At 47.2% G+C, this 72,089-nt stretch overlaps 2 pseudogenes across 1 annotated transcript; one reads left to right on the forward strand and one right to left on the reverse strand.

The window, feature by feature from the left end:
• Positions 1 to 19,877: 19,877 nt before the first annotated feature.
• Positions 19,878 to 22,124, forward strand: LOC146180681 (uncharacterized; annotated as a pseudogene).
• A 5,424-nt stretch (positions 22,125 to 27,548) lies between these two features.
• On the reverse strand, positions 27,549 to 36,587 carry LOC146180682 (uncharacterized; annotated as a pseudogene). The gene is made up of 5 exons (XR_014700390.1): positions 36,446 to 36,587; positions 31,325 to 31,475; positions 30,443 to 31,064; positions 29,170 to 29,245; positions 27,549 to 28,282 (listed from the first exon to the last, which is right to left on the reverse strand). The product of XR_014700390.1 is annotated as an uncharacterized LOC146180682 (transcript).
• Positions 36,588 to 72,089: the final 35,502 nt, after the last annotated feature.

A 72,089-nucleotide genomic window follows, 5' to 3' on the forward strand; every position in this document is an offset into this window, starting at 1 on the left:
GCCTATTTAACCTATATGCAGAGTGCATCATGAGGAAGGCCGGTCTGGACGAGTCCAGCTGGAGTGAAGATTGCTGGAAAACGTATCAACAGCCTTAGATATGCGGATGATACCACTTTAATGGCAGAAAGTAAAGTGGAACTCAAGAGACTTCTGATGCGCGTACAAGAAGAGAGTGAGAAGTTTGGGCTTAAACTGAACATTAAAAAGACGAAGATCATGGCGTCTTGCCCTATCATGTCCTGGAGCATCAATGGACAAGAAGTGGAAGCTGTGACAGATTTTCTGTTCTTGGGCGCCAAGATTACCTCGGAAGGAGACTGCAGCCATGAAATTAGGAGACGCCTGCTTCTGGGAAAGAGAGCAATGGTTAGCCTTGACCGCCTAGTAAAGAGCAGAGACATTAGTCTGCCAACCAAGATCCGTATAACCCGTGCTATGGCCTTTCCAGTTGTGATGTATGGATGCGAGAGTTGGACTGTGAAAAAGGCTGACCGCCGAAGAATTGACGCGTTTGAATTGTGGTGCTGGTGAAGACTCTTAAAAGTTCCTTGGACTGCCAGAAGATCAAATCAGTCGATATTGTCGACCATAAACCCTGACTGCTCATTGGAGGGTCAAATTCTAAAGTTAAAGCTCAGCTACTTTGGTCATCTGATGAGAAGAGAGGAGTCGCTGGAGAAAGATTTGAGGTTGGGAAAGGTTGAGGGTCGCCGGAGAAGGGGTAGGCAGCGAACGCGATGGTTAGATGGCATTCTCGAGGCATTGCAGATGAAGCTATGTGATGTTAAGAAGATAGTGAGAGACCGGAAAGCGTGGCGTGACATGGTCCATACGGTCACGAAGAGTCGGACACGACTGAACGCCTGAACTGAACTGAACTATTTCTGCAGTGCCGTCCGACCGTCACGCCGACGTACATCCACAACCTGTGCCATCACATAGTCCGGAGGACCGCATCTCAGCCATGGTTGCCTCTGACCTGCGTCCCGAATATGCCAGCATCCTTGCCGGCCTTTTGCGGTCATACAGCGACATTTTGATTTCGGTCACGGATCCCTGGGCCAAACGTACGTCGTCACACATCGTATTGATACTGGAGATGCCCGACCTACTCATCGACGGCCTTACAGAGTTGCTCTTTCCGAACGCAGGATCATTCAGGAAGAAGTAGAGAAAATGTTGGCAAGCAACATTATTGAGCCGTCGAGCAACCCCTGGGCACCTCCGGTAGTACTCGTCAAAAAGAAAGATAACAGCTGGAGGTTTTGCGTTGATTATCGACACCTAAACAAGATAACAAAGAAAGACGTGTACCCTCTTCCAAGGATCGCCGACGCTCTCGACTGCCTGCATGGTGCTAACTACTTCTCCTCCATCATCAATCTCCGTTCTGGATATTGGCAGATCTCTGTTGACGAAAGAGATCGTGAAAAGACGGCTTTTGTCACCCCGGATGGCCTCTACCAATTCAAGTGATGCCTTTCGGCTTATGTAATGCTCCTTCGACATTCGAGCGTGTGATGGACTCCATATTACGCGGGCTCAAATGGACCACATTCCTGTGCTACCTCGATGACGTCATTGTATTTTCATCAACCTTTGAAGGCCACCTCCATCGTGTTTCGGCTATTCTTCGCGTCTTCCGACGAGCTGGCCTTCAGTTGAACTCCAAGAAGTGTACCTTTGGTCGCCGGGAACTCAAGGTCCTAGGACGTATAGTCAACACCCATGGCATCCAGCCGGACCCCGACAAAATTCGCGCTGTAAGGGATTTCCCTAAACCGAAATCTAGCAGCGACGTGCGTAGCTTCCTCGGACTTTGCTCATATTTCCGGCGATTTGTACCAAACTTCGCAGAAATAGCCCATCCGCTCACGCAGCTTCTGAAAAAAGAGGTCTCCTTTACCTGGGGCCACGAACAATCGGCCGCCTCCGTCGCTCTTATTGCCCACCTCACCGGTCCGCCAGTGTTGGCTCACTTCAATCCGTCAGCGCCCACAGAAGTACGCACCGACGCAAGTGGTCATGGAATTGGTGCCGTTCTCGCACAACGTCAGCTCGGGTTACCTCGCGTCATCGCCTATGCCAGCCGACGCCTCTCTGCGGCCGAACAAAATTATTCCATCACTGAACGTGAGTTCTTAGCCCTAGTTTGGGCCATTACAAAGTTCCGCCCTTACTTGTATGGGCGGCCATTCACAGTAATCACTGACCACCACGCACTGTGTTAGCTTTCTACACTCGAAGACCCTACTGGCCGCCTTGGACGTTGGGCCTTGCGCCTTCAGGAGTACAATTTTTCAGTAGTTTATGAGTCTGGCCAGTTGCATCGAGACGCCGATTGCCTGTCCCGTCGTCCAGTCGACCCGCCAAGCCAACCTGAATGTGACAATGACGCTTGCGTGCTCTCTATTTCTGATTTCTCCAACATTCGCCATGAGCAACGCCAAGACCCTCAGCTTCACGAAATTATCAATCGCCTCAGCGCTTATCGCCATGACCCCTCCCTTCGTTTGTTTGTGCTACACGACAGCCCCTTAAACCGGCACAATATGCGACCTGATGGCCCCGACCTTCTACTAGTAGTCCCTCAGCACCTACGCTCAGCCGTCCTTCAACAGCTTCACGACGTTCCTACAGCGGGTCATCTAGGCGTCTCTCGCACATACGACAGTGTGCGTCGTCGGTTCTTTTGGCCAGGCCTATATCGCGCAGTCCGCCGCTACGTAGCTGCTTGTGACCGCTGTCAACGCCGGAAAAAGCCATCAGTTTTGCCAGCTGGACTTCTGCAGCCAATCGACATCCCCTAGACGCATTTTCTCGAGTGGGTCTGGATCTTATAGGGCCTTTTCCACTGTCCGCATCGGGGAAAAAATGGATTGCGGTGGCCACTGATTACACCACACGCTACGCGGTCACGCGAGCAATACCAACCAGTTGTGCAACTGATGTCGCTGCTTTCCTCCTCAACGACGTTATACTCGTCCATGGAGCTCCGCGCCAACTGCTCACCGACCGTGGCCGTTGCTTTCTGGCTCGTATAGTCGACGAGATCCTACGGCTGTGCAACAATCGTCATTCTTTCACGACTGCCTACCATCCACAGACGAACGGGCTTACCGAACGCCTTAATCGAACACTGACTGAGATGTTGTCTATGTACGTTTCTGATGACCACCGTGACTGGGACATAACGCTGCCATTTGTGACATTCGCTTACAATTCGTCGCGTCACGACACTACCTGCTACTCCCCCTTCTATCTTCTATACGGCCGTGAACCTCTGCTTCCTTTTGACAGCCTGCTCCCGTCTGTCACCACTGCCAGCTCATATGTTCGTGACGCCATAGCCCGACCTGATGCTGCCCGCGTTGTTGCTCGCAACCGACTCGCAGCCTTTCAGCACTCCCAGAAACGTCGCTATGATTCCTGTCATCGCAACACCGAGTATTCTTGCGGCTCTCTCGTGTTGTTTTGGACTCCAGCTCGCCGCGTTGGCCTTTCGGAAAAACTTTTGCCCCGGTATACAGGACCCTACCGTATTTCGCGACAAGTGACACCAGTGACATACGAAATTGCGCCCTTGCATCCCGTCCCCCATGCCTCTACACCACGCACCGAGACGGTCCATGTTGCACGCCTAAAACCATACTACATGGGCCCTGGTTTGGACGCTAGTACGCACCGGGACGGTGCTTTTCAGCCGGCGGGGTAGTGTCACATTAGGCGGTGCATACGCATAAGGAAAGAAGAAGAAGACTCTCGTGAGTTTGAGAGAAGACTACGTTCGACAGCGTCGGCTGGTGCCTACAGAGAACGTCTGTTTGGAAGCCTTGTCTGCGGTGTCCGCCCTCTGCTACAAGCTGAACTACCCCGCAACAATATTTTTGCAATGAAGCAGTGACAGCCGCCAACCCAATGCTTTGTGCTAAAGTGTCACGCTAAAAAACTCGCACAAATTGAAAACATACGTGGATGTTACAGTTTATGTTTTTTTCATATGCGCACTACTATGTAACCTATTATCCTCTGCAAAATTTTATACATCTTGGAGCACACCTTTGTTTTTCTAGATGGGAAGCCAGCTTTCATTATATATTAAATTTCGCGATGTAGTAGTCGATTCCTGTCAAGGCGAAGTATGGTAGCCGGAGGTATGTTAAGGAATTTAATTTGGACAATAGCAAAGGAAAGACGCAGCATCAGTCTCTCTGTGGACACCTGATGCGCATCGTAAGGGGAGGGAGGTAGACAGGAATGAAAGCAGAAAAAAGCGGTTGTTGCGACTGTAGGAAGAAGGAAAAGACACTGCACGGGGCTGCTACTTGCCAGAGTTCCCGGGTTCGAACCCGACCACGGTGGCTGCGTTTCGATGGAGGCGAACCGAAGTGGCGTACGTGTACTGTGCGATGTCAGCGCACGTTAAAGATCACCAGATGGTCGAAATTACTCCGTAGCCCTCCACTACGGCTCCCCTTTCGCTCTATCCTTTTTCACTCCCACCTTCATCCCTTCCCTTACGGCGCGGTTCAGGTGTCCACAGAGCAAGTGTGACAGATACTGCGCCTTTCCCTTCCTATGAACCAACCAACCAAGGCCTGCTACTGGCTCTGTAGAGCCACCTCCGCTGCCTTGTGCGAACAGAAGAGAAAATAGACAAGGAAGAAAAAGAAGTGTGAAAGAAAGACGCGCGCCTCAACAACAGCCGTCGTCCAGTACCTAAGCGGTGGTGGGTGCAATGACGGCCTACAACAGATAAAAATTCGGTGGCTGGCTAGCCCCCATCGCAAGCGGCGATGACCTACCAGTCCCAGCCCCATAGGGCCAGGAGTAGCCACCCTCTACACCACCTCTTCAGAAAAAAGAGGTGCGGTATTGTAATGCTAGGCAGTGCTTTTTATCACCTGGTGGCGTTCGTTGCTTCAGTCCCCAGCGCCGACGGCTGCGTTTCAATGGAGGTGAAACGAAGAAGCGTCTGTGTGATCAAATTCAAGAGATACAGAGGACACAAACAATCCCGGACGAATATCACCACACACTAAAAGTTACGGCGCTCGGCTACTGTTCCCAAGGACGCGGGATCGAATCCTGGCCTCGGCGGCCGCTTTTCGATGGAGGCGAAAAGCAAGGTGCCCGTGTGCTGTGCGATGTCAGTGCACGTTAAAGAAACCCAGGTGGTCGAAATTTCCGGAGTCCTCCACTACGGCGTCTCTCATAGCCTGGGTCGCTTTGGGACGTTAACCCCACAAACCAAACCAAACCAAACAAAGCACGCAGAGAGGCAAGGGCTGAATACCTACAAAAGACATAAGCACCCAGAGAAACGACGGTATACATGGACGCAGCCACATGCACCAGAACAGCGGGGCAGCACAACAGCAATGTGGTAACAACAGTGATTGAGCCGACGCTACGCGAGATCACCAGCGCATCACTACAAGACTGTACGATAGTCGAGGCTGAGGAAGCGGCCATTGCTCTAGCGGCAGCGGAGGGCTATCGATCTAAACGGTCTCTAACAATCATTACAGACTCACAAACAGCATGCCGCAACTATCTTCGCGGCAGAATCGGGCACAGAGCGCTCCGCATACTCCGCTTTGGGGGCCACATAGCACGACAACCAAACGAAAAACCAATCAAGCATACGATAGTATGGACGCCGGTACACGCGGGAGTAACAGGGAACCAAAAGACGGACAGGATAGCTCGAGGGTACACTTATTACCGAGCTTCCAACGTAGGCGACCTCGAGGGGAACGAACCTGTACCCCAAGAATATTCGGCAATACTAAACAATTACAAGGGCTGCAGAAAGCGTTACCCACCACCACACAATTCCCTTAGCAGAGAGGACTCAGTCGCGTGGAGGCAGATACAAACGGGCTCGTATCCGAACCTACACGTACTCAACAAAATTTATCCCACACAGTATATTGACAAATGCCCTTGGTGACAAGAACCACCCATGCTGTACCACATTACGTGGGCATGCCCACACAGTATATTGACAAATTCCCTTGGTGACAAGAACCACCCATGCTGTACCACATTACGTGGGCATGCCCACACAGTATATTGACAAATTCCCTTAGTGACAAGAACCACCCATGCTGTACCACATTACGTGGGCATGCCCACACAGTATATTGACAAATTCCCTTGGTGACAAGAACCACCCACGCTGTACCACATTACGTGGGCATGCCAGAGGATAAGCGTGGTACCCGTCATAAGAAACCCGAGTGCGGAGCAATGGGAGGGAGTGCTCTCCAGCGATCGCAGTCGACCAAGAAGGTCTGATTCGGCGAGCACAACTGGCAGCAGCATCCAGCGGAGCCCTGGACTAAGGGCAACCGACCTTTGTCTTAGAAGATGGACGAAGCCATCTGAAAACCGAAGAAGAGAAGCCAATCTAGAGCTAAATAAAGGTTTTCACTCACTCACACTCCGTGTGCTCTGCTATGTCAGTTCACCTTAAGGATCCCCACATGTTGGAAATTACTTCGGAGTTCTCCAGAACGGCACATCTTTATCTCTTCTTTATTTGCCCTTTCCTCCCTTTCCTTACAACACGGTTCAGGTGTCCAGAGAGCAAGTGTAACAGATACTGCGCATTTTTCCCGGTGAACCAATTATTATTGTTTATTATTGATCACCTGGGAGTTAACGTGCACTGGTGGCGCACAGTACATGGACGTATTTCCGTTTCTGCTCAATCGAAACGTTCCGCCACCGTGGTGGTGCAGTGATTAAAATGCCCAGCTACTGTGCCGGAATATTCGGGTTCGATCCGGACCATCCGCGGCTGCGTTTCGATTGAGGCGAAACGGAGAGGCGTCCGTGTGCTGTGCGATGTCAGTTGTTGTTGTGACTGTAGGAAGAAGAAAAAGAAAAATTTGGAGGACGCTTAAGCTTCGCCTTCAAGAGTGGAACGCGATAGCGTTATTGCACCTCGTTCGCACCGCCCACTCATTCGCTCGGTATGCTCTTGAGTCACACAGTGTCCGGCGCGGCAACGAAACGTGCGCCTGAGCAAGCGGAACGAACCAAAGAACTCGGTGTCTCGGAGGGAGAAAGCCGGGCAGCGACGCGCCATGAAGGCGGACGCGATCATGGGGCGGACGCCTTGATGGGATCGTCCTCTACATCGCTTGGGAGCACCACGCAGAAGCATGATTTCTCGGAAGCAGCTCGGCACACATCGCAGGGGACGCTTTACCAGCAGGAGCGCTACGGCGCAGCGATCACGTCAGAGGCGTCCGGCATCAGACGCTGCACCTAGCAATCGCGCTGTGAGCCGAAAGAGGAGCCGCGTTGCCTAAACACCACTTTTCGAGTGACGCACGCTGGAGGCTGGAAGGGGAGAGAATGAGAAAACTTATTAAATGCAAGGGTATTGGGGCATCCTCGCACCGGTACCCGCGCGGCCCGAAGGGGAGAAGCGGGTGAGGGAAGATAGTGATCTAAAGAAAGGATAGACGCTTGATTTTACAACCCGTGAGGGTGCACGGCGAAACGTCAGGGGCGAGTGGCGCGCCAAGTGTCGGGGCAGCGCCGCACATTGCGAGGAGAGATTCTTCTGTGTTTGCCGTTTATGAAGTGCATGCCGGGATTTATCGCTCACGGCCAACGCCGCCGACGACACGGGCTTTTCTGCGACACGAGCTCCTTAACGCTACCGCGTTAAAATGCACAGGCCTGCTACTGGCTCTGTACCCAAGCATCCTTGACCGACAATTTACGTGTGGCCGACGTTCGGCAAATGATCGGCAGCCGACTTTGTCGACTAGTGAACCACGGCAAGCGGTCTGCCCGGAGGTGGCCGCCAGCCATTTCGGCAAGTAGTTCGCAGCGGGCTTTGGCCCTACTTCTCGGGCGGACTAAACGCCGGGCACGGCGCCAGGTTAATGGCAAGAGTGCGGCAATGCGTCGGCCCGACTGTTGAGGTGGGGCATTGAAAAAAAGTTATGAAGAGCAAGACTGCGACTTTTTTTTAACTTGCCTATTACTTCGCTTTGGTTTTTCGCGATGTTATGTAATTTGCGCTTACTATGGAACAAAATGATACATGATATTTAGTATAAATGTTTTGCTACATTAATTAATGCTATTGTTTGTTTAACTTGTGGCTCACATTTTTAGTGAACCCTAGCTGTTAGTAAAATTATTTACCGAATTCTGATAAACAGCAAGCCGCGAGGTGAGCGCGATTTCATGTGTAGATTATGTCTTTATACAGTTTGCTTGTTACGAAGCGCAGCAGTAGGTGATGTAACATCAGGTATATTATGGCGCACAAGCTCCCGTGCGCTCCATTTAGCCCGTATCACTCACTGAAATTCGTCCGCTACATGGCAGGGCACTTGAGTAGACGCAAGTTCGCATTGTGAGGGGGGAAAAGGCCATTGTGTAAAATAAAAGAAGCGGACAGAAGAGAAAAAGCATACGGGGGCAGACATTATGCGCAGGGCACTGGCAAGCCTTGGCCGCAGCGAACGCTCCGGCAGGCAAGCAAAGAGGCAAATTCTAAAAACACGACTTCGCAGCTGGAGAAGAGAAATGCATACACGGAGGGAGACCCGGACGAAACAAACCGACCGCGCGCTCTGACGTTTCGAAGGAAGGACGGAAAAGAGAGGGGAAATGGTGGGAAGGGCGGGGCAACTGTGTCACCCCCGCAGCTCGAAAGTTGGTGGCGAGCGTTCCTGACTGGGCGAGAGAAGAGATGTGTACACTCAGACTTTGAAGAGAGCATGTAGTTTTGTGGTATTTGTTTACTATTTTTGAAGGAGCTCTTTACGAACAAAGTTGTCTTCCGATCAAACACATGAAAAAAAAAAAAACAAAGGAAAATGATTATTGGCCAGGTTATTATTCACATACTTTTTTTCTCAAAGCAGTCTGGTAGAGCTAAGAGCCGCGAGAAAACGGGCCAGCGTCCTTGTCATTTGGTTTTGTTTCTTTGCGTGTGGCCCATTCATCCTCTTTTACGATCTGCCGGGGTGGGACGGGCGGCTCTTTTCATTTTTTTTTTCGGAAGTCGGAGGGGCGCATTTTCGCAGCGAGCAGTCCGATTCTACAATGGTCTGCAAACTACCCCCCTCTCCTCCCCCGCTTCTTGTCAACAATTTTTGGAAGACTAGGCAGCTTGTGCTCGAGGGCGCATGCTTTCAAGTTCGTTGCAGAAGCATAGAACGCGAACCAAGAGACGATCGCGAGCGTGCGAGGACGCTGTACGTGCGAACGAAATACATGTTGGAAATACAAGCGCGTTTTCCAAACTTGCGCGTTATTAGTGAAAATTATGAGAGTCAACTTTGTTACCTTCAATAACCAGGCGCTGGACAACCAGACCTCATTTTCATTCGCATTTATACATTGTCAGGACAAGCGACTGTGGTAGTTTTCAACCGCTGTTATCCTTTCAGTAACACCGCCAAGCCATCCTGAAGTAACGCGCTCCTCCTGCGCGTTTGGACACAAAAATTCGAAGATGCTCCGCTTTTCCTGTTTTTTTTTTCTCACATAATGGGAGTGTAGTTTCATAGAAAGGAAACAGTTGAATTTTATTTATTTTATCAGTATTTTGCTTTTATTTTACAGATTGTTTTGAATTATGGCTTCTATATTTCTTGCTTGTTATTGTCCATTCAAGGTTCCCGAGAAACATATTTTCTCAACGCATTCTGCATATCAATATGAGTTTGAGACCCCTATGTTATACATAGTGATTGAAAATTACGAATATTGAGATCTACACGAGGTACGCGCAATTAAAACGGCTAATTGAAAAGAATTCTTTCTTGAAGCAGCTGCCGCAATTTCGAGTTTTTGTTGTGGCTTGCAGACTAATAATATGAAGAACTTTTAGTTTTAGGGCGTAAACATATATCGGAAGTGGTTAAAGCGAATTATCTGTCGTACGTACTAAGCCGAGAGATCGCTTGTAGAATAGCCCTGCATATGGAAGTAATGCTGCATAAGTCCAGAAGCTTAAGACTTCTGCTTGAAAAGTACCGGGATAAGAGAGTAGAAACGATCATGACGTCATAGGCGTGAACTTCAACCATCTGCATAGCAGGGAACCAAAGAAATTTTATTGATAAACATGGAAATGACAAAGCACACTAGGACAATAAATAATGTTTCAGTAAAACAGCAAACAGTACCCAACGTATAAGGCAGCGGCAAGAAATATATAATGCAGTGGGTTACTGCTCCCGGGCGCGACAAGGTTACGGTCAAGCTTTTGGCCAACCTTCCCGATGCAGCATATGTCGTGCTTCTCAAATACATCAATAGTATTTAAGACAGAGACACTCCTCTCCCTCTCGACTGGAAGTCGGCTCTCGTCACCTTTATCCCGAAAACCGGCAAACCTATTTATGTGGAGAACCTTCGCCCCATCTCTCGCACGTCTTGTGTCGGCAAGCTGGTGGAGACAATGGTGCGCGACAGACACTCCGCATTTCTCGAAACACAGGACATTTTCGCGGACACCATGTTCGGTTTCCGCCCTCAAAAATCAGCACAGGATATACTCCTTCAGCTCCACCACGACATCTTAGACCCTGTCGAATGTCCCCATAATGACAAGGTGGTCCTGGCCTTGGACCTTAAAGGCGCATTTGACAATGTGAAGCACGAAGTAATCCTCGATCACCTCAGTCACACCAACTGTGGTAACAAAACATTCAATTGCATAAAACAATTCCTTAGAGACCGCCAAGCCTACATACGCATACAAGATGCGGAACACGGGCCATACACCATCGGCTCGAGGGGAACACCTCAGGGCGCTGTCTTGTCTCCCCTCCTTTCAATTTAGCCATGCTTCATCTTCCCTCCAAATTGGCTTCTCTTCCCGGGATACATCACGCACTTTACGCGGATGATACGCGCCACGCGGCCACGCAAGGTAACCTGGGCCACATGGAGTCCTGCCTGCAGGCAGCGGCGACCGTAGTCGACGACTACGCGACCTAATGCGGACTCCAGTGCGCCCCAGCTAAATCTGAATTTGTGCACGTACATCCCTTCCATCGAGACACAACTCAACGTCGCATCAGTCTCCCCTCGGGACCGATCCGGGAGGCCAAAGAGATCCGCGTCCTTGGCCTCTTCATACACCATGAACGCAGAGTTGACACCGCTCTGGCCAAACTTCGCATGGTGGGAGACCAGGTGGGCCGTATGGTCCGCCGGGTCTCCAACAAGCGGGGCGAATTACGAAGCAAGGATGCACTGCGGCTTGCCCATGCTTTTGTAACGAGCAGAATCCTCTACTCGACACCCTACTTATACCTGCGTAAACACGATGAGGATCAATTGGAGGCCATCCACCGGAAAGTCATCAAGCGGGCTCTCGACCTTCCGGTCAGCACGTCCAACCAGAGACTTCTGGCTCTGGGCGTGGTGAACACCTTCTGGGAGCTACGAGAAGCCCAATTACTAAGCCAATAGACGCGTCTTACACAGACCACGTCCGGTCGCCGCTTTTTGGACCGGCTACACATCAAACACGATTACCACATTGAGGAAAGGGTGAGAGTGCTAGAACTCTGGAGACGCGCCCTCCGGGTCCGGCCCCTTCCCCGCAACATGTCCAAAGAAGACAATAGCGGTCGTCGCCAGGCGCGCGCGGAAGCGTTGGAGCGATACTATGGTCACCAGCAACACGTGTATTATGTGGATGTTGCCGGTCCTTACCACGGGTGATGGTATACGGCTGCAGTCGTACACAACACAAACACGATTAACGGGCTAACTTTCAAAGCCTACAGCACAACTCACGCGGAGGAGATTGCTATCGCTCTGGCTCTCAGTATTCCCAATTCGAAACACATCATCACCGACTCGCGAGGGGCCTGTCGGAATTGTAGGCTGGAATGGGCTCCGCCGCTTGCCCGGCGTATACTGCAATCTAGCTGCCGATATATAGACCCAACTCCGCATAATCTCATTTGGGCACCCGGTCACCAGGGACTCAGGGGAAACGAACAGGCCGATCAGGCCGCCCGCGCAGTCTCTCCCGGGCTATCTCCCTGTCCTTGGAAGCCTACTCCCAATCAGACAATCTGGCTCTTACATTCAAAGACATCACCGATTACTACAAGGAGGAGCACCGGCGCTACCGGCCCCTTGTAAGGGACCGGATCGCGCTGAAGAGCGCCTCCTCATCAACATTTTTTCCAATACTATATTGTGCCTGGCGGTGTTTAAACATTTCAACCCGTGCTTTGGTGGTGCGTGCCAGTACTGTGGGGAGGTGGCTTACACCTTCCACATGGTCTGGGCGTGCCAGTCAAACCCATCAATTCCCCCCAACCCCAAGCCAACTAGAGAGGACTGGGAGGCGGCCCTGCTCGGCTGTCAAGACCTCAAGGCTCAAAAGGTCTTGGTTCATCGGACGCGGGCGGCGTTGCTTGCAAATGGGGCCCCGGAATAGAGGCTCCACCTAGTATTGTGAGGGGAGGAGTCCGATACGTCTCTAACCCAAATACCTCTCTGTAAACATTTAATTGTCATTTATAAATGTTTTAACCCCCACCACCACCACCTAACAAATTTCCAGGCAGTCGATTGCTCGAACCTTTGGGCTCACATACGCGTGAGCCGCAAGCTTGCGTCAGGCAAGAACCGTGTTCAAATTACTTCGATGTACAAGTGACCTTCCTGAGGTGGATGTGCCGCGTCAAACACCTCCGGATAAAGCTTTGCTCTCCAAGAACTAACAGCTGGCTATATCTAGGTGAGACGCACTAGCATGGGGAACAGTAGACAACGGGGTCGCCGAATACGATCGACCGCGTTCCTATTCTACCAAATGATCAACCTCACGGACTTTTCATGTTGTTCGAACGCTTCGCTCGGCCTTCCTCCGTGCGACGAAAAAGCTCACGGCGCTAGGCAGCGGAACGTCCAAGCTGCGACGCAGTCCTTAAGGACACATATGTGTGAGACTCGACCTGACCAAAGTTGGTACAGTGCGGATCAATATGCCAGCTTTAAAGCCTGTCTTAATTTGGTTGGGATCGAGTACGCCACACTCAGTGCACCGCCGAAAGTCTCTTACAGCATGCGGGAAACTGGGTGCAACAGGCGTCTCCCACTTCGCATACCTTTGGCACATATGTCTAGGGGCGCAGAATAGCATAGCGCTTCGCAGAGAGTAGATACGGCTATGACTATCTATGCTCCGTCTACAATCACCTCCTCTAACTACGCAAATACGTGCGCCTGGCTTTCCCCTGACCATGCACTACAAAAATCTGCCTTCTACTTCCAAGCCAGTAGAAAAGTTAAGGCCGCCAAACGTAACCTATGTGATCCACTAACTCGGATACCCATTAGCGCACCAAAAAGAGCATAATGAAGACAAGGCGAAACCCAAATAGGCGCCACCACCTAGCTATAGTGAAAATATAATCAAAGTACATTGACTTTGCAAGAGGAATACACAAGAAAACACGTCCTAAGCCATGCAGGGTCGTATGATTGGGAGGCTGGATCAATAAACAATCAAGGAGCACAGATATAGGAAAGTTGGAACCTGTGTGCACTAGGCTTTATCAGGAGTTTCGCGCATATTTCAATTAGCTATAACTTTAGAATGAACAAGATGTCCCAGATTATTGAGTTAATAGTCTACCCCGTCATCGGCACGAAGCCGTATGTGACGCATGCACGTGCACGCACACACGCACGTGTGCACTCGCACAGAGTAAATTGTTCCACGACCTTGCACAGTGGTACGATGGAATAGTTAATAATAATTGAAAGAAGGAAATAAAAATTAGGGGGACGCTCAAGCTTCCCCTTAATATTCGACGGGATACAACGCCTTCTCATTGTTCTTTCTATCTCTCAATTTCAGTGGACAACCGCAGTTAATTGTAAATTGTTTATAGGAAAGTAAAGGCGCAGCATCTGTCAGATCCAGGTGGGAACCTGAACCGCATCTCCATTTTACTACCACGTTCCGAATATTTCAGACAAACCTCGACAATACTCAAGCGACACCGGGTTAGCGAGGTGGTTTTGGACCAAATGAGCTGTAACGCTTCGCATATATACATATATGCTGCACTCTCGATAGACGAAACTCGGGGATATTGCCGACATGAGGATAAATGGAACAGCTTGGGATAAACATTTGCCCGCCTCAGTTAAAACACGGGGATTAGGAAAGCTTTATTCCTGATATATTAATATGCCGAGGCCGACTGTCTTTGTCCAGAACACAAATGTGTTACTGATAGTTTCCAAATAAAAATGGAAGGCACACAAAGAGCCGATCACCCGGACGATTCGCCTGTCGAACGCAAATTCCTGCGAACACAAGTATTGTGCAAGAAGTAACCTTTGGTTCTTTTGAGAAAATTCAAAGGAATTGCGTTTTGAGAATTCCACGCAGCATGACGAGGATCGATCGGCTCCTGCACCAGTGGCGGTCTACATTGTGTTAAATTCTTCAACGTCAGCCTCACACGCAGAAATATGGTATTAAATGCCAGAATATATATAAAGTTTCTCGAATCCCCTTTTCTCCAGCCGCGTATTCACTGCTGCTATAATTATCATTAAATAACATTGTGCATATCAAGGTAAAGTTTCCTGCAATACAGCAGGTTTCCCCTCTACGTTCCATTAGGCAGTCGGCTTAGCAGGAGAAAAGTGGAAAATTCGTATCATTGAAACAGCTATTTTTATGCAACATTGAATTATATATACCGCGCGCATGATATATACTGACACTATGTCATTTGAGCCTGCTGATATAATTATACATCGCCCAACAAAAGGTTAATATAACTGTTATTTATACATACTTTGAAATAAAGCTTTAACCGCGTGCTAATTGATCCGCGGCGGGGATGGTACACTCTGTAGTTGATCGCGAGTAATTGCCATGAATTTATGTTTGAATTTGTGAACTGGTAGGCGCTGATTGTCTGTTTGAAGCATACCTAGTATTAAGTGCCTAAGATTTGGGTGGTAAACTGCTATGAACCTACGAATGTATTTGCTAATTTTTTTGTGGTTAAATGGTAACCTCTGAAGTAAATCAACCTCATCATAAAGTTAACCTATAACATAACCCCCCCATAACCCACGGTAAACCGAAGAGATCACGTGCCTTTAAGGTTTAGACGTTAACTGTCAATTACTTTTGCCAGTACCCTCTAAACCTATCAATCCTAAACGCCCATAGATTCGCCTCAGTGAGTTTACATTTCGTACAGGGTCAAGAAAAGAGGCGGTGAGCTTTTATGAGCTTTCAACCGGATCCGGTGCATTTTGCCCTGCGACCTTCTACTGCTTTTCATGCATCCCTAGAACAAATATTTTTGTCAGAAACTTGCAGCAGTTACTATGTGGTTCAATCGGTTTTTACCAACTTGAACTCGAGGTCACAGGCTTTAGTCGAGCTGCATAAGCCGCATTATGATGGAAAACCACACCCGAAAACGGAAATGTGGTTTGCGATTGATATGACAGCCCCAGGTGCTCTAAATGACCCACGTACTGCTTTGGTAAGTATAAATCCGCATGGACTATGTAATCTCTGAAAAAGCACTCATAATATACAGTGTTTTGCAACTTAACCGTCTTGAAAAATTTTTCCACCTTGACCGGTGGAAACATTTTCCATGATGGTTCCGATAAAGTTGCTGAACACTATATACGTAGCTAGGTCTTGCTATTTTGGCTAAATAGAGCTGCAAGTGTTCTACTGCCCCACACTTGGTTTGTGTGGAAGATATTCGGTTAAAAGAACATTACATGCATTCATTCCAAGCCATATGTTTTTCATGCAAAGAACTACAGCCGCTGGTATCAAGACGAGGGCTCTACAGAAGCCGTCGAAAAAAGAAAAGAAAAGGAAAGAAACGACCTCGACGCTTCTTGAACTATGGTCTTGAACGACGAGGGAGGGGGGAGGGAGTAGGCGTGAAGAAGAAAAAAAACTGCTTCTCGCTGCGTGGGACCCGCTGCCCCCATCGGTCCATCTCTTCTCCCTGCGGCAAGGCGGAAAGAACCACAGGGAGGCGAAAGGTATCGAGGCATTAATAAGGCTCCTCCATTTCGCGGGGGCGACGGAATGCCGAAGCGGAGAGAAATAGCGGGAAAAAAAAAAAAGAATTGCATGCACCGCACACAGAAAGATTCACCCCCTTCCCCCTTCTTGAGGTCACGTGTCCAAATGGCGGGAAAACACCTTCCGTGCGAGCTAAGTGCGCGGGGCTACTCAGTCGACGGCCAGCCTCCGTGTGGGCGCGATGCCTACTGCCTAATTTTATCGTTCGCTTTTATTTCACACAAATTCAATCTGTCTCAACCTCCTGCAGCTGTCAGCGTTTGAAAAGAACAGCCCACATATGCAGCTGATGATTGCAGCCGCTCTGTACAGATTCTTCGTGCCGAAGTTCACCAAAACATGCGTAAGTACATGATCTTTCGGTCTTTATCAGAGGAGCTTTTTGCTCGATTCGATGTTATACTGAACACAGTAATGTATTGTTTTGGAACATATGCTCATCTTGTTATATACTCCTTGCATATGTCTTTATACATACATATATATATATATATATATATATATATATATATATATATATATATATATATATATGTATATATATATATGTATGTATATATATATATATATATATATATAATTAGTGTGTGCGCTGATCGCGCAGGAAGACTCGCTGAGCCGTTTGGAAACAAGGCTGCGGCTGGCTGCGGCGGCAGAATTGGCTCATTTTGCTGCAGTCTGGGTCCTTGGGTATCTCGTGCCCCAAAATGCCCGCCTTTTAATATGGAGGGACACTCACTATACCGATCAGGTAAGTCCAATTAGCACTGATTTTGTTCGATACGACTATATACTGAAACTGTTTCTGGAGTGCGTATATATATGCGCATCTTGTTACTACGTACATTTTTCTTTTGCCATACACTTTTTTTTGCTTGAGTAGCTGCAAATCGTCTAGAGCACAATAGGCACCATGCGCCCGCCAGGAGCCTCCATCGGCGGTGCTGAGTTCAGCGCCACAAGTGGCGAGCTTGGCGTCCTGAGTGAGCCCCGTATTAGACCGATTCCACCAACCGATCTGCCCATGCGCGGGTTTTCCGGAAGTCGCGGCGCCGCCATGGTAGTTGTAGTCCAGTTGTCAGCCGAACTACAGCCAGCTGCACCACTGCACCATTCCAATCAGCGCTCGATGAGCAAGCGCAAACTTCTCGTACGTCTCTCCGACTTCACCATTGAGGAAATTTGGTCATGTGAGTACTTTACTAAATTGTATTGACTCATGAAAGCTCAACGTTTGAAAGTGTTTGCTGCTCTTCCTTTTCTGTTGATAATATGAGCCGAGTATCGCATTGGTTTTAGCTAGTGTTATTCTAGAACACTACAATTTGAGATATGTATGAGTACTATTTTGATTCACCTCATCTGTCTCCTCAGGAACCTTTATGAAGGGCAAGAGGCCACAGTCAGAACTGGGCATGGTCTTACTGATTGGTTTCCGATTGAGAAAGGGGTGAGGCAAGGCTGCATACTGTCGCCCTGCCTATTTAACCTATATGCAGAGTGCATCATGAGGAAGGCCGGTCTGGACGAGTCTTCAGCTGGAGTGAAGATTGCTGGAAAACGTATCAACAACTTTAGATATGCGGATGATACCACTTTAATGGCAGAAAGTGAAGTGGAACTCAAGAGACTTCTGATGCGCGTACAAGAAGAGAGTGAGAAGTTTGGGCTTAAACTGAACATTAAAAAAACAAAGATCATGGCGTCTTGCCGCATCAAGTCCTGGAGCATCAATGGACAAGAAGTGGAAGCTGTGACAGATTTTCTGTTCTTGGGCGCCAAGATTACCTCGGAAGGAGACTGCAGCCATGAAATTAGGAGACGCCTGCTTCTGGGAAAGAGAGCAATGGTTAGCCTTGACCGCCTAGTAAAGAGCAGAGACATTAGTCTGCCAACCAAGATCCGTATAACCCGTGCTATGGTCTTTCCAGTTGTGATGTATGGATGCGAGAGTTGGACTGTGAAAAAGGCTGACCGCCGAAGAATTGACGCGTTTGAATTGTGGTGCTGGCGAAGACTCTTAAGAGTTCCTTGGACTGCCAGAAGATCAAATCAGTCGATATTGTCGACCATAAACCCTGACTGCTCGTTGGAGGGTCAAATTCTAAAGTTAAAGCTCAGCTACTTTGGTCATCTGATGAGAAGAGAGGAGTCGCTGGAGAAAGATTTGATGTTGGGAAAGGTTGAGGGTCGCCGGAGAACGGGTAGGCAGCGAACGCGATGGTTAGATGGCATTCTCGAGGCATTGCAGATGAAGCTATGTGATGTTAAGAAGATAGTGAGAGACCGGAAAGCGTGGCGTGACATGGTCCATAGGGTCACGAAGAGTCGGACACGACTGAACGCCTGAACTGACTGACTGACTATTTTGATGTAAGCATTTGATTTTGGTGCACTGTTTTCGCTGACGTACATCGCAATGAGTGTAACGTTAACGTAGCTATGAATATAGGAGCACCGCGTACTTGTTGGCGACAGTCTTGAAATGCGGCGCCGAGTAATTTGAGCCCTTGACAGTATTTACGTGGCCATCGCGCATAACTAATATTTAGCCGCTGTGATGTCTTGAGGTCCGTCAGTAGACTCGGTGACGTTTTTTATTTGTGTTAAAGTGAATCGCGTCTCGTTACTAATACGAAAACTTCAACTGCATAGCCTGATTCAAGTATACCAACTTCGCACTGGGGAATACGCGTCATCCTTCATATAAGTAGCCGTAATAATATTTTATTAATGATTCATACTGACGGATTAGGTCTAAGCTGCAAGTAAGCGTACAGAAGAAACAATGCGCGGTGACGCATTTGTTTTGGATTTATTTTTGTATTATGATTTTGTCTTATTCCTGCCTTTTTCTCTTCTCTACTGTTAGCCAGAAGATCAAATCAGTCGATATTGTCGACCATAAACACTGACTGCTCATTGGAGGGTCAAATTCTAAAGTTAAAGCTCAGCTACTTTGGTCATCTGATGAGAAGAGAGGAGTCGCTGGAGAAAGATTTGATGTTGGGAAAGGTTGAGGGTCGCCGGAGAAGGGGTAGGCAGTGAACGCGATGGTTTGATGGCATCCTCGAGGCACTGCAGATGAAGTTATGTGATGTTAGGAAGATAGTGAGAGACCGGAAAGCGTGGCGTGACGTGGTCCATATGGTCACGAAGAGTCGGATACGACTGAACGACTGAACTAACTGTTATCCTATATTTAATTTGATATTTAGGGTTCCTTGTAAATGCAACCTAACGTATTTAGATTTGCCTTATTATAGCTTTCTTTAGGCATTTTAAGAGCACCTCAACCTCTGTACAGTACCTACCTACAAAGTACTTTAGGCAGTGTCTGAATAATAAAATCAATGAAAATGAGAAATAGCATTCATTGAAGCCTATCTCTGCTCTAGGAAAATATAATTGTTATCAGATTAACAGCACAGTGTGACACAGGATTGAATTGATATCTGTAGGGTATAAACGTTATGAAATGAAGGTTGTATCATGTTAACAAAACATACAGCCTCTTTACTAACTTAGCATATATGTGGACTATGGGGCTCTGATTGCCTGGTACTACCTGGCTTTTTTTCCTAGTGCTGCATGGTGTGCAAATACTTCTATTTCACTTATGACAATGGAAATGTCATGGTCAAAATATGTAGTCTAGCAAAGTGTATAGACAGCAGGAAGTTGAGCATGCAGTCTTAGGTTTGAGATTGCACTGGCATGTTGTATGACTAGACTTTTTACCTTTTTGACAGCTGTGCACGGTTCTGCCATGTCATGTGGACTACGGAACCACAATGGTCAAGGCTGGAGCACTGAAAGGCGGTCACTGAACCCTTTCTTCGGAAAAGAGTACATTGTCAGTTATGCAAACTCTATATAGTAAGCTGTCATTGCTCTCTAAAACTGATCAGCGCCTATTCGAAACCTGAGGGAGCATGACCATGTCGAAAGGTTTGAGGAAGTTTTTTTTTTCTATCCAACAGTGTGGTGCTACAAATTCCTTATTTCATTATCAAGTGTTTCCAACGTTTTTACAGAACTTAACGTTATTAACGTATGATAATGGTGTCAGTTTTACTATGCAGGACGCTTTTTTACTGATTGTTTAAAATGCATCCTATGGGTATCCTTTCATTTGAAATGAAGTAAAGCTTAGAGAGGAGTCGCTGGAGAAAGATTTGATGTTGGGAAAGGTTGAGGGTCGCCGAAGAAGGGGTAGGCAGCGAACGCGATGGTTAGATGGCATCCTCGAGGCACTGCAGATGAAGTTAGGTGATGTTAGGAAGATAGTGAGAGACCGGAAAGCGTAGCGTGACATGGTCCATAGGGTCACGAAGAGTCGGACACGACTGAACTGAACTGAAAGCTTAGAAGTGCTCATTTTGTTAATTTGTCTGTTTTATAAAGCAGCACTAAGGTTTCTTGGTGTCCGTCTTTAACCAACAAAGTACTCCTAAATTGACTTTTTCTGATGTACAGACCAGATTTAAGCTCATGGGAAGAAGGAATTTCTCTATTTTTAGTTTCTGTAATGCTAAAAACTTTAGTATGCAAGGTAATCAGGGTTCTACCCAGAAAATTTTGAGAGGTGGACATTCGTGGACCAACGAAAGGGGGGGGGGTGTTTAAATGGCCTCATTGCATTTTTGAGGAAGCTTCACCGTACGATCTATGGCTTGAATGCGTAGATGTACATGCTTGAAAAAATGTCTCGGAAGCGATACTAATGTTGAAGTTCATTTTTTTAGGGGGGTACATGAGAGCAAAGGCGCTCAAAAACATCTAGAAAGTAGCCTGCGGCTTTTCACATCAGGCCATTTACAGAAGTTGACATTTTCAACTGAAGACACGTCACAGACCGTGGTGAAAGCACAAGTGCTGGCGTCTATGGCAACACGGAACACATATAATGTTAGGGTCAAGCTGCTAAAGTGTGATGGAGAAGTGATAAGTGGCAACTGTTCATGTAATGCTGGGAAAGGCAGAGAATGTAAGCATGTGTGCTGTTTTGTATGGGCTGATGCACATTGCACAGCATGATCTTGCTAATTTACCAGATGCTGTGGCATGCACCGAAGGCGAGCGTCAGTGGTACAATCCACGAGACCCAAAGAAAGTAACAGAGAAATTTCAGCACATTGTTTTTTCTAAGGACACCATTGAAGGTCTCAGCGACGCACCTAGGCATCACAAAACAAGAGCAGTATACTCATCGCTGCCAAGTGAGGGCATGGATTTGTCCACATTGCGCCTTATAAACCTGCATGGAAAGTTTAAAACAACCAAATTGGATTGCTTCGCAGATGTCCTGGAAGCCAACGACTTCATGCCACTAAAACGAAAGAAAGCTGAAAGTTCAGCCACACGACTTCAAAGTGATTGCCTCCTTTGGCATAGATATGCGAAGGGTATCATTACAGCATCACTGACACGTACAGTGTTCACTTGGGTCTAAACATGTCCAACAAAAATGGGACCACATGATGCCCGAAGTCTCACTGCTGCAGTAATGGGAGGGAAAAAAGTTAGGGCAACATTTGCTATGAAGCGGGGAGTATTGTGCGAGCCCGAAGCCCGACGAGCCTTTCAGGACCCAAATAACACCCATGTGGAGCTGGAAGTTAGTGAGACTGACCTCTTCTCTCGGGAGCACAGCTTCCTAGGAGCAAGCCCAGACGGTCTTGTGAAGTGCAAATGCTGTGCACCACGTCTAATAGAAATCAAAGTTCCTCTCAAGGTTGAAGACTTTGCCAAAATGCAGTTACGTGATGGGCAGTTAAAGAAAAGCAGCAAATGTTATACGCAAGTGCAAGTCCAGATGGGTGTGACTGGCCTGGATTCCTGTGTACTCTTCGTGAACAGCTAAGAAAAGTGTGTGCAAATCTCGTGCCCTTTGACAGTGGCTTCTTTGCAGAGGTAGTAAAACGTTGCAAATTTTTTGCTACTATGTATTTGCTACCCCACATTTTTAGCAACTGCTGAAGTACTGTATTCTGAAGTTTGGACAAGAAATGAATACTGCTGTTTTTTTCTTCTGTACTTCCTTGTGTAATTGCATACGATCAGCAGCATTACGAATCTGGGAGGACAGGTTAGCTGTTAAAAAGCTGCCTTGTTAATTAAGTAGCCTAACTGACCGCTGAATCTGTGCTTGTAAAGTATGTTTGTATTGCGGGCACTCTTGAACAGCATTTGTACGTTGGCCTAGGTGCAGTAATAAATTATTTAACTGAGAAGTCAAAGAACAATGCACACTGAAGCAATCAGGAATAATAAATTTTACTGCTGGACTCTTTAACATGGTATTATGCCTCGGTCTAGTGCATAATTGATCATTTTCTGGCTGACGGTATAAAATGAATTATTAGCAACGTTGTTCCGACACTGTTAAGTTGCATACAATCTTCAAATAATAGTAGTGGTGTGTGCAAGTATTAAAAAAAAAACTTCCAAAGTTCACCGTTGACTTAAAGTCAATGATATTTCAGGTAACACAAGAGACACCTGTAGTAAAAATGAATGCTTTCTTGCATTTATTAATTTTACACAAACCTCTCTTAGGCAAACTGAATAGCTTATAACAAACCACAAAACATTCTTTGGATTTCAGATGTTTTGTTAGCCACGTGATCATGCCCAGTCATGAAGACTGTTTAGTGACTTATGTGCTCGAAAGCTGAGCATATTCTACACATATTTTCAAGTCAAACAGTCACACTCACTGTGCTGGAGCATTGCCAGTATATTGATAACAAATAGCTACCTTTTTACAGTTTGGCGAGGGCATTGGATTGCAGACCATGTTCAAACAGACGGACTGCGACAACAACGGTTAACCAGGTCTGTTTTGCATGCATCAGTAATTTTTTTTTATGCACTGGTACTATAAAATGTTCAGTGTATTGAAAGGAAATGGAAACAGTGTGCTAGAAAGCTTGTCATGCTCTGCACACAATGGCTAACAACCATGAGCATGCTGGAATCTTCGGGGAATGCTATCATATTAAAAGATGGGGATGTTAACCTCTTGAAGGATTGGACTGTTCAACTTACTGTCTGTTCTGTATACAAATGTATACAGAACTTGAAGATTGAAGTTGAGGTGCTAGTTGTGTTTCCTGCCCCCCAAAAACTGGGTGGGTTATTTGCAATAATAGGGAGGAAAAAGAAAGGACAATGCGATAAGAAGCATGTAACGAGTTTTATTGGATGTCGGGTGGGAGTGATTTATGAAATTTCACTGACGTGCGGTAAAGTATATATAGGGCAAACTGGAAGATGTATCAATGATAGAATGAGGGAACACGAGAAGTCCATAGAAAATGGCAAGGGGTCAAATTTACCCCTGCACTGTCAGAAGTGCAAGTGTGAGCCGTTGTTTAGCAGGCTTAACATTTTAGGGAAGAGTCGGGATAAGATGGCGCGCGAAATTTAGAGGCGTACTGGATACAGAAGAAAGAAGACAGATGTATTAGTGAAGCTTCGTTGAGTTTACGTAGAAAAGAATTTACTTTTATTGAGCAATCCTCTTGAGTAATGCAAAGAACGAGATTATTATCTGGCCTCAAGCTGTTATTCTTGGCCTAAAGCTGTTATTCTTGGACACCTCTCACGTATTGTGGCCATGGTAGTTTAAAGAATCTTTTTCCTTCAAGTACATGGACTTCGTGGCTTCGTAGACGTTGGCAGGTTAAAGTATTTCAATACATAGGGACTTCACAAGTGATGTGTTGTGGATGGACATGTCCTACTGTACATGTGTGGTGGTGGTTATTAGTGTGTGACTATGTGACTATGTGGTGATCGTTGTGACTGTCCTGCGTGGTATGAGTTTCTGGGCAAAGCAGAGGTGTAGAGAAACAAGACAGTGTAGAATTGGTGACTGCCATGCTTGGGCGATGTTTATGTTCTGCGAGGAAGAAAGTGCCAATATCTCCTTGGCAAAGAAGAGGAAGATAAGAAGATGTGCCTGAGTGTAGAAGGGGAGGAGTGGTGAAGAGGAAGTGGTTTCAGATCCTTAATACAGTTGGTAGTGTGTGCGTGTGTTATGTCTCTTCTCTTGTGTTTGTGTTTGTTGCGCCATATTTCTGAATATTATGCAGCACCAACTACCCCCTCAAGCCGTTATTTTGAGATACATGATTATCATCAACGTACTTGGAGTAACCAAAGAATCGGGCTGTTCTGCAATGGACTATTCTCACAACATAATTAGTTGATAAAAAGTGCATATAATATAACCAACTTCTGTTTAAAGCCTTTATAAATTATAAAACGTTTGACTTGGTTAAAATCAAAGAAGTTGTGCAGACATTCCGCAACAAGGTGGAGAGGAGGCATCTAAAAAGGTAGTTAAAAATCCTCAGTTACACAGCTATGAATGTCCTTCACGGAGAAAGTGATAACATTACATTAAGGAAGTGTCAGAATTGAGGACATGATTTAACATCCCTGCCTTCCGCCCTCCTTTTATCCTCTCCCGTAGTGTAGTATTGATCGTGTGATTACAAGCAACAAAAAATGAGTGCAGTTAGTCAGTGAAAATATGTTGATTCATGACATCATGGTTGAAATCTAGAAAAAATGGGCATGGATCGGACACGTAATGCAAAGGAAACATAACCGACGGTTCCTTAGCCACTAGGACGCTAAATAACGCTTCGAACATTCTTGATCTAATTCTAGCAACTAATCCAGAGTTAGTTACTGATATAACACATCTTCCAGGCATCAGTGATCATGTCCTGCTTAATTTTTTCATTAATATCCCACGTCCAAAAGCGGAAAAAATAAAAAAAATTCATCCTAGATTACAATCGCGCCAACTTTGCCGCTATTAAACATGAACTGGGCATATTTGTTGATTACTTTATTGCAAACTTTGACTACTGCTCTGTCGAGGAAAACTGGATATCATTCAAAACAAAGGTTCACGAACTAACTGATAAGTATATCCCTAAGCGCATCATCACCTCTAATCCACAAGCACCTTGGCACAACTCTTACATCAGACGACTATCTAACAAAAATAAACGTTTATACCGCCGCGCGAAGCTTTCACCATCTAACACTCGATGGGCGAAGTACAAGTCTGCTTCCGACGCTTACGTCAACGCGATTAAACTAACAAAAAATAACTTTTTGTCTACCACATTACCAACTATTTTGAAAACGAGTGTTAAGAAATTCTGGCGCGTTATACACCCGGCGAATGACCCATTCATTAGACTACAAGATTCCACCGGTAAACTTATCCCCAGTAATCTCTGTGCTTCCGTGCTGAATGACACATTCGTTGAAAGCTTTTCCTCCCCTTCAAGCGTTAATCTGCCTTACATACAGCACCACAGGTTCCCAACAATGCCACCTATAACAATCGATCCACCTCGCGTAGCCAAATTATTTGACTCTTTAAAAAATGATTCTTCACTTGGTTTCGATGCGATTAGCGCTAAATTCTTAAAAAATACTTGTGCTTATAGTTCAGTTATACTAACCAAACTTTTTCAAGAGTCACTCGACACCGCAAGCCTTCCTAACGACTGGAAAATTGGGAAGGTGATTCCAATTCACAAGTCCGGTGGTAAGCACTCCCCTGAAAACTTTCGTCCCATTTCGCTCACAAGCACATGCTGCAAATTACTAGAACATATTATTTTCAAGCATGTCGTTACCTTTCTCGATGAGAATTCATTTTTCACACCTGCGCAACATGGTTTTCGTCAAACATACTTGCCTTTACTGATAAGCTATACCGCATACTTGACAACTCATCGTTTGCTGACTGCATTTTTTTTATTTTTCCAAAGCTTTTGATAAGGTATGCCATAAATTGCTGCTACATAAATTGAGCCATCTTAATCTCAGTCCTAACGTATTCGACTGGATTAAATCTTTCCTTCTTAACCGTTGGCAATTGGTGCATGCTAATGACACTAATTCACCGATTACTAACGTGCTATCTGGTGTTCCACAGGGATCGGTCCTCGGACCCCTCCTATTCTTAATCTATATTAATGACCTTCCTTCTGCCATATCCTCTAACATTCACCTTTTTCCTGACGATTGTGTAATATTTCGGGAAAAAAATAACGTTAACGATACTGACACTCTCCAGTCAGACCTCAATTTGGTGTCAGACTGGTGCAATGCATGGAATATGGAATTAAACAATAATAAATGTAAAGCATTGCGTATTTCCCGTGCATCTAACGCTCTTCCTTCATATTATCTTAATGGCACTCCTCTTGACTGCGTAAAAACATGCAAGTACCTAGGTATTCATATCACTCAAAATTTAACATGGTCTATTCATATTGACTACGTTATTAATAACGCTAACCGCATGTTAGGATACCTACGTCGGAATTTCTCTGCCGCTCCCTCATCTCTTAAGCTTTTACTGTATAAAACACTTATACGTCCTAAACTTGAATACGCATCATCAATATGGGACCCTAAACATGAAAACCTCACATATTCCTTGGAACTAGTCCAAAATATTGCCGTCCACTTCATTGTTTCAAATTACAATCGTACGGCAAGCATCACAGCCATGAAATCTAACGTTTCACTCCCACCGTTACAATCTCGCCGTAAAATTGGTCGCCTAACGCTATTTCAAAAGCTATATCATCACGTTGCGCTTCACGACTGTTTCATATCACCCCCAGAATACATTTCACATCGCATCGATCACCGCCACAAGGTTGGCATCTGAACATGCCACACCAAATCTTCTTTTCAGTCATATCTTCCCCGCACATCTGTGGAATGGAACCGCCTTCCCCCCGATATTGCAGCCATTTCAGATAACAAAACCTTTCACGACGCAATAGCTAACAATGTTTATTCTGAAGGAATTTGATCATATGTTATATCTGTTTCCACTGTGTTGTGTACATTGATTTTATGTTATTTACGCTTTGTGAATGTTGTTTGTTTTATTCTGGAGGAATTTTATTTTGTACTACTTGTTTTCACTGTATTATATTCATTGCTCTGTATCATATATAACCCACTCCCCTCTGTAATGCCTTTGGCCCTGAGGGTACAGTAAATAAATAAATAAATACAGCAGATGAGATTCTGAGGGGGGGGGGGTGGGGAAAGCACAGCAGGGAGTGCTGTTTTGTTGCAGGATGAGAATAGAAGTTGGGGACATCAGGTGCGTGCAGTTGACACCGCACAGGGTTATTTTACATTAATACAGAAGCCTGCCTTGGCCTGATAATGGCTATGTCAACCAACAAAAAACATGGATCATGATGAAGACATGCACGACCATACTGGCACAGCCTTGCATTGCAAACATGAAGAGCCTGTTGTTGTTGCTAAGTGGTTAGGGTACTCTACTATTGACCCGAGAGACCGGGCTCAAACCGGGGTGCTGCAGCAGCATTTTGATTGAGGTGAATCACAAGGCACTTGTATACAGTGCACATTTAAGAACCCCAGGTGGTCAAAATTATTTTGTAGCCCTTAGCTACAGCATCTCTCATAGCCTGAGCTGTTTTGGGATACTAATCTCCATAAATCAAATCAAACAGCAAACACTGAGAATTCACACCGGCTCACAGCAATGGTTCACCCGCAAAGTTAATCAAGAGTGCACAAATGTTCCACACTTTGTTCAGTTGCCCAGACATGCTGTTTGGGAACACTTGGGAGAGTATTTTGTATGTCTTGGTCCTCCTGATCACTCTTCCCACGTGTATCCGCAAATTAGCAATTAGTAGCAATTAGTCTTGTCTCATTCTCGTCTTCTTCTGAGAGCTGAGGCCGTCCTTCCAGGAATGGTGGTATGTTGAATTGCAGGGACCGCTGCTTGCACTCTTATTCAATACTGAATCCCCTGTCAGCCATTACACTTCGCCCTGGTGCAAACTTCTCCAATACTCCAGAAGAATTTGATAGTGATGTGTCAGACACTCTCCCGGGAGCCAGATCTAACACAAATGCCACAAATCCATTGGGGCTGCAAACAACTAGTCCCTTTGCAGTATTATGTTTTTTGTATGTGGAGTACGTTTCACTCTGGACTCGGAATGAAGATGGTGTCTGGATGAAAATTTCAGTGCAGTCAAGCGTGCCGTCAACAGTTGTGTAGCCTTTGTCAATGAAGGCTTTTGGCCTGTACTTTTTGCATAGTTCTGGTGACATCCAGGTTGGGAGCTATAGAATGAGTAATGAAAAGAGCTATACTTGTAATCTATACATACATATACAGTGCCTATTGTACTGCAATACTACAAGGCCCGCTGTGGATGTTGCATCCCTGCCAACTCTCCCGAATTTGATTACATCTCCTGATTGTAAGGACACTACCTCAAATCTCCTGAAAAGTGGCCAACACAGCCCACCATGTGTGTTTCTATTTTTTTTCTGCATGCTATAGCAAAAATCCCATAACATCCTATAATATAACCATGCTGGAAAGTAGCGCAGGAGCGGTTAGTCACCAGCATGCACCTTGAATCTAGGTAGCAGCCGTCAGCATCACCATGAATGTGAGCGACAGACAGGAGCTGGATATTCCGGACTGGCTGGTCTCTGGATGGCTCGTGCATTTAGTAATTCAGTTGTTATATCATCTCGGGTGCGCTAGTACAGTGCCTGGAATACTGTGGCGCCAGCAATGTGCTAGGCTTCAGTTGGCTTTTTCATGTCATTGAGTGAAGTGAGGAATGCTGAACTACTCTCTGTGTTTCCCCGAGTTGGAAGGATTGATGGTGCTATCAAAATCGAAGAAGAATTTTGTTATGGAAAAAAAGTACTTGTAAGTATACTTGGAAGAGTTTCTGGCGATGCAACAACACAGAGATCAGTTGAAAATAAGCTATTAGGCCGCGACTCTCACCTCTTTCAGTTATCAGCCTCAATAACTTCCGAATTTCTGAATTAAAAGATATGCCTCCCCCCCCCCAACCCCAGCAGTTTTCCGAATTTTCATGTTACTAGGTTGGCAGGTATGATGTTGCGATTCATCAAGGCCATAAAAAAGAGAGAAGAGAAAAGGCACAGTAAGGAATGTCATAAAAAAATAAGTGATGCTGACATACCTGGCAAAGCCTACTGTCAAAAAAATCCGACCATGTTGCCCAGATCCTTGAGACAGTTGTTTTAGAAACACCAAACCTGTTAATAAAACATCATTTACCAAAATATGCACTTCAGTAATTTGCAGCTGCTAGACAACAAAATAAGTGAGAAGAGGAAGAACACCAAACCTGTTAATAAAACATCATTTACCAAAATATGCACTTCAGTAATTTGCAGCTGCTAGACAACAAAATAAGTGAGAAGAGGAAGCTACTAGTGCAGTTAGTTGAAAGGTTTCATAACACAGCTGTTTAAACACCTTCAGTTGCAGAGGCAGGAGATATAACAAAGGTACCCTTAGATTAGCCTCCAAATTCCATGCGGCATTCAGTGGAAGTAATCGTTAACAAAAGCAGCACTTGGTAATGGTCATTTCTTTAACTTACTGCTGGCACGCTTACAAGTATGCTGTGCCCCCCCCCCCCCCTCCTGTCAATGTGACTATCCGCTTATATGGACAAAGATTTCCTGGAATATTAATGTGTGTATAGGAGAAGCATCGTGGTCCCTTGAGGTCATCAGGCATGTCACCCACTGTTAGAATCTACAGGGCCAACATGCTTTGCTAAAAGAGCGACATCATAGTGTGGAAACCTAACACATTACCCATGGTGCTCACTAGCCATGCAGCCCCTGCGTTATTAAAAATCAGGTTGCATGATCTTAAACAAAACAACAAAAAAGGATAATTGACTTCTAGCTGAAAATTGTAATTTGGAGTACACTGTACTACACTATGCTCTAAGGCATTCAGCAAGTAGCTTTACAGAGCATAAGCAACTAAGGCTATTGTGCGCTGCACAGCTGTTCATCACAAAGTGTTTTAAGAATGTAAGGTGATTAACTTTTTGGACATTTTTATTCAAGAATCAAAGTGTTTCTACAGCGAGGTACTACTGTATAAGGAGTAACTGCATATACTGAAGCGGACCTTTTGATAAAATCCTACAAGCATACTGTGTATGTGAATCAAAGCAAGAGTAACAATCATAATGGGTTCTGGACTGTGCAACAAGGTACACCCGCGTAATGGCATAAATAAATAAAGACTGGTCAGATTTGCCTATTTACTCTCCACAGTGGGTTCATACAAAATGGTTTGCAGCGAATATCCCCATAAACAGATGGGAAAAGATTTCGATGAGTCACTCTTATTAACCAAACAAAAATTAAGTAGAAATGGCTCTTAACGCCAAATAAAAATGTTTCAAGCTTTACATGTTGACAGCCTACCTGTATGCAAGATCAAGGCCATCAAGACCAAGCCGTAGCCGCATCAGGATAAGCACAAGCTGGGTCTTCAAAGGCAGGGTGAACTTTCTCTCCTCACTGCTGATTTCTTTCATCTGCCAGAACTTAAGACGTTTTACTTATGGCTATAAAAGGACCAAAAAGCCTCCAAACGCTCGCTGGACGTGAAGCCTGTGTAATAGCGAAGATTTTTCTGATCTTTCACAAGCCCTTCATACGTTTTTTTCCATATTATGAGCAGCTTTAGCCTTGCAAGTTCTTAATTTGTTTTGTATGGACCACCTGTTCTTCTGCTGAAGACGGTAACACAACTTTTTTGTTTTAGTGTGATCAAGCCAACTTCGTTCCAGCTGGCGCTTTAGCTCTGCCATTTGTGCATTTGCTGCTTCAGCTTGTTCCAAGAGATCTGTCACAATGTGCTTCTGTCCAGAAACTTCTTGACAAGGTCATCATAATTTATTTTTTGGCTGTTGTACGAGGGGTCCAGGAGTATGTTCGCTTCAGGCTCTGAATTACAGTTGCTGTCATTGCTGTTGCTGGCAAAGGTGGAGACTTCCTGCCCACGTTGTTCGGTAGGCACAGTTGAGGTGCTGGTAACTTCCGGCTGGAAGGTGAAAATAAAAAACCAATGTGTTTTAGTAACCTAAGAAATGTTAGTTTGCAATTCAGCTGTAGGTGATGCTTTGCACACACATTTTTTTATTGCTTCACATGATTTCACATTGACTAAATATTCTCTCCTGTTTTTTATTAACAGTACAATTAATCTAGCCATCTCCTTGGGTCAAACTATCCCCAAAAATAGAAATGAAGTATATATAAACATGACATGCTATTTTTATTTCCTCCTTGTGCTTATTTTACCTCAGTTCTTCTCAGCGGCCGCCTCTTCTTCACTTTTTGCTGTCTTAGGGGGAAAATTGCGGGAACACGGATCATGTAAGTGTTTTTACCCCCTTCGAAGTGGGCACTGCATACTCTGTCTCCTGTCGTTGGCACAAACTTTGAAAACCTGGGTAGAGAGATTTTCAGCAGTACAACTATAATACTGCTAAGCACGGCCAGGGCTACTCCACTGTAATTTATGCATTTTTGTATGCTCAAGCTGTATGCCTTCATTGCGCTACTACAGTAGCACTTTCTCTAGATTAAAAGTACATGTTGATCAAGAAAATCAGGACGGTGGATATAATGAAAGTTTCATTTTTACGTTTTTTTTTTTTACAAAACCAGTCCCATCGTTGGCACAAACTTTGAAAACCTAAGTACAGAGAGTTTCAGCAGCACAACCATGGTACAGCAAAGCACGGCCGGGGCTACTGCACTGCACTTTACGCATTTTTTGTATGCTCAAGCTGTATGCCTTCATAGCGCTAATACACTAGAACTTTCTCTAGATTAAAAGTACATATTGATCAATAACATAAGGATGGCGTCAATATGGTGAAGGTTTAATTTTCTTCTTTTTTTCAAAACCACGAATGCATATAATATACATTGCTGCAGACACTTAGCTCAATAGTTACACTGAAATCGGTTGCGTGCTTACGCTAGCTGACAACATCGCGGAAGTAAAGGCGAGGTTTCGAGATACCGCTAGCCCCTGGGATAACACGTGAAAGTTCACCTAATCTCGGGCCATGACATCCCTGCTAAGCTGTTGTCAAGGTGTGATGATGGTGATTGTGGCGAGTGTGCGGGTGGCTCGAAAGGAAGTGAAGTGTGGCCGCGTGCGGGGCGTGCCAGTGCGCGTGAGTTTGTTCCGGCAAGCGAACGGGTCGGACGCTCCTGGGCGTCGCTGGCGGCGGAGTTCATCGTGCTGGGCCTGGCGTTCAAGGCCGGCTCGCTAGCACCTGTCGGGCACCTGGTCCGAGGTCTGGTACTGCCCAGCGCTTCGCCATCCGGCGAACAGCTTGCGGAGACAGCTCAACCGCTCCAGCGTGCCTGGCCGCCGCACTTGTGCTGCCGCACTGGTGCCGCACTTTGCAGTACCCGGGCGTGACGCGGTACCCCGCGGTACACCGCAGTACCCCGGACTGTGAAGCAGACGCCGCACACAGACGCCGGAGCGTGGCCTGCCGCGCTACCGAGTCCTCGGGCGACTGGCGTGAACGAAGGCCGCGTCACACCCCGGCCGCTGGTCTTGCCTCAACCGGACTCGCCTGCACCGACATCTAGTCCACGAGCGGAAAACCAGAAGTAGGACGGTTTTGTGTTGGGACATATCCTATTAGGATAAGCTAGGCTGTATGCATGTCTGTTGCCAGTTACGTTAATTGGTCAAGAAAAGAAAAGCGTCCGTGTGTCTGTGAACCTGCTCTGCTACCTGCCCAGAGCTCCTGAACGGACCTGGGCCCATATATAACATCACAATTTGGCGAGCCTGCCAGGATCCTAGAAATTAGTAGATTCAAGGAACTAATCATTCAGAAAGAGGGCAGAGAGTCGAGGACGGGTTCACACGCATCGCGACGTTTGAGCAAAGATGGAGCTCGAGGCGTTGGTGCTGATGAGCGAGCAGCTAGGTATGACGCTTAAAGAATTCCTCGGCTGGTACGAAGAACAGCTTAGCATTGACAAAGAGGAATTAGAAGCGGACTGGGCAGAAACGCGAATGGATGGGCGGCTTACGCCTAATGCCGAACCCAAGCATTTGCATGAGGTTACAGAACTCCGTGAAAGAGAACAGTGGTTGAAGGCGACCGAAAAAACACTATTAGAGCTTCGAAAACGCGTGACAGCGGAGGAGAAAAACGCCTCGTTTCATGGTGTTGGACGTTACATAGATAGAGCTACTGGGTTGGATCAGAGCAGCCCTGACAAAGTGACCCTACTGTTTAATGAAGCACATGGGGCATTACAGGCCGCAGCACCTGCTAGTAGTGTAAGATCACATCTAGAGCATGAGTACAAAGCTGTGAAAGACCTTACGAAGCCTTCAGCCTACATGTGCTCTGTTTTGACATAGATACAGTTGGACACCGTCCTAATATGTTCACCTCTCTTCTTAACGAGGTTAAGAGCTCCATAAGGACATATGTCTGCATGGAAAGGTGCCTTACTGACTGTCACAGTAATACTGAAAACGTAAGCACCTTGATAAAGGATCACAGGGAAGGACTATGCATCCATGAGAAGGTTGAGAATAAAGTCGTTGTGAGCACAAATGTGAGCATGCGTGAAGATGAGAAAATGCATAACGAGAGTTTAAGAGTCAAGACTGTGGCTGGCTTAGGTTATATAAGGCTGCTACGAAATGTTGAGCGTGAGAAGCTCGCAAATGGACTGTTGAGCAGCACTGGAAATTCTCCGGAACGTCGAGATGGCTATCTTACTTTAGATACAGCTGCAGCGACTCACACGCCTGGTGAGGATCGCCGCCGGAAAGGTGGGTGACCGAGGCATACCAAGAAAAGTACATATTCTGATGTTTCTAGACTATCTGGAGAACAGGCGGAGGCGAAAGACTGGCCGCAGATCTTCCATGTTCCCAAAGCCGTAAAATCAGTGATGGTTCATCTCAAGAAGAATGTTGGTGGCCGGAAAGAACACCCCCTACGAGAAGCAAGCTGTGCGAGAAAGTGCAGAAGTGCGCGAAGAACCTCGACGTGCAAAGCTCATTTCCGCAAGCACATTCGGTTTAAGCCAAGGACGGAAATGAAACCACATGCCATAAAACAGTGGCATCGTACTCACTGCCGGAAAAAAGCAGCTTGTGAAATAACGGAGGATGTTGCGTCTTAGAATTATCGAGAAGTCGAAATCTCTCTACCATGCACCAATTGTGTTTGTTAAGATGTCAGACAACGCATACGATTGTACAGTAACTTCCGGGAGTTCAATAACGTCCTGAAGTCTGACTGTGGGTTCATTCCGCGCATTGATGCCGTCTTCATCCTTGCAGGACAGAAAACGTTTTTCTCCAAGTTCAATTTTACTAAGGGTACGTCATTGGAAGGTCACTATGGTTGCTGGAAGCAGGAGAAAAAAAAACGGATTTTTCCAGTATTTCTGGACTGTACCACTTTCGATATATGCCTTTTGGCATCAAAACACCACCACCACCTAGAAAGGGCTCGCACAAAACAAGACATACTACGACCGCAAGAGTCGGCCGGGGAAGCTACAGCCTGGAGAGAAAGTGCTCATCTTCCTGCTGGCCTATTCAAACAAACTATTCATGTAATGGCGAGGTCCATTTGAAGTTGTGGGCGTGAGAAACGAGGTTAACTACCTCACTGACTTGGGAGGTGCAAAGGAACAATTCCACATCAACATGCTGAAAAAATATGAGAAACTGCGTACCAGTTTCCCCACCGTGGCTGTCGCCGCTGTAGAAGGAAACATGTCAAACACACATCCCATCTGTCGCAAGAAATGTGACTGCATTGACTGTATCCCGCTATTAAGTTTGTGCCACGCAAGGACTACCATTGATGCTTAGGTGTCGCAAACTATGGGAACTTGCTTCCATATGAAGTGCGAAAGAGTATGTCAAGGAAACTGACAATGTGGGCGCTGACTACGTAAGCCGTGTGTGAACTTGAGCCTGCATTCTGCAGCCTTGTATTTCTTGTGTTAGTGTTTAAGTCATGTGTCTATGTTACATGAGCAGCGTGTGAAAGGTGTGGAAGTGTGTTTCTGGTGTCCGAACAAAAATTTAAAAAAAACGAACTCGTGTGTTGCATTGTGAAGTTTTGTGTGCTTCTGATTTGGGTTTATTATGTTGTAGTTTGTTCTCTCCCCGCCACGTTTTCCCCCTCCCCGGCGGTCGGACGCTCCTGGGCGTCGCTGGCGGCGGAGTTCATCGTCCTGGGCCTGGCGTTCAAGGCCGGCTCGCCAGCACCTGTCGGGCACCTGGTCCGAGGTCTGGTACTGCCCAGCGCTTCGCCATCCGGCGAACAGCTTGCGGAGACAGCTCAACCGCTCCAGCGTGCCTGGCCGCCGCACTTGTGCTGCCGCACTGGTGCCGCACTTTGCAGTACCCGGGCGTGACGCGGTACCCCGCGGTACACCGCAGTACCCCGGACTGTGAAGCAGACGCCGGACACAGACGCCGGAGCGTGGCCTGCCGCGCTACCGAGTCCTCGGGCGACTGGCGTGAACGAAGGCCGCGTCACACCTCGGCCGCTGGTCTTGCCTCAACCGGACTCGCCTGCACCGGCATCTAGTCCACGAGCGGAAAACCAGAAGTAGGACGGTTTTGTGTTGGGACATATCCTATTAGGATAAGCTAGGCTGTATGCATGTCTGTTGCCAGTTACGTTAATTGGTCAAGAAAAGAAAAGCGTCCGTGTGTCTGTGAACCTGCTCTGCTACCTGCCCAGAGCTCCAGAACGGACCTGGGCCCATATATAACATCACACAAGGGTCCCGTGAAGCGAGTATATTAGTTCGCTAGAAAATGTAATGCCTGGTTGTGTCATGCGATAAAAAAAATTCAAGTATTGCGTCTACGCGCTTCGCCGTTTGCGTCGTTTCTTGTACCGCGCTTGTACCACGGCGCATGGTAACAAAAAAAAAGACGATTCTGGAGTAATTCACGACACAGCCATGGACGACTGTAACCTCTTTTTTTTTTTACGATACGGCTAGAAGCACCGTGAAAAGAAATGCGAACGGCGAAGCGCACCGACACTGCGCAGTTCGCACTTATCTGTGTTTCCGCTGTAAACTCGTAAGTGAGCTTGCCGTAAATGAAACAACGTAAGCCATGTTCAGATCTAGAATTCCTCTACTTGTAATAAAAGCACGCAGTGAAAATGAAGCAAAAAAAAACGGAGGACCTACAGCAAGAAACATCGGCGTGCAAGTACACCCATGCTAACGATGGTTGTTCCATTCCGCAATAGGAATACAAAGTCAAAGGCACCCAAACATTATATTCTTTGAAATGTTCAACTACTGGTTTTACATTCCGATACAAGCAGCTGCACAATTTACTTGCAAAAAGGCTCCAAACATCGTAAAACGCTGTCTTATCTGCCAGACTGTCCGGCCCTGTTTATCCGCTGAATCCACGTCTGTCGAAGTTTTTGGTCTTTAGGAAAGACATAAAACCCGAGAGACCTTTGTCCCTTGCACTGTTGTTGTAGCACCCAGGAAAGCAACAACTGAATCCTCTCATTGCAGGATAGCTACACACGAAGTAAAAATCGACCAGACGCGCGACGCATATGCAATCCGAGCGGCTGGAGCGGCCAGAGAACTACATCTACCAGCATGCACCGCAGCAACGGTGGCGCCGTGAAACTAGTCGGTGGGATCGGTCTAATCTCGCCATCATAGCACGGGAGCCTACGCGCCGCTGCTGATAGTTGCCGGTATGCACCCTGCCTTAGGGCTGACAAGATTTTTTTTCTTGGTGCGAACATAACCAAAGGCATCAAGCTGTTTGGATCCGGACATGCTCACGATGTAAAAGAATATTCGGCAAAAAATGGCAGCAAAGTGTCGGGCCGGTCCATCGCACAGACGTGGATCTCGGCGCCCTCGAAATTCATCAAAATGATAGTATATTCATTTGCATTCGCGTTTGCAACAAAATGTTTGCTGCATATTCTTGAGTGGATTGAAGGCTGCCACTCTGTTCCGTCATCTTTAAAGAGAAATAATAAAACACGAATAAACGGCACCGCTTGCCACAGGTCGCTGAAAAATGAGTCCGGGAAAAAGAAACGAGGTTATCACGGCATATTGTTTTCAGTCAGAAATCTCGGCAACATGTAAGAAGCAAGCAGCCTTTTATAGTTATTATAAGAGCAACAAAAGTATGCTGTGAAATAATTTCGGAAAAATAAAGCTTACTTCAGTCTCTCTGACACGAACGAGTTGAATCCAATGTAAGCGTCGTTCCTGTTCCCAGAGTCGAGTCGAGAAGATGTAAAAGTTGGTCCTTGGTGAAAACCAACGACACAATTTATTCAACTCTTCCCAGGGTCAATTGCTCTCCGAAACGACCCCCCCCCCCCCCAGCGTGGTTGTTATGGCAGTAGGAAGAAGCAAAAGAAAATGCACGAGCCTGCTACTGGCTCTGTAGCTGAGTCACCTCCGCTGCCTCGTGCAGACAGGAGAGAAAGCAGAAAAAAAAAGAAAAAGAAGAGGGAGAGAAAGACACGCGCCGCAACAGCTGTCGTTCACTACCTAAGCGGCGGTGGGTGCATTGACGGCCTACAATAGATAAAAATTAGGTCTTATCCACAATTATAGAAGGTTATATCCCGCAGAAAAAAGGGGCTTGCCTGAAACATGACACTTAATCTTCTACGTGCCAGGGCTTCTACTGTCCGCGCGAAGAACCCTATGAAAAAAAAATTCTGAAAAGGGGATTCTTATTTACAGTTGCCACCATAGTTCTTATACTTTACCACACGTACAAACTTGTTCCCATAACAAACGTGATGCAAAGCTACGGATTTCTTTGTTTTTTCAATTTGACTATGTCGTACAAACCCCAAAGCATCTGTGTCGTACGTTGTTTTGGCTGCAGGTTTGACAAATATTAAAATGTTCTGTTTGCAGTCATGATGCGGTGTACATAATTTTAGCAGCCGCGGTCGGAGTGCGACTGCCATTTCTTGCGTCTCTTTTTTCTTTTGTAGTTTCTTTTAGTCCTTGCGGCAATCTACCCTAACGAAAACTATTTAAAGGAAAGCTATTGATTTCAAGCATGCAGTTATGACGACGTCTTTCTTCTACAGGTGTTCGATCACAAAGGCACTACAAGTAGAAGAAGGCAAGCACTGACTACCGTTTAACGCATAGATAACGGCAAATATCATTTTGTTTTATGTTTCCAGCGTCAAAAACACATCCAGATGGGAAGCCGTGCACTGCCAGATGTCGCAACCAATGTAACCAAGTTAATATGGCCGGCCTCACCGAGTATGCAGCTTATTTCAACCTGAGTAAACCAGACAAGAAAGTTTCCTGAGGGCCAACAGGTGGTGCTTTATTTTGCATTTTTACTCCACGGTATATAGCTGTACTTCCACTTTCCAAAAGTTTTCTCTCTTAATGGGATTTATGAATGTTGCTTTTATTTCCAGGTATCATTTGCGAAAGGAAACACTTTGTTATGCACGCAGCTCAAGTCCATATATCTTTAAAGGCTGCTGGGAGCTGCTGCCCCTACAACCGACCACAAAAGAAGCTGCGATGAACCCAGCGCCTTTCTCCAACCTTGGACCTGAGAACACCTTGCCAAGGGACGCAAAAACAGGAGGAGCACTGAAGTCTATGAGTTCTGCCTAAATTTTTCCAAGCCCTGTAACCCATGCACACCTAACAAATCACCATGCAATGAACCTAGCAGCTGTATTATTTTCTGTGCATAGATATTCTCAGCATGATTTTTTAAATAAAAAGCTACATAAAAAATATCAGCACTTAATACGTATGGGATGGCTTTGTAGTTGCCTATTAGCCATAGCACGAAATAGCAACTAGCCGTAGTACTGATTATTGAAACATTCAGCACTATAATGTGCTGGATTGCCAATTGCTGTGGCTGGATGCCGATAATGCAAAACCAGTGGGCAAGATTGGATTGGAAATATTGGGTAGCCGATAAATCTGGCTGGATGCCAGTTGTGAATATCCAGTGAATAAGCCTGGATACAAGATATTGGATGGCCAGTGAGCTTGGCGGGATAGCGGTGATATAACAACCAGTGAGTGAGCTTGGGTGGAAGATATTGAGTAGCCATTGAGGGCCACTGAATGCCAGTAAACAAGGTAGTATGCCAATACTGGTTTTAATATGAGAGCCAATCAAATTCGTTGGCATATATCTTGGATCTTTGTGTGCCCCAATCAGACGCCAATATTGAGCAATATTGGGACCAATAAATCCCAATATTGGACCAGTGGCGGTCCATTGACGGCGTGCTGCTTGAGAAGTGTTAGAGGTTAAAAATTATTCCAAAAAATAATTAGGCCGATAATTTATTTGGGTAATTAATTAGAGGCAAAACACGCAAAATCGTGCACGCAGCTCTCGAGAGTAATTGAGAAGTGGTAGAGATTATTGAGTGGTGTCAAACGATTGAGGGTGACGTACTGTTGTGCCCGAAAAATAACTAGTCCAATAAGTTAATTAGGCAAGTAATGAGAGTCAGAGAATGTAAAAGTAAAGGCGAAAATGGTCTCATTAGCCAATGACCTGGCACCACATTTGAATGTATGAAATAGTAAAATAGTTAATTATATGAGTCAATGAAGGCGACGTCAAAGATGTGACGGCACGCAACAGGAAGTCGAGCCAAAAATGGGCATTGACGCGCAATTTGAAAGTACCCAAGATTAAAGTAGTTAATTAAGGCAGATCATGATGATGATTAAAACTTTGTTTTCCTCCGAGTTAGGAGGCCCCCTACTCCCCGCTTCTGGCACGCAGGCCTGAGGAACGGGGAACGGGGCCCTCCGCGACAAAGGACTGCGAATATACATTGGTTATTCGCGGCCTCAGCCGCCAGGCGGACAGCTCTTTGCTGGTCAGCGGGGACTTCGTGTCGCAGTAAGGTCTCCCAGGCTTCTTTACTTTTAATGTTGTCCCTAGCTCCCGGAGGCTTACGGCATTTCCAAAGTATATGGTCATGGAACCCCCTCGTTCGCAAGCTTTCCATCCCAGGTAGCACAATGTGGGCTATGAAGGGGGGGGGGGGGGGGGCTAACGGGTCCGGTGTAGGCAATGCAGGGCAGCCCTGGTGGGCTCAATGTGGGTGTTGCAAGAGGGGCCGACGTAGGCCTGAGGGGAGCTGTCGACAAAGCCCCGATGGGCCCCACTAGGGACCGATGCAGGCAGCCCTTGCGGAGCTGCCCACATTTTTCCCGCATTGCCAGAAGGACACATCTCGCCAACTTCCTCCGATGGTCCTACTTTGGACAGATTCAGGCAGCCGCTCTGGATGAAGATTTATTTTTTTATTTTGGTTAGCCCCTCAGATATGACAAAGGACCGATACGTGTTCAATAGTGCAAGCCGCACTAGGGCTTGCCCACATTATTCTCATAGGGGTCTGACGCAGGTAATTGATGGAAAGCCCTAGTCCAAGTTCTCAAGGGACAGGGCAGCTCCTCGCTCTTATATTCATCGATTTACATCATGGCAGCTTCTACAGCCACAACAGCATTCAAATGCCAAAGGGTGAAGGGTGTTGTTACAAGGTTACAATTCAAGCGGTTGGATGTTTTGGATAACAACTCACAGTATATTTATAGCTACACTTTGACCCGGGCGGAGGGGAGGAGGTGGTGAAGGGTGGCAGATCTTGGCCCTACGGGGCTGGGACGGTAGGTAAACGCCGCTAGCGGCGGGGGCTAGCCAGCCACCGAACTTTATTTGTAGGTTGTCATTCCACCCGCCGCTGCTTCAGTGGTGGACGACGGCTTTTGTTGCGGCGCGCGTCTTTCTCTCCCTCATCTTTTTTCTTCCTTCTCTATTTTCTCTTCTGTCCGCACGAGGCAGCGGAGGTGGCTCAGCTACAGAGCCAGTAGCAGGCCCGTGCATTTTCTTTTCCTTCTTCCTACTGCCACAACAACAACATAGCTACACTTTGTCCTGTGGCTCCTTGAAGGTCGATGGTTAACCCATGGTGACATTGTATGCTGGTTTATAGGAAAGGAAAGGCAAGTATCTCACATTTTTCTGTGGACACCTACCCGCATAGCAAGTTTGTACTGTTCGGAGGCTCCTTGAATGTCAAAGGAAGCTTGAATTGAATAGCATAAGAAGGCTGTGGTAAGACGCCCGACTCTGCCGGAGTACCCGGGTTCGAACCCGACCTCGGCGGCTGCGTTTCGATGGAGGCGAAACGAAGAGGCGTCCGTGTGCTGTGTGATGTCAGCGCCAGTTAAAGATCCCCAGGTGGTCAAAATTACCCCGTAGCCCTCCACTACGGCTCCTCTTTCTCTCTTTCCACTTTCCCTCCCACCTTCCTCACTTCCCTTACGGCGCGGTTGAGGCGTCCACAGAAAAAAAAAGTGAGACAGCGCGCCTTTCACTTCCTGTAAATCAATCAATCAATCAATCATACGAAGGCTGGCTCCACCTAGAGTAGTGAAGCTCTGACTTCGAAATGATGACACAGAGCTCGGTAGAAGGTTGAGGGGATGATTCCATTCTGCACATCATAGGCAGGAGCACCCTTGGCGCATACGTAGCGTCTGACTGCTTGGTTGCACAACTCTTAATTCCATCGGAAATGGGCTTGAAGACGGGCAGTCGTGCGCCCGCGGATTAGAGGCTGGCAGGTAGCCCTTGGCTTGTTGCGGCCTCTTCCGCCACATGGACTGTGCGGTGCTAGATCGCAGGGTCCGCGCTTCGCAGCAGGGTATCTCAGGCTACTCGTAATATTTTGTCCTATCCCTGGAGATTGTGCGCACTCCCAAATTATTTGGTTGAGGGTCCCTCTCGCCCCATAGTGTTTGCACAGATCATTGTCCCTAAGGTCTGGCAGCACGTGAAATTCCAGACCGGGTTCATGAACGTATTACTTTGTAGTCGCCTCCACGCGACAGCTTCTCTATTATTAACGCGATAGCGTTAAAGAGCTCGTGTCGCAGAAAAGCCGGTGTCGTCGGCGTTGGCCGTGAGCGATAAATCCCGGCATGCACTTCATAAATAAAAAGCAACTACCAAGATGGGCTGGGTGGGAATCGAACCAGGGTCTCCTGAGTGTGAGACGGAGACGCTACCACTCAGCCACGAACGAGTTCGATGCTTGAAAGCGGTACAAAAGCGCTTCTAGTGAATGCGGTGTTGCCTTATAAACGTGCCGTAGAACGTTATTCTGCAGTGTATATCGGTAATTATGAGCATGTTACTTACAGAAGTCGCAGTTACACGAGTACCGAAGTACGTTTCCGCTACATTTCTTCTGCGCTCTGCGCACATGCAGAGCCATCTTGCGGCAAACACAGAACCCCTCCTCACAATGTGCGGCGCTGCCCCGACACGTGGCGCGCCACTCGCCCCTGACGTTTCGCCGTGCTACCTCACGGGTTGTAGAATCAAGCGTCTCTCCTTTCTTTAGATCACTATCTTCGCTCACCCGCTTCTCCCCTTCGGGCCGCGCGGGTACCGGTGCGAGGATGCCCCAATACCCTTTCGTTTAATAAGTTTTCTCGCTCTCTCCCCTTCCAACATCCAGCGTGCGTCACTCGAACAGTGGTGTTTAGGCGACGCGGCTCCTCTTTCCGCTCACAGCGCGATTGCTAGGTGTAGCGTCTGATGCCGGACGCCTCTGACGTGATCGCTGCGCGGTAGCGCTTCTGCTGGGAAAGCGTCCCCTGCGATGTGTGCCGAGCTGCTTCCGAGGAATCATGCTTTTGCGTGGTGCTCCGAAGCGAGATAGAGGACGATCCCATCAAGGCGTCAGCCCCATGATCGCGTCCGCCTTCATGGCGCGTCGCTGCCCGGCTTTCTCCCTCCGAGACACCGAGTTCTTTGGTTCGTTCCGCTTGCTCAGGCGCACGTTTCGTTGCCGCGCCGAACGCTGCGTTGCTCGGCGCTCACCGCGTGATTCGGGAGTGCAAAGTCCGACGCGGGGCGCCTCATCAGTGATTGCTGCGCCGTATCGCATTGTCTTACACTCCTTGGCAGGTCGACGGGTGTTGTATTGCAGGGCCTTGCGCGCTCGCTCTTGAGACGCGTGTGATGGAAGCGGCGCCGTCTACCAGTGCCGGTAGCGCTGGGCGGTGGGAACGAGGTGCAATAACGCTATCGCGTTTCACTCTTGAAGGCGAAGCTTAAGCGCCCTCCAAATTTTTTAGGCTAACATCTGGCGGTGGTACCAGTCTACGTCCCAATTTATAATGTCGATGTTTTCCCCGTAATTTTGCAGACACTCGTCGTATGCGCAGTGTTCGGGGGGCTGGATGGCTACCCGGAAGTAGAGAGCTCGAGCTAGCTCGTGAGCCGCCTCGTTACCAGGGACGGCAGTGTAAGCGGATGTCAAAATTAACTGAATTTTCATATTCAGCATTCTTTGGGTGGGGATTTTGGCCGCCTCTGGCGATGTCCTGTCTTTTCCAAAATTTTGAATGGCAGTTTTGCTGTCGCTAATTATGAACTTGGCTTCCATTTCTAAAAAAAACGATTGATTTATAGGAAGGGAAAGGCGTAGTACCTGTCTCATTTGTTTTCTGTGGACACCTCAACCGCGCCGTAAGGGAAGAGAGGAAGGTGGGAGTGAAAGTGGAAAGAGAGAAAGAGGAGCCGTAGTGGAGGGTTACGGAGTAATTTCGACCACCTGGGGATCTTTAACGTGCGCTGACATCGCCTCCATCGAAACGCAGCCGCCGAGGTCGGGTTCGAACCAGGGTACTCCGGCACAGTACTCGGGCGTCTTACCACTGCAATACCCCGGCGGGGCTGGCTTCCGTTCCTACGCAAGCTAGCGTTATCTCAACTTCCTCCGCAGTCTCTATGGTGCGGCCTCTGATGGCTAAAACAGATGCTTGGGCAAGTTGGTAATCCATTGAGGGTAAACAGCACAAAAAAGACGAGGACGAACGAAGCGCTCGTTTGTGTACTTCGTTCGTCCTCGTCTTTTTTGCGCTGTTTACTCTCTGATGGCTGCCGCGGATACCGGCGCCCCTCGGCCATCGACTACCGAAGCTACCGCCGCACCTGTTCTGCCACTTGCCGCATCAACATAGACTACTTCTTTTGCTCCCATGTTCTTCAACTGTCGCTCTAGAGCTTCGGCTCGTTTGGCCCTTATTTCCACATTAAATTCTGGATGCATATTTCTAGGGAAGGGGGGGACTACCAAGGTACTTGCACTGTTTAAAAAGGGTGATAAAACTGTGTTATTTAATTACAGACCGATATCTATACTTCCAGTATTTTCGAAAGGACTTGAAAAAATAATATTTCGACGTATTTCAGTTTTCCTTGAAGAACACAACCTGTTAACTGACTGTCAATATACTTTCCGAAAAGGACGGTCAACCCAGCTCGCGTTACTAGCACAAAAGGAACTAATACTCAGAGACTTTGAAAAAAAAGCTGCTCACACTCGGAGTTCTAATCGACTTTAGTAAAGCGGTCGACTCTATTAATCATGAACTTTTGTTAAAGAAGCTGAAGCACTATGGTATCCGTGGTATTGCTTTAGATATAGTCAAATCTTATTTAAATCAACGGAATCAACTTGTTCAAATAAATGGCATCTGCTCTCAGCTCAAACAAGTAACAGTTGGAGTTCCCCAAGGGAGCATACTGGGCCCCCTTCTTTTTAATTTATATGTAAATGATCTTGTTTATGTTGATAGTGAACCCAAGTACATAATCTACGCAGATGATACTACGGTCCTTTTTTCGTCGAACAATATCGCGAGCCTGGTTTCAACCACAAACTGTGTTCTTGCAAAATATACAGATGGTCACAGGATAATGGCCTAAAAATTAATACTGACAAAACTAAAGCTATTTTATTTCAACCAAAAAATAAAGGTGTGAGTTTAGAGTCCGACATTGTTATAGGTCTCTCAAGAATTGAGCTTGTCCGGTCTGCGAAAACGCTAGGTGTGTTTTTTGACAGCCATATCTCATGGACTGATCACACCGACTTTCTTGCAGGAAAACTTGCGCAAGTGCTGGTGTACTGTTCAGTTTAAGACCACTGCCACGTAAGGCCAAACTTCTTCTATACAACGCTCTTTTCCTGAGTCACGTACACTACTGCTGTGTGGAGTACGACGTCTGCTACAAACATAAATCGGTTATCCTTGCTTCAAAAAAAGGTAATACGTAGTATCTGTAATGTTCCAGTAGACGCCCATACCGCACCTCTCTTCAAACAGTTGAAATTGCTCTCTGTTAGATTTCAGGCTGCTGCTAGCCTATCGTAAAAACGTAAAACAAAACCAGTCTTTCATCACGTCCTTAACGCAGTTAATCAGAAACTGTTGCAACCGTGTGGCACCTCGGCTCTTCAATGTTTTTTGAACTGTGTGCGGAAATATTGTTCTTTTGTGTACGAAACAAAGGACAATGACCCAGTGAGTACCTCCGGTGAGTGCGGAGTGATTTTCGTAGATCTGAAGTCATCGTTTTTCCGCCTGCAACAACGTTTTCTGCGACAGACTGCTAACCCTAATAACACCCAGACGCAGCTCAGCTGCTGCCCTGGCCGGGCTGACAGGACGCACCATGCCGAAGCCGGCGCCGGTTCGCTCACACCCGAGTGGCGCAAGTGCGGGAGCTGTGGGTTCATCAAAAAGTGTAGGCATCAAAAAAACTGTAAGCAGCCTCCAAGAAAAGGCGTTCCGACGCCTAACGCGCGATGAAGAGGACGGAACGCATCAGCTGCCGAACGCGGACGCTGAGAGTGGTCTTTCTGTGGGACTCACTAAGACTAAGGAGCAGCACGCAAGCGACCAAATGGACACCGAAGACGAAAGTGAGAACGTCGGCGACTACGGCGGCTACGGCGACTACGGCGACTAGAATTTAATCAAGAAACGGAAACCTCAAAGGAAAGTGAAGCCTGAACAGCTTCGTCTTGAACGGGTAAGTCGACCTCTCTTTCCACTCTCGATCAGGCCACTCAACCGAGTACATGTGCATGATATACCTAAACAAGCCATTACAGAGGCGTTAGAAATGACCGCAAAAAGTTGGGAATTGGCAGATTTGGCTGCTTTCCGCTACGATGTGCTAGCAAATCACGTCAAGGTCACTGTTAGAGATGAGGAACACGCAAATAGGCTCACCGCATTAACGCGACTGGCCGGGAAAGTGAACGGACGCGTCTGCACGTACGAGGTCACGATTGAACGAACGCCAACACGAGGCGAGGAAAAAAGTCGGGGCGTTATCAAGGTGCGTCCTGGTCAAACCATTGAGTACATCAAGGACCACCTAAGATGTGAAACTGCAACTATTCTTGACGCGCGTCTCCTAGGAAAGACAAACATGCTGCTGCTAAAATTCGATACAGAGCAGCTACCCAAAAGGCTCGTTTTTGATTACGAAATCACAAGGGTCTACGAGTACAGACCGAAAATTATTGCCTGCTATAACTGCCACGGACTGGGACATATTGCTAGGTATTGTCCAGCAGAAGAGGTTTGTAAGGAGTGCGGACGGCTGCACTCTAAAGACACAGAATGCGATCAAGAGTTATTCTGCGTCGCCTGCCCGAAACCGGGCCACATTTCAATCAATTCGGCTTGTTCTAGTCGTGTACCAAAAGAGCCGAAAGAAAATAAGCAGAACCCTGATGCAGTTAAGGGAGAAGTTACATGGGCAGACAAGGCGCGACAGAACTCGTCGACAGAAACTGCGCTGCCCCCTGTTCACCAACAACAACTGGAAGAGTTACGAAAAGAAAATCAGCAACTTAGAGAAATGCTGGAGAAAGTCCTTGCAAGGCTACCACCGCAACAAGACGTTCGTGCATCTCAGACGCAGCGGCAACATGCTTCAGCCTCGCCCACTTGGCGGATGCAACGCGTGCGTTCGAAAAGCCGGCCCGGACGGTCGTCCAGTCGTAAAACAAGTGCAAACTCCATAAAGCACCAACATACCGAAACATCACTTACTCAAACGCCAAAGACTCATCAGACGACAAAGGCACTTACCGCACAAGACTCGGCGTATGCGCAAATGCTGAGCATCATGAGGCAAATAGCGACACAACGAGACACAGCATCTAGAAAAAAGCCTGCGGGATGAGTTTCCAACGATAACAAACGCGATACAGACTCAGATTGAAGCAATTTTTATAGAGTTGCACAAAAGCATCCAACGCCAGAACGATGAGCCGAAAAGACATAAGCCCGCAGAGGCGCAATAAGAATCAGATCAATATGCCTACAATGGAACTGCAGAAGTTTCACGCAGACTGGACCTACCTTAAGGGAACAAGTCAGAAAATTGAAGCCTCTGGTCATCCTATTGCAAGAAACAAGAGGACCTTGCACTATTCGGGGTTACCGTACATTTCAGCAGCCTACCATACTTCACCAGAACAGAGGAAACCAACATGCACAGGGTCAAGCTGCTCTCCTTGTCAGAAACGAATGTACAACAACCGAATTACAAATTCCTGATCTAAGTAATGAGTTCAGAGAAGTAATCGCTGTTAAAATATGTCCTCCTGGGCAGCGGCCCATGGTGGCAGTCTCCGTGTATTATAGGCCTCTTACTGGCAGTCATAATACCGACTCATACGAGTGGCTCGCCAAAGTCCTGGCCCTGTCAGGAAGCCTCCCCATCCTGGTGGGAGGAGACTTCAATGCTAAGCACCCGACTTGGGGCTACGCCACAGCTGACCCAAGGGGACGCATGCCGCACGACACTGCAGAAATGTCTGGTCTATACATATACACACCCCGGACACACCAACGCGCATAGGACTACACGCCCGACAACGAGATACGACACCAGACCTGACGTTGGCCACACCAGGATTCATCAGGCAATAGGAAGTCGAACAGACAACATGGGGAAGCCACCATTTACCAATTTTGATCACCCTTAACCGAAAACAGATTCGTGAAAAAAGGCAAACGGTTGCCATCGACTCGGAAAAGTTTCTGACAGCCACTGGCGGCAACTTCATGGACTTCGCGCAATTCAGTGCCATGGTTGCGGAAGCACGGCCATGGTCCCGAGACACAATAATATGTGACGACACTACCACACACATGGATAGGCACCTTGCCAAGTTGTGGCGAAAGGTCAATATCCTTACGCAACAATACAGATATAAAGGAAAGCGCCACCGGGATCTCATGAGCCTTAAGCGCCAATATCGACTCATCAAGGAGTACCAACAACAGCTCGAAACAAATTCATGGCACAGCACTTGTGCGACGCTCGGACGCAAACCCAGCCTTAAAAAGCTGTGGGGAATTCTACGAAGCCTGCTGGGGAAAACGAAAAGAGCACCACCACTGGCAGAGCTGTTCCTGCGCGAGAACCCAGCTGCACTCGAGGAAAAGGTGATCCACATGTCCTTCCCGCATGCTTCTGAGATACCCACGCCACCATTGCCGGCGATCACGATTGACAACACAGTGATGGAACTTGAAAAACCATTTACATTTGGCGAGCTATTGGCAGCATTAGTACACGGCAAACCGAAATCGGCTCCAGGACACGACGAAGTAACATGGCAGGAGCTCAAAAACCTTAGCGACGAAGCCCAAGATCAGCTCTTAACTATCATAAACGATTCATGGGAATCCGGAGTGGTGCCAGATGCACTAAAGCTATCATTGATATACCCCATACGGAAATCAGGGAAGGACCACACAAAACCAGAGGACCTACGGCCAATAGCTCTCACATCCACTATCTGCAAATTGATTGAGCGAATGATAGCCGCAAGAATGCAGAATTATATCGAATACGTACAGCGTGGGTTGCATCCAGCCCAGGCTGGATTCCGTCCGAATATGGGCACGCATGATTGCCTTTGGCTGCTCCGCAGGGTAATCAACCCCAGGTCTCGCAAACAGACACCAGATTACATCCTCGCGGTTGATATGCGCAAAGCATTCGACAATGTAAACCAACATTTAATCCTACAAGAATTAGCAAAAAGATATCCCAGCCAAAAAGCATACAATTGGATATGCAGCTTCCTTCAAAGTAGACCTATTAGGCTTCATGGCAAAGCTTCGGGATGGAGCCCCAGAACCTATTACTTGGATAGGGGCGTACCCTAGGGCTCTATCCTCGGGCCTTTGCTTTTTAACTTGGCCATGACCCGCGTAGCAGAAGCGCTCGAGCGAAACACTTCGGCCCGCTTCAGCATCTACGCAGATGATGTCACCATATGGACAGAAGCAGTGGATTACCCAAACGAAGAAGTCGTGCAGACGGAGCTCCAAGCAGCAATCTTCAGCCTCACCGACAGCTTGGAAGCATTGGGGCTACAGCTCTCACCTGAAAAGACACAACTCATAAGCATAGACGGCAAGAATTCTACGAACGCCAAAAAGCAGATTACACTGCATCTTGAACAACACAACATCACGTCTGCAAATGGGCAGACAAAAATCTTGGGGGCACAGATTTCTAGTTGCAACAGTCCTCGTAAATGGATTCGTACATTGCAACGTAACTGGACCCCGATGTTGCATATGATTCGCCGGATTTCAAACAAATACGGTGGAGCCCGGCAAAAATCGTGCCAAACACTGTCTAGAGCGGTTGCTGTCGGCAGGATTCTGTACGGGGCACCTGTCTATGAGTTTTCTAATCGCGACGTTAAAGGCATCGAAAAGCTACACAGGGCCACTCTTCGCACCATTACTGGGCTTCCTAAGCACACGAGGAATGAAGAGCTGCTTAAGCTGGTCAGCATACCACCCATACAAGACATTATAAGAGAAGCAAAAATAAGAATGTGATCCCGACTGGAAAACACGACCCAAGGGCAGCAGATCATGGCATGGGACAACCGAATCAACATTGCTCCGAGGACCCTGGGGACAGACACTTCACCCCCGTGGGAGGCGCCGGTAATCGCACTAAGGCCACAACGACCTATTAGTAGGCGGAATGGGGTAGCTAGGCAACTGTTAGCACAGAGAACTGCCCTCACAAGACCACTCAATACAATAGACATTTACACTGACGCTGCAATTACAAATGAAAGGGTGAGTGTGGCATGGGTGTGTGTGCCAGCGCCTCAGCACAACGGACAGCACACGTGCCACCTACCTGGAGGAACAATTTTACACTCCGAGTTGCTTGCCATATGGGGAGCCATAAATACTATTACTACCGCTGCAGCCAGAAAAGGTAACTTCAATGGTTATCGAATTTTAACCAAATCATATGCAGCGATTGCAGAGCTGACGGCACCAACTACAGACGACTCAGTGGCCAAGGACATCAGAAAGAGGCTGAAGGGAATGCGGGAAGTTGGAATAGAAATTCAAATTATATGGACACCGGGACATACTGGCACGGACGGGGGAAACGCAGCCGCGCATGCGGCCGCCGCGCAAGCGGGTGGGCTTGCTGTAACGTACAATGCCCACACCCCAACTCCATGCCTAAACCGATAGACTTAAACCCTTACCAAACAATGCTCACTAAAGGCTCCTCTGGCAGATCGATGATGCACTATGTACGCACCACAATAAAACACGACAGTAAGCTTAGATTACATGAAGCGACACCAACGCCGGTGTTTGAGGACACAGGGCTCACTCGACCACAAGAAATATTTCTCAACAAAGTAATAACAAAAGCTGCTTACACACCGCACATACTTGACAAGTGGTTTCTCCGAAGACACGAAACACTCAAACACAACATATGCACGCACTGTCAGGAACAGTGTACAGCAGACCTAGAACATCTTATATGGCAATGTCCATCGTTTTCACAAGGAAGAAACAAAATTACGCATATTCCACACGACGACATGCCCACATTAGCAGGTCAGGTTATATCAAGCACCGAAATACAACACTCCATTGCTACATACGGCAGTGAGAGCGGCCTGCTTCGAGTAGTGTGAGAGAGGTCGACTTAGAGCGCGAAGATCGGCCGCATGGCAAGCAACAAGCAACAGCTTGAAGAACCGTTAAGACGAAGAACTTACACTCCCATCCCTCCTAACTCCCCAAGAACCCAAACAGCGGCCGAGAGCCATCCCTTCCTTTCAATAAAGGCTTCATTCATTCATTCTTTCCTTTTTCCTACAGCCACAACAACAACGACACAGACAACGGTCGTAAAACGTTCTGAAAATGGCACCAAAATGGAGCCGCGCGTCTGTGGTTATGACATTCGACGACCGTATCAAAACACCCGAGATCGAACCGCCCGCAGGGAGCTTTGTTTTGAATGAGACGAAGCGGAAATGCATACCTAGATATGCAAGATTAGCGTACGATAAATTATTAAATAAGAAGAATGCATTCGGTTATTGGAAAGGAAAGATGCCAAATCTGGCACACACTTGCATCGAATAGTGCCATGCCCGACACACGAGCAGTGGGAGGCGGCCCTGACCAGCGGCAACCTGGACCAGCAAGCCTGGATTATCCAGCTAGTCCGCAAGTCAGCTGCTGCCAGCGGAGCCCTGGACTAGGGGCACCGACCACCCAGCTCCTGCGAATTTTTACTGATTATATGACAATTAAAAGTTTTCTCTCTCTCTCTCTCTCTCTCTTGCATCGAAGCCTGAACCGCCTCTAAAGGAAAGGCAGAACGTGGTACGAAAGCAGCAAGACAGAAAAAAGTGCCGTAGTGGAGGAATACAGGGTAATGTCGATCCCATGTGGATTTTTTATGAATCTGCACTTACGTTGAACAGCACAAGGAGGCCTCTCCGTTCCCTTCTATCGCAACGTGGCCGCCAGCGGTCAGTATTGAACCTGGGCACTCCGATTCAACCATCTGATGCCAACCACGGCACCACCGCGGCGTAGCAGGTAAAGATCCCCATGTGATCGACATCGCTCAGCTTCCCCCTCCCCTATAGCCACAGAAAGGATAAGAGCTTTGTCCAGCATTGTTACTGAGCTTGCATATTTGGTTGAATGTTGGCCCTTCACTGTTATTCTATTAATGGCTTTGGCTGTCATTTATGCAAAACTATTGATAAATTGGTCATCTATAGTCTGTATAGATTTTTAAACTTTAAATAGCTTGAAATGCTATCGATGGTCTCATCAATAGTGTTACTATGTACAGCAAATTCAGTTATCTTGCTAAATATAGCGCTGTGGATAATTGCGCAGTTTTTGCCGATGATATTGCGACATTTGCTATCTGGAATACTCAGTTAATGTAATTTATACCTTTGAACAGTACTGCTTTGAAAGCAGTAGCTGTACTACAGAGAGCGCTGATCTCGGCAAAAATTCCTGCTGAAGAATCAATTCTGACAGATGTCGGGTGAGAAGCAGGCTCGCCACACGGCGAATCTCTGGTCTCTGTTGCGAGCACAACTAAGACATTTTTAGTACTTAGCACTTTATCCTGTATTTCTACCTATGGTATAGTTGAGGCGAAAAAGAATTAATAGAATGATGTCCCAGAGCGGCGAAATCTTTATGGCGCGTCTGGCGCGATACTATGGTTATTTAACAAGGTTGGCACTATTATTGCCGGCGCATTCAATACAGCTGACACCGTGCGTTGTTCTCGGCCGCGCCGGAAACATGTCACTAGAGCTGAATCTTTTTCTCCACGACTGTAAATCCGCAGTTCTTGCAGAAGAGCACCATTCTATGACTACTTTATCAAGAAGGGAATCGGCGAAGAAGGAAAGGATAGGACGAGAGAGTCAACACTCTAAACACAGTAACCAATAATGTAACTTTTAGACTTCAGCAAGCTATGTAGCAAAGATTAAATATCACCAGTTTTGATATTTTGGTCATGTTTTGTTTATTTTACACATACTAAAGGTTACAACAGCCAATTGTGAAGCCTTTCAAAGGTTGCCATCAAATTATTGTCAAGTAACTTTTGCAGAGTAGCCTATGAGCATTATGGTAACATATGTGTTAAGCCAGGACATGCGTACAAGGAGACACATGTATGCACACGCGCGGCGCTTGACCTACCTTTTTGAAAAGAGGCGCTTTCGCCCAATGGTTGGCTGCGTTGCACGCGTGGTGTTCTGGATGACGGGAAAGCCAGAACGTTACAGTGCTCAGCGACTGCGGTGTTACTGCTGCGAGTTCGAGTGATTCAAAGTTGTCATGGACCACGCCGTTTTCTGGCGGCGTTTTTTCTTTCTATTGTTTGGGGGGATATAGAAGTCTTTAGGCCTGCGTGCGTACTGCAAAATCACCAATGCTGTTAAGCAGGAAGGGATTTGGGAGGTGTGCAACGCGGCAGCTGCAACCAATCTTTATGTGACTTTCGGCGATACGTCATTGTCTGCTCGTCGGACGACTTCGCAGCTAACACAGTTATTTTGTGACTGCCGCAGCAACTGTCCGGCCGTTCACAGCAAAATTATGGATTTGAGTGAGCGGCATTTTTTGCGTCTAGGCACATTGAGTACTTGTGTAGTCTTCGTTTATTCCTTGCTTATCAAAACGCGTATTAGCTTTGCATACTGTACAGTTCGTTGTGTATCTGCACTCCAAACCTATATCAGGTTCAATATCTTTCTACCAGTTAATGGCAAACTTATAACGTGATACATTCTGTTGATAAATCTGGTTACCTGTGGAAGTGGTTAGGGTCGGAGGCTCGGATCGTTACGTACAATATATGAACAATACAGTACGGTAATCAACCGCTAGCTTTTACCTGTTCACAAGCATGTGTGCGCGTTGGTGATATGTGCATGTTTATGTACTTTGATATGAGCACGCTTAGAACGCGCGGCTGTACTTGTGCTGTCGATTAAAGGTCTTGAACTTTGCACGTCGTTTTACTCTGTCGATTGACATTATCATTTTGAGCATATGGCGCTACAGCCAGGCACGTGGAAAAATGTGGAATGTGTGGCTGTACCAAACCATAACCCGCGCATTACGGGATATGCCAGACAACTTACTAACGCTTCAGTTCAGTACAGACGGCCTACGGCGACAGTATATAGCCTGACAAAATTTCACGCTTTATGCGAATCGATGCCTTCGTGCATTTTACCTCGTATTCCGTCTTGGTGGCTTAACGTGGAATTTATGAAGAATAACAGCATAGATAACAGCATGGTTGCTCGAATGGTTAGTGGACTGAGCACACAAAGGTCTAAAATAAAACGTAAGTGCTGTAAGCACTTCAAGACGCAGAGAAGTGTGACTTCATTGTTTCATCGAGCACGATATCGTTTAAAGACAACAATTATAGCTCACCTTGAGTGCTGTAAACAAAATTTCATACACAGAAAAGCTTCAAGTGCAACGCAAGCAGACCCCAACCCCACCTGGGAAGTGGTGGTGGTGAACAAAAATTAATGTTTTGAAAAGGGTGGAGGTACGCATGAGACGGATCTTTAAGATCGGGCTCTTGCAAATACTAGGTGGAGGTCCTAGCACGGGACTCGGCCGCTGCTCGGGCGCCCTCGACCATGGTCTTTTGGGCCTGCAGGTCAGAGCAGCTGAGCAGAGTCGCCTCCCAGTCCTCTTTAGTGGGGTTGGGGTGAGGAGGAATAGCTGGATTGGATGGGCAAGCCGACATCATGGGGTAGATGTCCGAAGACTTCTCTGCAGAGTGCAGAGAACAGTACGTGATGTCAGGATTAATATGTTTGAGTGCTGCGGGGCATAGCAGAGTGTTGGTATAGAGCGGAAGTAGAAGCCGCTCCTCCGTTTTAGATAGAACTTTATTCGGTCGGCAGTAAAGGCTATGACAAGATTGATAATAAGCAACAACGCCTTTAACAGAATACGCGCGTTCGAGTTCCTGGTCTAGAGGGTCGCGAGAGGTAGTCTGGAAATAGAGTGCGCAGGCGGCAGCGTCCGCCATCTCATTCCTCTTGGGGTCCATATGAGCAGGAGCCCATACTATATTCCGGGAGTGGGGCCCGCGGTATGGGTGCAGTTTTGAAGTGATTGGTAGACTAGGTATGGTGCCCAGCCTTGCTCGACGTTCCGACAGGCTCCTCGCGAGTTAGAGATAATATTTTGAAATCGGTGTGGGTAGCAGCTAACGGAATGACGACCTCCTCCGCGTAAGTTATGTCACGGGCGCAAAATGTAAGCCTGTTAACTGTTTTGGACTGATTGAGCACTGCGGCTGCGTACAATCCCCCATTTTGGGGGCCGGACGCGTCTACGTAATCCGTGCCATGTTTCGAAACACATTGGTGGCTCAGGGCATTTGCCCGTACCAGGCGCCGGCCATAGTGGTATTCACTATTCATGTTTTTAGGAACAGGGCGTACGTGGAGGGCACATCTCCACTCGAAAGGGAGACATATACGCTCTTCCATAAGGGAGGTATATTAGATGTGTAGCCGGGGTGGCGCAGTGGTTACGGCGCTCGACTAGTGTGCCCAAGGATGCTGGATCGCATCAAGGACTTGGCGCCCGCTTTTCGGTGGAGGCGAATAGCAAAGATGCCCGTGTACTGTGAGATATAAGTGCACGTTAAAAAAAACCAAGTGGTCGAAACATCCGGAGTCCTCCACTAAGCGTCCCTCATGGCCTGATTCGCTTTGGGACGTTAAACCCCAGAAACTAAATCAGCAACCAGGGCCGGGTATACCCAGTGGAAATCTTGGGAAGAGCCAGGTGGAATCAGGTACCACCAAACACATGCTGTCAGTTATGCCCAGTAGTGATTATGAATATTCTTTTTTTCAAATTCTACGGAAGTTGTTCTGTAGTTGTTCGGCTTTGCGCTATCGGCTCTCCCTGGACGTTTGAAGCCTCGTTGAGGCACCTGTTGATGCACTTACATTCATTCATCGATGATTCGTTGTATTTCTAACCTAACAGTTTAAATACAAAAAAATCTGAATGGAAAACACAGAAACAATCGTCACTGCATATCGTCGCCTTTTTTGGCTGATGCATGTGCGTATACGTGGTCGGAAGATCAGGCCGTATCAGCTGGCTTAAAATATCAGCGAGTACACTTCACTAGTTATCTGTTTCTACGCAGGTTTTCGGTGTCGGGTAACCGGGTTCCATTGGAAATTTTAAGCTTCGTAAAAGCCACGCGAGCTGTGGCTATAGTATTTGATCGCTTGCAGACCCAACTATTTGTACCAGGTTCTCCTTTCACATCTCAAGCCTCAAATGTCCCAACAGCCTTATACACGAGCTTGGCGAGCTTGAAATTGTGCGACGAGCTGCCGTCCGGCCTCTGCTTGCTTAGTTGATGCATTCCAGCTAGTTTTCAGGTTGAAAGGAAAAAAGAGAAGGCTAAGGCCTCAGGCAGTGCTCGCCATACCGCCGTATGAAGCTATTGTGGGCTCACTGTATACGGCGAGCATTCTGCTATTTTCTCGACATAAGGTTCATTTTAAATTTTAATGAAAATCGCTTTGTTCTCTCATTGAATCAAATTTCATGGAAGAGTATCCATCAGTGTGCGCCAGAGTAAAGTCTGGTCACTTGCCGAGTACCTTGAAGCAGGTATCAACATTGCGAAACTAGAGTCGGGGTGGGGGAACCAGGCTTGGGGGACGGGGAACCTCAAAAGCGGCGTCAAGTAGGGAACCTTTATCAGACGCCGGAGATTGGGGGACGGGGAACCTCAAAAGCGGCGTCAAGTAGGGAACCTGTCTCAGACGCCGGAGACCCAGCAAACGCCTTGTGGTGGTGAAATGATCTTAGGGCCGAGGGCCGCACATTCGGCTAAGGGCGAGTGCTCGCCCTCTACGGAGGCCCATATGGGAGGTCGACTCGGATTGTCTGCCAGTCAAAATCCTATGCGGCCTACATTCCCCTCAAGCTTCCCATAACCCTACCTAATACCTACTACCCATTACCCTACAACCCATCCCTTCAGCTACTTCCCAGGGAAGATACGTGGAGTCTCCCCGGGCCCGCTTCCTCCTCTGTAGGTCGCTTTAGTAGCTGCCCCTTTTATTTAAAAACTTCCAGTCAAAACCTTTTGTCTCAATGACCTATTCATTTATATTTCGGGTTGCGGAACTTACCCGTGATACATTAGTGGTGCGGGCGGAATCTGGCTTTGGATTCCATCTTACATTATGCGTTGAGAATATCGGCTGTGCATTGTATATGAAAGGCTGCTTTATGCTCAAATGTAACATTGCACAGATCCAATGGCCTGCAAGAGATGGCGTTTCATGCATACATCTCCGTCGCCACACTTTTGTTTATGCGGGAGTACTCGATGAATAATCTTAACCACCGGCGAAGGTCTTAAATGACGGAAAAAGTATTCACCTGCATTTTAACCTATGTGCGTCCTACATTCTGCAAAGGATTGCTGTGCCAGGAGCTACATTGCCTCGAAGACACCTAAAAATCGCCAGCAGGGCCTGGTCATTCTCTTGAAAAAGACAGACAAAAGAAAAAAAAAGACAAATCATAACCATGATGTTTAAAAATATTGCCGCCAGCTGTTCAAACCTTTATTTGTTCCTGTTCGAAAGCCACTGGCATGCGGCCTTATCATTGTTATTCTGGCGCACTTATCAATTTTGTATCGCGTGTTTGTTCATGCTCGTTGTCACGATACGACGTTATCATTTTCTTTGTCGATGCGCCGAGATCTGTCTCGAAGATTCCAATCATTTGCGTATGTTTCCACAATGTTCCAGGGTATACTAGTAGCAGTTTGCGACGTTATCTAGATTGTTCTGAGCAGCCTATAAATTGAGCGTTGATGAGTGCGACGGCCATTCTTTGTTAGACGAGCACGATTGTTGCTATAGCCGCCGAGTTGCTTAGTTCTTTTGCGGGTGCAAGTCAGCCCAATAAAGAATTTCTCGTTATGCAACGCATGAAGAATTTCCTGTCAGAGGTTTTTAGGAACGACAAGAAGATGCGCTGTCTTGTTGGGAGCAAAGTTCTTTTTTACGATGATGTCATTGCTTAAAGCGAACGACGAAAACTGACGCCTAAACACAGCAGGGGGAGAAGCGGTCTTGCCATCCAAGTAATCTGCTAGGTTTTTGAGCTGAGGATCTGATCGTTGTTGTTGTGCAAAGCTGCTGGCGTTTACTCGTCCCAGAAAGGCATCGTCGTCATCGTCTTTCGGAGAAACGTCGACGATGCCGTTCTGATCATTCTGGCTGTAAATCTCGTGATAAAGCATATCGTGATCGATATATCGGAAGCAATGTCGTTTTTAAAAAGCATAAAAAGTAATGGTCCAAGGGCGGAACCCTGAGGAACGCCGGACTCAACAGGCGCGGAATCCGAACTGATTACGTCAATGGATACAGTCTGACGCCGGAATGAAAGATATGCCGCTAGCCATGAGAGCAATGAATCATTTTTAAGGATAGGTTTCAGTTTTAAAAGCAGTTTTTGATGGCAAACGCGATCAAACGCTTTCTCAAAATCTAGAAATATTATGTCTACTTGACTACCCCTATCTAATGCTGCTGCGAGATCATGGACAGTTTCTATTAGTTGTGCTACCGTGGAATGTTTTCGACGGAAGCCATGCTGTCGGCTATCAATAATGCCGTTCTGCTCAGAAAAAGTAGAAATGTGTGCAAATATAATGTGTTCAAATGCCTTTATACAAGTACATAGCACGGAAATGGGCCTATCTGATGAAACAAGAAGCCGGTCCTCTGCTTTCAGTATCGGGGTAATTTTTGAATGTTTCCAATCGCTTGGAAGTTCTGCGCGTGACAAAGATTTTTCAAATATCAGACATAAGTACTTAGCGGACCATTCAGAGTAACGGAAAAGAAAGGAAGCAGGAATGCCGTCAATCCCCGGCAACTTTTTAACATCTAGATTGAGCTGAAGTGTTAGTACGCCTTCTTCACTGATAGCTGGAATATTTATCGGGGGAAATTCGGCAAAAGCGTTGAGCTGCGGAGTAACGCCATCATCCTTGATAAAAACTGAACAGAATTAAATGTTTAAGGCATCAGCTACTACCCCTTGATCCGTTACGACATTACCATTGATCAACAGATTCAAAACTGATTGCTTCTTTGGCGACAAGTGACGCCAAAATTTTTGCTGGGACTCGGTAAGAAACTGTTTTAGACGTACACTTTGATAATGTCCATTGATCTTTATTGCATTCTTCAGAAACAGACGCAGTTCAGATAACTGGTGTGCGCCCGCAGGAGAAGGGCGCTGTAGATATTTCTTTCTTGCTTTTTAACCTTTCGCCCTACGCGGGCTATTTCTTTTGTCATCCAAGGTTTAGAAGTGCGTTTTATAACCTCTCTCTGGTGAATGAAGTGTTTTATGCAGTGCATAAGTAGACCTTTGAAGAATAACCATAACACATCAACGGAAATGCTATTGCATTCATGTTTGGCAACAAAAGAAGAGAACGAAATGTCCAATGCATCAAGTACATCCACATCACAAGCGCGAGAAAATTCGAGTACAACCGTTTCCCTCTGTTTCAGCTTAAAAACATTCTTCAATTTCAAGGTAAGGGTAACTATTTTGTGGTCAGAAATCCCTTCAAAAATATGCACACTTGGATTCATATGTATGACCTTGTCATTCATGAGAAATAAATCTAATGTCGACGCACTTCCGCCGTGAACACGGGTAGGTAGCTTCACTAATTGCGTTAAATTTTGCATTAGAAGTACGTCAACAAAACGTTAACCAATTTATCGCACCAAATGTGTGATAAATTGGGTCAGTACGCAAGAATTCGCTGCGTGGGAAGCACTTTTTCTTGCTGTAAAATTAACCGCGTCTTCCCCACACTCTAACTTGTCTCTTCTACTATGTACAATGGAGCAGTTGAACAGAACCGCTTCCGCCGGCGATATTTGAAGGCGGTCAGCATCGGTCAGATGCCTGGCAGCTCTGATTCCTCTAGCAAAGAATCCTTATAATTGACATTCATTGGTACTTTGCTACTGACTGGTTTTGTGAAGGTTCCGTACTTTTTTTAATGGCCACATCAACGCTGGCCGGGCCCACGCTTCGGCAGCTAGCTGGCGCGATGAAGTGCTGTCTTGCTTAATGAATGAGCGTAATACCTGCAATTAGGCCTAAACAATCCCACACTGAAATGAAAATCAATAAATATGTGAATGCAGCATTAGAGTGCAGCTAGAGCAGAGACATTAGTCTGCCAGCCAAGATCCGTATAACTCGTGCTATGGTCTTTCCAGTTGTGATGTATGGATGCGAGAGTTGGACTGTGAAGAAGGCTGACCGCCGAAGAATGGAAGCGTTTGAATTGTGGTGCTGGCTCTTGAGAGTTCCTTGGACTGCCAGAAGATCACATCAGTAGATATTGTCGACCATAAACCCTGAATGCTCATTGGAGGGTCAAATTCTAAAGCTAAAGCTCAGCTACTTTGGTCATCTGGTGAAAAGAGAGGAGTCGCTGGAGAAAGATATGATGTTGGGAAAAGTTGGGGGTCACCGGAGAAGGGGTAGGCAGCGAACGCGATGGTTAGATGGCATCCTCGAGGCGCTGCAGATAAGTTATGTGATGTTAGGTAGTGAGAGGCCGGAAAGCGTGGCGTGATATGGTCCATAGGGTCACGAAGAGTCGGGCACGACTGAACGGCTGAACTGAACTGCATATGAAACGATCACACAGCAGCAGTTCAACGCGCGTTATCCCACTTAGTACGTCACGCGGGGCTGCCGAACGTTTTAATAAACATTAGACATTAACATCAGCGCCGACAAGTGACAAATAATGATTTTTCGGACCAGAATTGAAATATTGATGGCTGTCTGTCATAAACTGGCACTTTGATTTTACGCTTGCAAACACTCCGCTATGAACGAAGTAGCTCAAGATATGATCTGCGACTGACTAAAGACACTCACTAATGGCAACAAATGCGAATAATTCGAATCGTCTTCCCTAAGGCACGCATAGCTATTAGCTACAAGATTGAGATAGTGCAGATACACAGTACTCTTAGGCATTGATTCTTAGGCATTAATTCTTAGGCAAATTACGGGGTCCAAAATCATTAGCATAGCTTTTGCTTCGTAGTAACCTGAGAAACTGGCAGAGTGGCGGCGTTTCGATAGAGGCAAAGCGCAGAGGCGTTTGTGCGCGATGTGATGACAGTTCATGCTAAAGGTCCCCAAGTGGACGAAAGCACACCGAAGGCTGCCGCTACGGCACATCTTTCGTTCCTTCCGCTTTCACTCCCATCGTCCTCACTTCCCTTCGGCGCTATTCTGGTGTGCACAGATAACGGGACACAATAAAAACTAGTAGGACGATTAAGCGTCACATTTAAGAATGGCACGCGATAGCGTTATCGGACCACGCTCCCATTGAGTTTTCATCGTTTCAAGTGCATTTAAGCCGCACACTAGCCTGCTACACATGTCTCAAAACTGTCAATTACCCATAGTACGAGTTTGTTGTGACATGTAATCGTGTTTCTGTCGCTGTTTACGTCTGACATAGGCTTCATGGGTACGCAGTTCGACATCCTCACTTTGTCTTCGGTGTTTAGCTCACATCTCTGCCATGCAGTACTCGATATGTTCGTCCCGCTTCTGCAGCGCATACCGTCCGCCTCCCTCACTCGGTTCTGAGCGTCTTCAGCCCGCTTCTGGCGGACAGCGTCCGATTCCCAAGTTCGGCATTCATCTTTGCTGCCGCCCGAGTCTCCCCGTAATCCGCGTCTCCGGCACGCGTCTGTCACATTGCCTCCGCCTCTCGCGCCCGCATCTAGGCATTTTCGCGCCTCATAACCCTCATCACCCAGGCTTGACTAACCTTCGTCTACGGCTTCTCGGTTTCAGATTTACTTTCAAGACCCTGCCGCTGAGGATCAGGCGTACATATCCACCATCAGCGCTCGCAGAATGCTCCCAAGCAAGAGCAAGGAGATACTCCTATCGCACTTGAAAAAGACGAAGACCACTCATACGACCGTCCGGCACTGTTAATCGGCAGCATATCTATCACACATGTAATAACAGAAGCGCGTCAGCTCGGCGTCCATCAAACTTTTTATAGCCGGCATTCAGCGCAGACGCTTCACCGGCCGGTTTTAAAGCCACTCAATAAGCTAAATGTACCAACTTCTCCAGCGCTTTCCTCTGGCGTTCGACGCTCCCATCGACTGGGACCGTGTCACGTGTTTTTGGGCTTATTTTGCTTGCTTGTTGTGCTGTGGCGTCCTTCCCCGTGGCACCATAAGACGCGCATGCGGCGCGTATCATCGTATGTGTTGCTATGGCTCCTGCCTCTTTCGCGCTGTTTTAGAGCGCATTTTTTTGGTGGCCGTTTCGAGGGTTTCACGTCGGCCTTGTAACCAGTACCGCCCCCCTTTCATCCCACATTTCGAGCAGGCGCTTTGGCAATCGGAGCCTCGCAGGAAGAGGGGGTGTTCACTCAGCGGCGAACGATGGGGCAGGAGCGCGCGCAGCAACCGGGGCACACGAATAAAGGAAGGGGGGGTCGCCGGAGGCAGCGTAAGCAGCGACTGACTAATGCCGGAGTTGGTACGTCGGCTCGATATCAGCGGATCACGGTGCGTGCATCCCATTCTCACTCGCTAGCGGCGTCAGTCGAATCAGTCAGTCGCTGCTATCTGTTCGTCGCGCAACGTTCCTATGGGCCCACGCACTGCTTCCCGCAACTTCCCGATAACTGAATTGCTCTCCATTTTTCCGCCCACAAAGCTTCTTTCGTGACAGCCAAGAACTGTTAGTGCAGTGTTTCTTGCAGGAATACACACGAAAAACTAAACAAAGTTGTCTGTAATTGTACATGCGTGTCTTGCTCGAAATATTTGCCTCAATCAATCGAAAAAGTTAAAAAGTTGATGAGCTGCGCCCTAATTTCGCATTAGGAAGTAACCTAATCGTGGGTAATTCTCTTTAGAAAAGTCTGTACCTCGAAATGAAGTTTTGTTGCGCTTTCGGGTGGAGTACCCGCGAGCATGATGGCAAGCGGTTGTCTACATTTCCGCCCGCGAATCGAAGTGCAGCGCGGAGGAAGGTTTCACAGCACCGAATCGGTGGGCAGACTTCTCAACATGGCCCCACCGGTGTGGTGCATTGGTAAGACGTTCGATTACTGTGCCAGAGTTCCCGGGTTCGAACCCGACCACGGCGGCTGCGTTCCGATGGAAGCGAAACGAAGTGGCGTCCGTGTTCTGTGCGATGTGTTGTTATTGTTGTGGCTGTAGGAAGAAGGAAACGAAAATGCACGGGCCTGCTACTGGCTCTGTAGCTGAGCCACCTCCTCTGCCTTTTTTAAAACATTTATTTATAGGAAGGGAAAGGCGTGGTAACTGTCTTACTTATTTTCTGTGGACACCGCAACCGCGCCGTAAGGGAAGCGAGGAAGGTGGAAGTGAAAGTGGAAAGAGAGAAAGAGGAGCCGTAGTGGAGGGCTACAGAGTAATTTCGACCACCTGGCGATCTTTAACGTGCGCTGACATCGCACAGCACACGACGCCTCTTCGTTACGCCTCCATCGAAACGCAGCCGCCGAGGTCGGGTTCGAACCCGGGTACTCCGGCACAGTATTTGGGCGTCTTACCACAGCACCACCCCGGCGGGGCACACCTCCTATGCCTCGTCCAGACATAACAGAAAATAGAGAAGAAAGAAAAGGAAGAGGGAAAGAAAGACACGCGCCGCAACAATAGCCGCCGTCCATTACCGAAGCGGTGGCGGGTGCAATGACGGCCTACAACAGGCTTTGCACCCGCCACCGCTTCGATGGTGGACGACGGCTGTTGTTGCGGCGCGTGTCTTTCTTTCCGTCTTCCTTTTCTTTCTTCTCTATTTTCTCTTCAGTCTGCACGAGGCAGAGGAGGTGGCTCAGCTACAGGACCAGTAGCAGGCCCGTGCATTTTCGTTTCCTTCTTCCTACAGCCACAACAACACAACATCGCACAGCACACGGACGCCCCTTGGTTTCGCTTCCATCCAAAACCCTACAACAAGCGGCGATTTGGTACTGTACTTCCCTGATGAGGCTGGGACAGGTAGGTCCCCACCGCTTGCGGCGGGGGCTAGCTTGCCACAGAATTTTTATCTGTTGTAGGCCGTAATTGCACCCGCCACCATTTTGGTGGTGGACGACGGCTGTTGTTGCGGCACGCGTCTTTCTCTTTCTCTTCCTTTCCTTCCTTCCCTATTTTCTCTTCTGTCCGACGAGGCAGCGGATGTGGCTCAGCTACAGAGCCAGTAGCAGGCCCCTGCATTTTCGTTTCCTTCTTCCTACAGCCACAACAACAACAACCTACAACAGGCGAAGATTAGAATGAATTGACGAGAGTATGAGCACTCGCCTTGGAGGCTGCGCAGGTCTTTGACGAATATCTGCTTGGAAAACGCAGCGACTGCACGAAGTTTGGCCGTGTCTGAAGAAACCCATTCACAGAGCCAACATGTTCTAAACTAGGCAGTTGACAGGAGGCAAAACATTTTTTTTAAGCTTGAGCTGCAAGCCGGCATCAAATTGACAGGTCAGGACGTTCTTTGGGGTGGTAGAGATGAGTGTCGATGTCAGGAGAAAGTACGATTAACCTTGTCACGTATCAATATCATTAGGATAGCAGAGGCAGGTTTTCCATTTCAGTCCACGCACAATGGTGCCCATATTCTCTCAAATGTCGTAGGAGCATTGGAAACTCCGAAAGGCGTAACAATATATTTGTATAGGCAGTACGGTGTAAAAAAGGCAGTTTTACAGCGGTTGGCCGCTTCCATCGGTACCAGCCAGCACCCGGAACATAAATCTAGAGCGGCAAAGAGTTCAGCACATTGTCAAACAGTCCAGCGCGATATCGATCCGTGGAAGATGATAGTCGCCTTTCTTTGCAATCTTATTATGCTGGCGGTAACCCACACAGAAGATGATGAAGCCATCTTTCTTTCTAACAAGCGCAGCAACAACTGGCGAAACGCAAGCACTGTTTGAGGCTTGAATGACGCCATTCTATGGCTTGTGGTCTACTTGCTCTTCAATAACCTTGCGCTCAGTTGCAGGCATACGATACGGCCGCTGGAGCAGATGTTCGTGGGCACCGGTTTCGATCTCATGATGGACAGTTGCACATAAGTTTGATTGGAGTCGAAGGAGGAATTTAGATGTTGAAGCAGGGTATGAAGCTGCGTTCACTGTGCCATAGGAAGATTGGCGTCGATGGAGTGGTGCAACAGTTATGTGGAAGAGCGAGTGGGTACAGAAAGTGGAGGGCTGAGCGCAGTCATGGCGAGGTGCGGCGCTTCGTAACCAATGTGATAGGTTGTAGGCTTCCGAGACATTCACCGTGGCGCAAGACAGTGAGATAGGAAACGATTTAAAGGCCCAGAGTGCAGAGAAGCCACCAGAAATGGTGAGTGCAGCATAGGGCAACGGAAGGCACTTTCGGCGAAGAAATGTATGTGCTAGCGGGAAGAGGACCATTCCATCGCAGCGTCACAAGCGATATTTGCAAGCAGAGAAGAAGAGGGAAGAATTTCGATGTCTTTGGTAACGAGCTTTAGCGCACAGACTAGAAGAGCATAACCTAGAGCGGGCCCGGTCACCACTGAAAAGCCAACTTCAGCAGAGCGCCATCGATGCCTGTGAACAACTTGGCAGCAGGACGAACTCGATTGCACAAAGGCAATTCTGGTTTACTACTCGAGTCGTGAAGGCTTGGTTTTGCTAAGCGCTCGCCGTTTGCAACCAAAGTCCTGCAATTGGTATCTTGAATTTTTTTATGCAGCTGCAAAAGTTTGAGTCCATTACCGACATCGCTGCACTAATGTCAATTTGAGTCATAACAGAAACGCCCTCGATGAAAACTTCAATGAGGTTGGCCTACGATAGACGAGAACTTGTACAGTTCAACGAAGTCGCAGTTCTCGCATCAGGAACTGCGGCCTCTTGATTTTATCACGTGAAGCGTTTGGTCGATGTCGAGTCAGAGAAATGGAGTATCGTCGCGGCGACGGTGAATGGCGGTCGGAGATGGCCGAGCCTTTTTGTTTTTTGAGAACTTACGGCTTGGTGGACGCTCAGTAGGCGCGGATAACTGAGGCGTCCAAGACCAGTACTCAAAACCTTGCTTATGTGGTGCTGACACTAAGAGATGGTTTCGACATTAGCGGGCATTATGCCCAGCCAGCCCGCAAGTGTAAAAATTTGCCGGTTATCTGTTGTGCGCCAGGCACTGCAGTGTCTTGGAGCCGATCAAAAATAGGGTGTTGGCACTTGCAAAGATACTGACGGTATAGTGTAAGTTGGCGGCGTCATGCAACAATGTCTGCATGGATAACTCAAAGCACCGGTGATAGGCCTTGGGATGACATCGTCCACAGGAGCGACGACAGGTCTTGTAATGGCTTCGGAGAAAGTCACAGGAGCAGCAGCGACATCTGATGGCGGACGGGAAGGTGGAAGCGAATCATCAATCTGCTCCTGAATAGCCCCCCGCAATGCAGGGGCCAAATGGTGTGGCTGCTATTGAAGGCTAGGAAGAAAGGAAAGCTGATGCGCCACCTCTCCGCGAATAAATGCTTTAATGTGCTTCAGCAACGATTGGTTGCAGGCTGTACCCATCAGCCGCAAGCGATTCAACCTGTGCTTGGGGCTGGCACGTCAGTACTTTCTGCTTGCGCAGTCCTTGAAACTGTGGTAGAGCGTGAAGACTTTGGTGACAGTGCGCACGTCACGCGCTGGCAACATTTGGAAGGCGTCATTTTCAATACCCTTCAAGATGTGAGAGATCTTTTTAGCCTCTGACATGTTGGCGTTCACACGTTCGGATAGGACTTCTTCGATATAACTTGTAAAGCTTTCACCGCCCTGCTGTCCCCATTCAATCACGCGCTGCTCGGCACGCGCAATGTCCAGGCAGCCGGGTGAGCAAAGAGTTCTGCGAGCGTCATTTTAAATGCGGCCCACGAATGGAGTCGTTTTAATGGTTACGGTACCGCAAGTTGGCCCGGCCGGTGAGGCAAATTTTAGCCTTATTTAGTTTCGTTTCGTCATTCTATTAACTGCCGAGGCTCAACCGTTCGTAAGTGATGAGCCAATTGTCAACATCGTGCTCATCGGTCCCTCTGAAAATACGCTGATCCCATTGGAGAAGGGAGGCGGCTCAGATGACAGTTCCACCCGCTTGCATGACTTGATGTTAGACATCGTCTGGCGTTGCAGGTGTAGGAAGAGTGGGGTTACGAATAGTTCCAGGATTGACATTTCGACCCAACACGTCCACAAAGTGTTGGATGGGGGTTTATTAGAGGTACAGGGACTCAACCTAGAAGCATGGCAGGAACAGTCCGGGTACAGGCAGGTACAGCGCACACACCCATGTAGGCACTCCTGAAGGCAGCGCGGAAACTTTTACACAAAACCTCCTATCCACTGTACTCAGTCGAATGGTTCAGGTGAATGACCTGGCTTGTTTAACGCACCCATTGTATTACTAATCTATGTGGTACAGGCATGTGGCAGTTATTGTCCCGGTCCTTGGAAGCTTCCTGAGCATCTAAAATTACAAATATGTTAAATTAACCGGTATATGTGTGAGCCGAGCCAAGCTTCATGAGTACGTGGTATGCACGAAAGAGAGTGGCGTGTCGTCTCCTAGCGCTGCTCCTTGGACTACTCGAGAGGGTGCTTGTGTACTTTTCGCTATCGTTTAAACAATAGAGGATCCTGATTCCGACCCTGGACGCTTGCCTATGGGACGGCGGCTGGTACGTGCTTTCTTTTGCGCCTTCAATGGCTCATCCACATGTTTGACATTGCCGGAATAGAATAGAATTGCGGAGTGTTCATTGTCTTCGCGAATTTCAATCAATAGAGTACATTTCTTCAGAAAGATGGCGGTTACAAAATAGAAAGAGGATGAATCGCCCTCCAGGTTTAGCAGAATAAATCTTATTTTATTTATATAACATTTTGCGGTCGTAAATAAAGGAGGAAGCAATATTTCGACTTATTTTGTATGCTTATCCCTCTTAGCACATATTAAATAGACGCGAAGGATGGCTTTTGTCGAGCTGAACAGGTGCTGAAACCCATCTACTTCTGCTTTATTGATTATGCGAAAGCGTTTGACTGCGTAGATCACAGCAGATTGTGGCAAACTCTCCAAGAGATGGGAGTTCCAATTCACCTCATCTGTCTCCTCAGGAATCTGTATTAAGGGCAAGAGGCCACAGTCAGAACTGGGCATGGTCTTACTGATTGGTTTCCGATCGAGAAAGGAGTGGGGCAAGGCTGCATACTGTCGCCCTGCCTATTTAACCTATATACAGAGTGCATCATGAGGAAGGCCGGTCTGGACGAGTCTTCAGCTGGAATGAAGATTGCTGGAAAACGTATCAAAACGTATATGCGGATGATACCACTTTAATGGCAGAAAGTGAAGTGGAACTCAAGAGACTTCTGATGCGCGTACAAGAAGAGAGTGAGAAGTTTGGGCTTAAACTGAACATTAAAAAGACAAAGATCATGGCGTCTTGCCCTATCAAGTCCTGGAGCATCAATGGACAAGAAGTGGAAGCTGTGACAGATTTTCTGTTCTTGGGCTCCAAGATTACCTCGGAAGGAGACTGCAGCCATGAAATTAGGAGATGCCTGCTTCTGGGAAAGAGAGCAATGGTTAGCCTTAACCGCCTAGTAAAGAGCAGAGACATTAGTCTGCAAACCATAATCCGTATAACTCGTGCTATGGTCTTTCCAGTTGTGATGTATGGATGCGAGAGTTGGACTGTGAAAAAGGCTGACCGCCGAAGAATTGACGCGTTTGAATTGTGGTGCTGGCGAAGACTCTTGAGAGTTCCTTGGACTGCCAGAAGATCAAATCAGTCGATATTGTCGACCATAAACCCTGACTGCTCATTGGAGGGTCAAATGTTAAAGTTAAAGCTCAGCTACTTTGGTCATCTGATGAGAAGAGAGGAGTCGCTGGAGAAAGATTTGATGTTGGGAAAGGTTGAGGGTCGCCGGAGAAGGGGTAGGCAGCGAACGCGATGGTTAGATGGCTCGAGGCACTGCAGATGAAGTTATGCGATGTTAGGAAGATAGTGAGAGACCGGAAAGCATGGCGTGACATGGTCCATAGGGTCACGAAGAGTCGGACACGACTGAACGACTGAACTGAACTGAAAGCGGCAAACATGAAAGTGAACATCGGGGAATGCAGACTCAACGTGTGCCTCCATTGACTTCCTTTCCGTCTGCATCGCGTGCGCCGACTTTCCAAAACCTTTCGCTACATCAATATGATCTGTGAATGCTGCAGTAAATCTTATGTCCAAGTTAAGTCGAACGAATGGAGGTAAACAGTATTCTAAATGGAAAAAGGGTATGAGTGAATTATCATTTACCTAAACATGAATTCCATTATTTCAGGCTGATTTCTGACACGCTCATCCAAAAGCTATTATTATTACTCGATTTTATAGACAGAGTGGTCAGCTTCTTTTTGCAGATGAATTCGGGTCTCCCAGGCATCTGGGTGCCAGAAGGGTTTCACCACGCTCATTTGACGTTGTTTAAGCCAAACTAGCCGTGTAAGTTACTGCTTGAAAAGCAGTAAACTTGGCCACCTCGGTTCTCAGCGTACGACGGACCAGCGTTCCATTCCTATGAAGAAGAACGATGCGTCTACCATGGTAGCCGTAGCGGCTTCCCTTTGGATTATAACCTAGAAGTTTTGCACTCAGAAATGCGTCACACCAGTAAATTTCCCCCATTTCAACAGCAGCGAACTTCGCTTCCTCGACGTTCTTTCGGATGTAGCCCCATCAGTCACAGCTTCATCAATAACATGTTGGTTGCAGTTGTCAGATCGAAATGGGACTTGACACCCGAAAGTGCCTTGCAAGGAGTCACATAAATCATCCAATTGCAAGTTGAACAAGACCTCTTTCCATATCTTTGCACTTACTTCATGGAGGCCGGAACCCTCCCGCAGTATACCGTCGCAGAACGCGCCAGCCATACCTTTAAGTGTACTGTACGAGATGAGCGACGAGCTGGTTCACACTAGCCTGGCAACGTATTCAGGTATCGCATAGTCATATACGGTATTAGGCGCGAGCGCCATCACTGGAGCGAACGGCGCTAGCGTCGACGTAGAGGAGCAAGTGGGATCACGTGCTCCTCTTGCGGCTGCTGCAGCAGACGCTCGATTGAATTTGTGCGTTTTAGACGCTAACGGTCGCGTTGTTTCCCTGTAATTTTGCTTGTTAATTAGTGCCAGCATTGTACTTTTGATCTTGCATTGTTGCTGGGGTTGCTGAAGTTTATTTAACCGGTTGCCACGGTCCGTTATTGCTCTGTATCCGGACGTACGCGACGGAACCTGCCGCAATAAGCTTCCATTGCTACCTGAAAAACCCAAAAGCTCACGGAATCTTCTTTATTCAAGATTTTAATGGGCAAAGAAGCGAGTGGTCATTCTCATGTGTGCAGCAGACATTTCAGCGAGCATTATTTTGTCCGTGGAGTTAGCCCTAAACAGTTCGGTGAGTACTGTCAAAAGTAACAGCGCACGCGTTTTAATTTGTGCTTATTATTTGCGAAGCTAACGACGACGTATTGCCGGCAAAATACAAAATATGCTGCTTTCAAGGAGCAGTACGCTCTCAGAACAAGGAAAGATCGTGCGAAAGACAGAAGGTCTCATCCTTCTGAACAAAAGGGGTGTACACGTATAGTTTCACTTATGTGAACTAAAGATGCTGCAGCCTCGGGCAGCGGTATGCATGATGAGTAGTCTCAGGCAGCGTCTGTAGTGCTAATGTATTATTGAATGTCAGAGTCCGCGAATAAATGGGAACTAGAGCATTACATGTTGCGATATGTGGAGGTATGCGTCATCAAAGCTACTCTGTGCGGGGGAAACGAATATGCGCGCCCAAATCATGATTGCGAATAACCGGTAGTCAGTGCGCAAGAATTCGCTGCGTGGGAAGCAATTTTTTCTACTTGCTATAAAATTAAACCCCGTCTTCCCCACACTCTAACTTGTCTCTTCTACTATGTTCAACAGAGCAGTTGAACAGAGCCGCTTCCGCCGGTGATATTTGAAGGCGGTCAGCATCGGTCGGATGCCTGGCAGCTCTGCTTCCTCTAGCTAAGAATCCTTATAATTGAGATTCATTGGTACCTTGCTACTGACTGGTTATGTGAAGGTTCCGTTCTTTCTTTAATGGCCACAGCAACGCTGGAAGGGTCTGCGTCCTCGTCCAAGTAAACTTATAGGCCGGGCCCACGCTTCGGCAGCTAGCTGGCCCGATGAAGTGCTGTCGTGCTTATTGAATGGGCGTAATACCGGCAATTAAACATAAACAAGCCCACACTGAAATTGAAATCAATAAATATGTGAATGCAGCATTAGCGCGCAGCTGAACTGCATACGAAACTAACGCACAGCAGCAGTTCAACGCGCGTTATCCCACTTAGTACGTCACGCGGGTCTGCCGAAAGGTGGCGCCACGGTATGTCCTCGCGCCCAGAAAGCTGTAAGCGGTCAGCTGCACGACAGCTACAGAATAACGTCTCACTATTGTATTTAGAATACATTTTATTAAATATCAGACATTAATATTCCAAACTGACATCAGCGCCGACAAATAACAATGAATGAACAACTGCAAGATTGAATTAATGGTGGCTGTCTACAAGGTTGTCTGAAATAAACTGGAATTTTGATTTTATGCTTTGAAACACTCCACTGTGCACAAAGTAGCTCCAGATCTGCTCTGCGACTGATTAAATACACTCCGTAATGGCAACAAGTGCGAATATGCCTCACCGTCTTCCCTAAGGCACGCACAGCTATTAGCTACAAAATTGAGATAGTGCAGATACACAGTACCCTAATTCTTAAGCAAATTACAAGGTCCAAAATCATTACATAGTTCTTGCTGAGAAACTGGCACTGTGGCAGCGTTTCGATAGAGGCAAAGCGCTGTTGTTGTTGTTGTGGCTGTAGGAAGAAAAGGAAATGCACAGGCCTGCTGCTGGCTCTGAAGCTGAGCCACCTCCGCTGCCTCGTGTGGACAGAAGAGAAAAAAACAGACAAGAAAAAAAGAAGAGGGAGAGAAAGACGCGCGCCGCAACAACAGCCGCCGTCCACCACCACCG

The sequence above is a fragment of the Amblyomma maculatum genome, chromosome 8 (genome assembly GCF_055883805.1).
Source record: "Amblyomma maculatum isolate TAMU_Amacu chromosome 8, ASM5588380v1, whole genome shotgun sequence".
Taxonomy (NCBI): domain Eukaryota; kingdom Metazoa; phylum Arthropoda; class Arachnida; order Ixodida; family Ixodidae; genus Amblyomma; species Amblyomma maculatum.